We start from the raw sequence: 65,896 nt of genomic DNA, 5'->3' as shown, positions 1-65,896 counted from the left end.
CATCCCCTGCTACAACTATATTTTGAATATTCTCAAAATAACCATTGTTGAACACTTCCAAAATATTATTTTGTTGGATATCATCACTCACGTTTTCACCATTTCACCAAATATTGGCCATCTAAAAAAGAGTTTCTTTAGTTTTGTTTATCCATCGTTCTGGCTATCTATAAATTTTTAAATTCTTTTTTCCCTAATTCAACATCAATCAAAATGATAGAAAAATCTTTCAAAAATACAAAATAAAAAATTTGAAGAAAAAAGATAGAATCATCAATAAGTGTTAATAAAACTAAAAAAATGTTTAATTGACCTAATAATTTACTATCTGCAAATTTTTAAATTCTCTTTTTCCTTGAACCAACATCAATCAAAATGATAGAAAAATCTTTGAAAAGTACAAAAATAAATTAAAAAAGCGCGAGGATAAGTGTTTTAAAAAAAATCAAAATCGTCCATAAATGTTTTATCTGTAAGTGCCTTTGAAACAAATCTTTCAAAAAGAAAAAAGAAAACCATACCTTAAACAAAAAGTGACGAACAAATTTGCCTTCTTTCTCAGGAGTACAACATAAAATTTTTCTTCTTCCTTAGGAGCACAGCACTGAATTTATATACATATATTTCAGAGGAAAAGTAAATGGTGAGTAACAAAAGAGCGTTGAAAACTGCTGAGGGTAAACGGACAGTTCATGAAAAGTGTGTGTTTTTTTGTGTTCTTGCGTTCTGTTCTCCGTCAATCAGTTTTTTGGGTGAAAGGTAAAATTTATTATATATTTGAGGGCAAAAATAAATGGTGGGTACCAAAGGAGTGTTTCGAAAAGAGTGTTGAAATGTTGAGGGTATTTGCTGACGTGACAGTCCTTTAGAATATGACTGAGACAGTTTATGAAACGTTTTTATGTGTGCTTTTTTTTGTTTTTGCTTTCTGTTCTCTTGAATCTTTTTTTTAGTGAAACATAAAATTTAAGTTACTAAACCCTATTTTTTATACTGTTTCCTTTCTTTTATTTTAAATGTTTTTTCATATTAGTTTAATAAGAAATTGTGAACAATTTCGAGCATAAATTCATATAAAAATATTTTTCAATATTGTATGTATATACCTGCAATAATTGTTAGGGTTGAATGCAGGCAATAATGAAGATTTGATTATTAGGGATTGGATAAAGATAATTGAGAGTAGGGAAGTGGGTGAGATTGAAGGATCTTGTGTGCAGATTGTTTCTAAGCATCCAAGCTTAAGGGGTTATTATTCGAAAGGTACGATTTTGGGATAACTTTATTTTCCCTTCTAGTGGTGGCATTTTGTTTCCGGTATGATATCAAATTTCTCTATGAAAGGTAGTGATTTATGTAATAATCTGGTCGTGTTGAAAGGTACGTGAATTAATAGTGATTTTGTGTGGGTTATGGAGATTGTATTTACCATTAGGAGCAGAAGATGAGTCCGTTCTTGAGGAATGGTTATTTTGGGGGTTGAGATGATAGAAGAGGCTGTGGGGAGTTGAGTGACCCATGGGTTTTGTGTCACTTGCCAGCCAATGATTAAAAGGGTGGTTTTTATTCCCTTTTATTTGTTTTGTGCTCTATACGCATTCAATGGTTTGTTGTAGGATGAAGTGAATTTTTTTTTTCATTTCTTCAGAAACTAATTGTGCTTTCTGACTTTTGTTTGTCAACATTAGTCTTGGTTGTCGCATTGGAAAATGTAGAACGAAGCTCAGGGTCACTAATAGGAAGCGGTATAGCTTCTATCCAGAAGAGTGCGGCTCCTAAGGTTATATGTGGGACTTTATAAATTGTATATTTTAAGTAAAAACTCCTTAAGTAGTGCAAATGGTAAAACTCCCTTATATGATACGGATCCTACTTGCACTCATGGATGAAGCCTATACGGGTTCTACCATTGGAGATGGAGGAGGAGACTCTGGGTCCGAGGAAAGCTGTACGATTGATGTTGCTGATCCTGTGTTTCTGGAACTTCTTAAGGATGAAAATGGTGGCCCTGCTGTATGGTCTTCTATTGATAAAACTCCATTTACAATTAGATGAAAGCAATTACAAACATAGTATTACTAGAGGAAAGTATAGTTGTCTAACCATTACAGGCTTTTTAATTAGGAATTTGTTTCTCAGTGCTCTTGTACAGTGCTTTGCTTTTTAATTTTTAGATTGTTCATTTTCTCTATATCAAGTATTTTGAATTTCTATTAATGCAAGTAAAAGCAACACTTTGCATTTCTAAATTAAGGCTAGCTTACTTTAATATTGTACGCTCTTCCAATATCTTATTTCTAAAGGAGTTACCACCGATCTTTTTTCCTAGGTGTGATCAGACACCTAATAAATTCTCTTTTTAAAAGAAATTTTTTTTTAATTTTTTTAAAAAAAGAGGTAATTTTAGGTCTACGTGAGAATCTAGAGAAAATTAGAGTTCGGGAGTCGGTTACGCGTGAGGAAAGAATTAGCACCCTCGCGACGCCCAAAATTGGTATCTCGTTAAACGCGCGTTGTCTTAATTTTCAAAAATACAAGTTCAATTTAATAGTTAATCGCGATCCAATCAAAATACGAGAATTTTTTTTAAACACGAAGATTTTTGAAACAGTTATTTTTTTGAAAATACGAAAAATTTTTAAAACACGAGAATTTTAGAGACACGAAAGTTCTTAAAAACACGAAAATTTTTTAAAACACGGAAATTTTTAAAACATAGGAATTTTCTTGAGAACATGAAAATTTTTGAAACATGAAAATTTTTTGAAAACACGAAAAAAATATTTGATCACCGAAATTTTTGAAAACACGAAAATTTTTAAAACACCGGAATTTTTGAAAACACAATAATTTTTGAAACACGAAATTTTTTTGAAAACATGAAATTTTTTTTTTGATCACCAGAAATTTTGAAAACACGAAATTTTTTGAAACACCGGAATTTTTGAAAACACGAGGATTTTTGAAACACGAAAATTTTTTGAAAACAAGAAAATTTCGAAACATGGGAATTTTTTTGAAAACACGAAATTTTTTTTGAATATTTTTTATTTTTAAAAGGGCGTATCGAGTTTAACGCAAACCGGTGATATTCACCCAATATAGCAGTGAAATCAACGATTTAATGTTAAATCGATTCGTTGCCTTATTTATTAAAATTATTTAAAATAAAATAAAATAAAAATTAAATTAAATTAAAAACATAAATACAAAAATATAAAAATTTATATAAGTACCAATAATATTAAAACGGAATAACATAAAAATACATGCATTAAATTAAAAACGAAATAAACGAAATTACCGAAAATGTTCAAAAATACGAGCTTGGTCGAACGGATTACGCAAATTGAACCATTTTCCTTCTTTTTTCCTTCTTTTCTCGTTCTTTTTCTTTTTTTTCTTTTTTTCTACTGGGCTGGCCTGTTGGGCTGCTGGCTTGGGCCTGGCCTGCTGGTGTGGGTGGCCTGCTACTGCGCTGGGCCTGGGGGCCTGCTGCTGCGCTGGGCCTGCACTTGGGCTGCTTCTTTCTTTTTTTTTGCTTTGTTTTTTAAGGGCTGTTTTGGGCTTGATTAATGGGCTTGTTGGGTCGGTTCGGGTCGCCGGTTCATGTCGGGTCAGATCTAGGTGGGTCGGTTTGACCCGATTATTAATTTTTTATTTTTTCTTTTTCGTTTTTTTTTCCTTTTTCTATTCTTTTTTCTTTTTTTTTCTTTCTTCTTCTTCTTCTACTTCTTCTTCTTCTTCTTCTTCTTCATTCTTTTTTTTTCTTCCCTCTTCACCCTAGCTTGCACCGCCGCTGCCGTCTCTGCTGCTTGGCCGCCGTCGGACCCTCTCCTCTTTCTTTTCCTTCTCTCCTTTTCTTTCTTTTTTTCAAAAACTTTCTTCTTCTTTTTTTTTCGTGGGTCTTCTATGGGGGTCCTCATTTTTGGGGTTAAAACCCCTTTTATAGATGTTTTTCCTCTTCTTTTTGCAGGGAGCAGGTGGCTAGGGAGGAAGGAGGCCATGCCCTAGGCCGACGGCCGAAAAATCGAGGAGTAGGTGCACAAATCGCGTTTGGCTGCCAGAAGGACCAGATTGCAAACGTAGCCAAACTTCTGGGGCCAAAACATAATTTCAAGAAAATTTAGGGTCATAATGTAATTTCAAAAAGTTTAGGGGCCAAAATGTAATTTTTTATTTTTTGTATTTTTTAAAAAAACACGAAATCGAGCCGGAGAAAATTCAGTGATTACAGCTACCCCTCTTTGCTCATCGCTGTGAAACAGGGATAGAGTAAAGACTTAAAAGCACTGAATTTTGTTCGGCTATTCAAAAATTTTTCTTTTTATTTGAAAAACAGAAATTGAAAATACCTTGGCGTGTGGCCCGAGGCTCGACTCACCTCTAGCATTATGAGTTGATTTTTGAAAAACATAAATTTAAAAGATACCTCGGTATGTGACCCGAGGCTCAACTCACATCTCGCAATATGAGTTGATTTTTGAAAAAAACAGAAATTAACAAAAATACCTCGGCGTGTGTCCAAGGCTCAACTCACCTCTCACAGTATGAGTTAATTTTAAAAAAATAGAAATTGAAAATACCTCAGCATGACCTGAGGCTCAACTTACCTCTCGCATTATAAGTAGATTTTTAAAAAACAGGAATTTAAAAGAAATACCTCGGCATGTGTCCGAGGCTCAACTCACCTCTCGCAATATTAGTTGATTTTAAAAAAATAGAAATTTAAAAGAAATACCTCGGCATGTGTCCGAGGCTCAACTCACCTCTCGCAATATAAGTTGATTTAAAAAAAACAGAAATTGAAAAGAAATACCTCGACATGACCCGAGGTTCAACTCACCTCTCGCAATATGAGTTTATTTTAAAAAAACAGAAATTGAAAATTCCTCAGCGTGACCCGAGGCTCAACTCACCTCTCACAATATGAGTTGATTTTTGAAAAACAGAAATATAAAAGAAATACCTCGGCATGTGACCGAGGCTCAACTCACTTCTTGCAATATGAGTTGATTTTTGAAAAACAGAAATTTAAAAGAAATACCTCAGCATGACCCGAGGCTCAACCCACCTCTCGTATTATGAGTTGATTTTAAAAAACAGAAATTTAAAAGAAATACCTCGGCATGTGTCCAAGGCTCAACTCACCTCTCGCAATATGAGTTGATTTTTGAAAAACAAAAATATAAAAGAAATACCTCAGCATGTGACCGAGGCTGAACTCACTTCTCGCAATATGAGTTGATTTTTGAACAACCAAAATTTAAAAGAAATACCTCGGCATGACCCGAGGCTCAACTCACCTCTCGCATTATGAGTTGATTTAAAAAAAATTTGAAAAATATTTCTTGAAAGAAATAAGGTTTCAAAAAACATCAAGTGAAACTAAAAGCCTTCTTCTTCATTGATTCTGTGCAGTGTTCTCCCAGTATTCCTTCCTCTACTGGTATACCTGTATATGTCATGTATGATGTTATTATGATATGCACATGTTTGTCCTAAATGCTTTTGTGTCTACATGATCATGCAATGCACCCTGGGCTGTTTGTCACGTGCCCCACTTTTGATTTTCGTGAGGGTCCGCATTCATTTCCTCAATTCTTGACTTTTCTTATAGTTTTGTACTCATCCTCAAGTTTGGTGAGTAACCCACATTTCTTCGTATATCACCCTCCTGTCCCCTGTTGAACTTTGTTCCTATTTTGGGGCCTTCGTATTTATTAAATTCTCATCAGGTAATGCTCAACATTCCTTTTGTTTAGAATATGTCATCTTACTATTTATCATTTAGATGAATCAAACATGAGATGCATAAAAAATGGCAAAGTAGGCATGAAAGAAAGACCTCACATTCATTTTTTTTCCAAAAACAACAAATAAAGAAAATTGATAAGGAAAAATTCAAATAAAAAAGAAGCATCATAAAGAAAGGAAAGCGAATTCCATGGCCACAAATGCTCTAGATATCCAATACATGAACTTTCCACGTTTCTTCATCCTGAATCTTTTCGAGCACGGCTTCTTGTGTAGAAGATTTCGAGCTTCTGAGAATGCTTCAAATATTGTGACTTCGTCATTCAACTCCACGTTCAAGTCAGTTTGTTCATTTAAGTTCGAGCCTATTTCATTAGGACGCCCTTTTGGGTTTTCATCCTAATCCTCTTTGTTTATCAAGACGCCCTTTTCGGGTTTTCATCTTGATTTTTCTTTTTCTTTTCTTTGTATTGTTTTGTTTTTTTTTATTTTTTTGTTTTTTTCGTCTTTTTTAGGCATAATATTTCTTCACAGCATCTGAGTTCACTGGATTAGGTAATTATTTCCCGTCCATCTCAGTGAGAATCAGAGCCCGTCTTAAGAATGCCTTTTTTACAACGTGTGACCCTTCCCAAATTGGCGACCATTTTCCTCGAACGTCTTTTTGTATCGAGAGGATCTTTCTTAGTACCAGTTTCCCTTCGCGGAATTCTTTTGGCCGTACCATTTTATCATGGGCCGTGATCATTCTTTTCTGATACATTTGTCCATGACAAATTACCTTCAAGTGTTTCCCTTCAATAAGGTTTACTTGATCATATCGAGCTCGAACCCACTCTGATTTTTCTAACCTTGTCTCCATCAAGACGCGCAGGGATGGGATCTCTACTTCGATAGGCAGAACGACTTCCATCCCGTAAACCAGAGAAAAAGGAGTTGCCACCGTAGACGTCTGTACAGAGGTGCGATATGCGTACAAAGCGAATGGTAGCTTCTCGTGCCAATCTTTATATGTCTCAGTCATCTTCCCAATAATCCTCTTAATGTTCTTGTTAGCCGCTTCTACTACTCCGTTCATCTTCGTGCGACAAGGTGAAGAGTTATGATGCTTTATCTGAAATTGCTCACATACTTCTTTCATCATCTTGTTGTTCAAATTTAAAGCATTATCTGAAATGATTCTTTCAGGAAGACCATATCGACATATGATCTTCTTTTTTAAGAACCTACAGATTGCAGCCTTTGTTACATTAGCAAACGAAGTGGCTTCTACCCATTTTGTGAAGTAGTCTATAACCACAAAGATGAATCGATGTCCGTTAGAAGCCTTCGGCGAAATTGGCCCTATAACATCCATCCCCACATAGAAAAATGCCACGGAGAAGTCATGACATGAAGGGGTGATAGAGCTGCATGAATTTTATCGCCGTAAATTTGACATTTGTGGCACTTTCGTGCGTAGCCGATGCAATCTCTTTCTATCGTCAGCCAAAAATAACCGAGTCTCATAATCTGCCTGGCCATAGTGAAACCACTGGCATGCATTCCACAAATTCCTTCATGAACTTCATCAAGTATCTTTCTAGCTTCAATAGCATCCACGCATCTCAGGAGCACTTGATCTTTTCCTCTTTTGTATAGAATATCCCTGTCAAGAACAAATTCAATCGCCATTCTCCTGAGAGTTCTTTTGTCATTCTCATTTGCTTGCTCAGGGTACTTTTGATTCTTGATATACTCCAAGATATCATGGAACCATGGTCGTCCATTTGACTCCTCCTCAATGCTAAAATAGTGTGCAGGGGTCTCATATATGCTCATTTGGATAGGCATTATTTTAGTTTCTTTGTTTATTTTAAACATTGAAGCCAATGTGGCTAGGGCATTAGCCAGTTGGTTCTCTTCCCATGGAAAGTAGTTAAAAGTCAATTCATTGAACTCTTTGACCAGTTCCGCAATGAGATCGTGATACTTTACTAATTTTGAATCCCTCACTTCCCAATCTCCACGAATTTGGTAAATGACTAATGCCGAGTCCCTTTGTACCTCTAAGATTTTGATTTTTCGTTTAATAGCTGCACGAAGTCCCATGATGCAAGCTTCATATTCTACTATGTTATTAGTACAAAAGAAATTCAATCTGGCAGTGAGCGGGTAACGATTCCCTTCCAGTGACACTAAGACTACTCCCATCCCATGCCCTAATGTGTTTGATGCACCATCAAAACTCATCTTCCATGATTGATGATTCACCTTCAGAAATGCACATCAAGTCTTCATCTAGGAAATCAAATCTCAGCGGTTCATATTCCTCCAATGTTCGACTTGCCAAGAAGTCAGCTATCGCGCTCCCCTTTACCGATTTTTGGCTCACATACACAATGTCCTACTCAGACAATAGGGTCTGCCATCATGCCATTCTCCCTGGGAGTACGGGTGATTCCATCAAGTACTTTAATGGATCTAGCTTTGAAATTAACCACGTTGTATGATACAACATGTATTGTCTGAGCCTCCGAAGTACCCAAACCAATGCGCAACAAAACTTCTCAATTGAAAGGTACTTTGCCTCATATTCTGTGAACTTTTTGCGGAGGTAGTAAATCGCTTTTTCTTTTTTCCCTGACTCATCATGTTGCCCCAATACGTAACCCATTGAGTTTTCGAACACGGTCAGGTACAATATTAAGGGTTTTCCAGGGGTTGGCGGTACTAGCACCGGAGGATTAGACATATACTGTTTTATCTTGTTGAAGGCTATTTGGCACTCCTCATTCCATTCTCCCGGATTATGCTTTCGAAGGAGTCGAAAAATTGGATCACATTGGTTGGTAAGTTGAGTAATGAATCGAGCAATGTAATTCAACCTTCCTAAAAATTCTTTGACTTCTTTTTGCGTATGCGGAGGTGGCAGTTCTTATATGGCCTTTATCTTATCTGGATCAACCTCAATGCCACTCTCGTTGACAATAAAACCTAGTAGTTTTCCTGAGGTAGCCCCAAACGTACATTTGGCTGGGGTAAGCTTCAATTGGAACTTTCTTAATCTTTCGAACAGCTTCCTGAGGTTCCCAACATGCTCTTCTTTTCCCCGAAACTTGGCAATCATATCATCGACATAAAATTTTATTTTTTTGTGCATCCTGTCATGGAACAGCATCACCATAGCTCTCTGATATGTTGCCCCAGCATTCTTCAATCTGAATGGCATCTCTTTATAGCAGAACATTCCCTACATTGTCATGAATGTGGTTTTCTCCATGTCTTCAGGAGCCATCTTTATTTGATCATAACCCGAGGAACCATCCATGAATGAAAATAAAGAATGTTTTACCGTGTTATCCACCAACGTATCGATGTGTGGCAAAGGAAAATTATCCTTAGGACTTGCTCGATTCAAATCACGATAATCTACGCACATTCGTACCTTGCCGTCTTTCTTCGGTACCGGGACTATGTTTTCTACCCATTCCGGATATTTAGAAACCTGTAAAAAGCCAGCATCATATTGTTTCTTGACTTCTTCTTTTATCTTCAGCAGCATTTCAAGTCTCATCCTTCTTAACTTCTATTGAACGAGCCTGTATTCTGGTTTCAATGAGAGTCTGTGGACCACCACATTAGTCTTGGTTGTCGCATTGGAAAATGTAGAACGAAGCTCAGGGTCACTAATAGGAAGCGGTATAGCTTCTATCCAGAAGAGTGCGGCTCCTAAGGTTATATGTGGGACTTTATAAATTGTATATTTTAAGTAAAAACTCTTTAAGTAGTGCAAATGGTAAAACTCCCTTATATGATACGGATCCTACTTGCACTCATGGATGAAGCCTATACGGGTTCTACCATTAGAGATGGAGGAGGAGACTCTGGGTCCGAGGAAAGCTGTATGATTGATGTTGCTGATCCTGTGTTTCTGGAACTTCTTAAGGATGAAAATGGTGGCCCTGCTGTATGGTCTTCTATTGATAAAACTCCATTTACAATTAGATGAAAGCAATTACAATTGTTGGCACATAATTAAATTAACCTTGCACAAATAAATTATGAAAAGTTAGAAGAGTGAAGAGACTTGAATATGAATAGTGAAGAGACTTGAAGATGAAAAGTTAAGAGGCTTGAATATGAAAGGATACACACATGCATGAATAGTCACAACTCCTAGCATATAGTGATATAGATGAATAGTCAGTTACAACTCCTATATAAAGAGTTGTATGTGATGAAGAATAATTAACTTGTGTGCTTGAAATAAAAGCTTATTTGAAAGAATTTTTCCATACAAAATTTATTTCTCTTCTCCATTATATTCTTTATCATTTTCTTTGTTTTATTTCTTCAAATATTAATTATTCAACTACAAATTGGTATCAGAGCCTTGTTCGATTGAAATGAACAATTCTATTCCTTTTTCTTCCGTTCCCCAATTAACCAAAGAAAATTATGGCAAATGGAGTATCCAAATGAAGGCTCTTCTTGGATCTCTAGAAGTTTGGGAGATTGTTGAAAAAGGTTATAATGAAGTTGAGGCTGAAGAGGAGGAAGGATTATCACAAGTTCAAAAAGAGAGTTTAAGAAAATCAAGGATGAAAAATCAACAAGCCTTATTTTGGATATATCAAGGAGTTCAATCAAATGAAGCAGCATGGGAAAAAATAGCTTGTGCCACCACGACAAAACAAGCATGGGAGATTTTACAAAATTCTTTCAAAGGAGATGAAAAGGTGAAAAGAGTTCGGTTGCAAACTCTTCGAGGGGAGTTTGAAAGATTGCAAAAAACAGAGTCGGAATCAGTTTTTGATTACTGTTCACGAGTTTTGTCCATAGTCAACCAATTAAAAAGAAATGGTGAAACTATGGATGATAGTCGTGGTGTTGAAAAAATCCTCCGTTCTTTGGATTCTAGATTTGATTACATTGTGGTAGCCATTGAAGAATCAAAGGACTTGAGTACCATGACTATTGATGAACTCACAGGTTCGTTGCAAGCCCATGAAGAAAGATTAAACAAGAAGAAGAAGGAAGTAGATCTAGATCAAGCACTCCAGTCAAAGTTGTCTCTAAATGAGAAGAAAGGAGAATTTAAAAATCAAAGAGGGAGAGATCGTGGAAGAGGAAGAAATTTTAGAGGAAGAGGCTCAAATGCTCGTCAAAGAGATGAAAATACAAGCACGGAGAATAGATGGAAAGAAGCCAGCCAAAGTCAGAATTTTAGAGGATCACAAAGAGGACGTGGACGTGGAAATCAAAGAGGAAGAGGTCGTGGCTATTTTGAATGTTATCATTGTCGCAAACCTGGTCATTTGGCAAGTGAATGCTGGTACAAGAAAGAAGAGAAAAATGAAGCTAATATAGTACAAAATAATCAAGAGCAAAAGCAAGAAACTTTGTTGCTCGTGTCTCATGGTGGAGAGATTGATGATGTCTGGTACATAGACAGTGGTGCTAGCAAGCATATAACAGGTAACAAAAATTTATTTTCGAAGTTCTTTGAATCTGATTGTGGAGAAGTAAAAGTAGGAGATGGCAATGCTTACAAAGTTAGCGGTGTTGGTGAGTTGGAGTTCAAAACAAAGCAAGGAAGGGTAGAGAAAATGTCTGAAGTTTATTTTGTTCCCGGTCTTAAAAATAATCTGCTTAGTGTTGGGCATCTTTTAAAGAAGGGGTATGATATTCATTTTCGTGACACGGCTTGCTATTTATCAAGGAAAAATCAGGTTGTTGCTAGAGTTGGAGTGGCATCAAATAATCTTTTCTCTCTTACCCTTCAAAATCAGAATATGTCTTGTTTTATTGGTGCTCATAAAGGAGTTTCAAAGTTATGGCATGATAGATATGGACATTTGAACTATGGAAATTTGGAGATGCTTTCAAAGAAGATGATGGTCAGAGGTTTACCAAAAATCAATCGACTTGATGATATTTGTGAAGCATGTCAACTTGGAAAGCAACACAAAATTACTTTTCCTTCTCAATCATCGTGGAAAGCAAGAAGACCATTGCAACTTATTCACTCAGATCTTTGTGGTCCAATGACAATTTCATCTTTGGGAGGTAATCGTTATTTTATCTCTTTCATTGATGATTACTCAAGAAAGTTATGGGTGTATTGTGTAAAAGAAAAATCAGAGGCTTTTCAGAAATTCAAAGATTTCAAGGCAGAAGTGGAGAACTTTACTGGGCTGAAAATTAACACCTTACGGACAGATCGTGGAGGTGAATATTTTTCAAAAAAATTTGAGAAATATTACCGAGATAGTGGCATCCGGCATGAAATGACAGTCCGCCATACACCTCAGCAAAATGGTGTGTGTGAAAGAAAGAATAGAACAATTATCAAAATGACTAAATGTCTTCTTAAGAAGAAGAGGTTATCAAGAAGATTTTGGGCTGAAGCTGTTTCTTGTGCAGTTTATCTTATAAATAGATCACCGACAAGAAGCTTGGAGAATTGCACACCACATGAGGCATGGTATGGTATAAAGCCTAGTGTTAGTCATCTTAGAGTATTTGGGAGTGTTGCCTACTCTCATATTCCAGATGCAATGAGAAGCAAGTTGGATGACAAGTTAGAGAAATGCATTTTTATTAGCTATAGTGAAAGAAGTAAGGCATACAAGTTGTACAATCCGGTGACAAAGAAGATTGTGATAAGTCGAGATGTTCGGTTTGATGAAAATTCCATGTTTGAAGATATAGAAGTTGAAAAGGAAAATTTGCCAATTTTTCCTTTTGAACTTGAAGAAGAAGAAGAGGCAGTAATTGAGAATGCTGAAGATGTTGCTCAAGTAGGAAATCCTCCTACTTCCCCAAGTTCTTCATCAAATTCTTCTTCATCCAGCCCGATCCGAAAAACGAGAAGCATCCAAGAGTTATATGATGTAACGGATGAAGTTGTGCAAAATGATGTTGTATTCTTTGCCTTCTTTGCAGGAGAAGATCCAATTTCTTTTGATGATGCATATCAAGAAGAAATATGGAGGAAAGCCATGAAAGAAGAGATTTGCTCAATTGAAAACAATGATACATGGGAACTCACAGATTTACCGCCGCACAAGAATTCAATTGGAGTCAAATGGGTGTACAAGACAAAGATGAATCTGAATGGCTCTATCAACAAGTACAAGGCAAGACTGGTTGCAAAAGGATACAAACAAAAGGAAGGAGAAGATTTTACAGAGGTATTTGCTCCAGTTTCAAGACTTGAGACAGTTCGGTTACTTATTTCTCTTGCTGCCCAAAACAATTGGAAAATGTTCCAAATGGATGTAAAATCTGCGTTTTTGAATGGTGTTCTCAAAGAAGAAGTCTATGTTGATCAACCATCAGGGTTTGTCAAAAAAGGAGAAGAAGAAAAAGTTTACAAGTTGAAGAAAGCTTTGTACGGGTTGAAGCAATCACCCCGAGCTTGGTACAGCCAAATCGATTCTTATTTTCAGAAGTGTGGATTCCAGAAATCTCCATATGAGCATACTCTCTACATCAAAGGCAATTATCAAGGAAGATTCATGGTTGTTAGTCTCTACGTTGATGATCTTATTTTCACAGGAAATGATGTGAAGATGTTGAAAGAATTTCAGCACTCAATGATGGCAGAATTTAAGATGACAGATTTGGGAGAACTTCATCATTTTCTTGGTATTGAAGTTCATCAATCCAAGAAAGGAATTTCTATTTCACAAGAGAGCTACGCAAAGGAAGTTCTAAAAAAGTTCATGATGGAAAATGCGAATCCAGTCTCTACTCCATGCATTACAGGTCTGAAGTTATCTAAAGAGGGTGAAGGAAAGCTTGTCAATTCCACCATATTCAGAAGTTTGGTTGGGAAGTTAATGTATCTGACTTCGACAAGGCCTGACATCGTGTTTGCTGTTAGTTTGGTGAGTAGATTCATGGAGAAACCTTACTCCAATCACTGGGAGGCTGCCAAGAGAATATTGAGATATGTAAAGGGAACCATTGATTATGGAATTTTCTATAAACCTAATACATTAGTTGATCTCATTGGTTATACGGATAGTGATTTAGCAGGAAGCATTGATGATAGCAGAAGCACTTCTAGTTATGTTTTTCACCTTGGGAGTGGTGCAGTTTCATGGAGTTCAAAGAAACAATCAATTGTGGCGCTTTCGACTACAGAAGCTGAATATATCGCTGCATCTTATGCAGAATGTCAATTGATTTGGTTACGTGGAATTTTGGAAAGTCTTAAGCAGAAGCAAAGCAAGTCAACAATTTTGTTTTGTGACAATAGTTCTACTATTTCGGTCACAAAAGATCCAGTTCTTCATAGAAGGACAAAACACATTCGCATTCGATATCACTTCTTGAGGGAACTAGTGAATAATGGTGATGTTCAAGTTGAATATTGCAAGACGGAAGATCAGATGGCTGATATCTTCACAAAGCCTCTAAGTGGACAAGTCTTCAAGAAAAATGTTGAAAGGTTGGGAGTTCAAAGCAAGTTTAATTTAAGGGAGGCATTGTTGGCACATAATTAAATTAACCTTGCACAAATAAATTATGAAAAGTTAGAAGAGTGAAGAGACTTGAATATGAATAGTGAAGAGACTTGAAGATGAAAATTTAAGAGGCTTGAATATGAAAGGATACACACATGCATGAATAGTCACAACTCCTAGCATAGAGTGATATAGATGAATAGTCACTTACAACTCCTATATAAAGAGTTGTATGTGATGAAGAATAATTAACTTGTGTGCTTGAAATAAAAGCTTATTTGAAAGAATTTTTCCATACAAAATTTATTTCTCTTCTCCATTATATTCTTTATCATTTTCTTTGTTTTATTTCTCCAAATATTAATTATTCAACTACAAATTGGGTGTTGGCACATAATTAAATTAACCTTGCACAAATAAATTATGAAAAGTTAGAAGAGTGAAGAGACTTGAATATGAATAGTGAAGAGACTTGAAGATGAAAAGTTAAGAGGCTTGAATATGAAAGGATACACACATGCATGAATAGTCACAACTCCTAGCATATAGTGATATAGATGAATAGTCAGTTACAACTCCTATATAAAGAGTTGTATGTGATGAAGAATAATTAACTTGTGTGCTTGAAATAAAAGCTTATTTGAAAGAATTTTTCCATACAAAATTTATCTCTCTTCTCCATTATATTCTTTATCATTTTCTTTGTTTTATTTCTCCAAATTTTTCCATTGTTGCATCAAAGCTACCGAATTCCCTCAAGTATTGAAACCCATTTAGAGTCTCCATTCCACCGTTTCCATTGTGTTGCCATAGTGGTTCACCCATTATTGCCAACTTAAACAGCTCTTCCATGGCTTCCACAGCTTGTTCGATGATTTTGTTCTTGTTCAGATCAGCTCCTATCAAGACCGCCATAAGAAGATCACTTGCTCAGTTCATATGATCGAGTTTAGCATTCGTCGATGATTCCGAACCCGGTGAATTTTGTGGGGATGGAGGATTATACAATAAAGGGGAGCCAGAATTTTCATTACTTTGTGCAAAATAATCCTCTTGAGAAATAAAACATCAACAAGTGATCGAGATAGTAAGGAGAAAATGGCTTAATTTCTCATTGTATTCTGTTTCCATCATAATGAAATGGACTTCAAAATATAGTTTTTTTATACTATTTTCATTTCTAATGAAATAAACAGCCCTCAACTTCATGATTTTCTATTCAAAGTGATGTTTCTTTTCAAATGGAATTCAAAATCTAAAGTTATTTTAATACTATTTTCATTTCTATTGAAATATTTAGGCTTCAGCTTTCTGATTTTCTTTTCAAAATGATAATTATTTTGGTCATCATCAAATAAACTTCAAAATGTAGGGTCTTTTCATTCTACTTTCATTTGTATTTAAATAAACAGGTTTGATTTTCTTTTCAAAATGATATTGGTCATCATCAAATAGACTTTAAATTCTAGGGGTTTTTTGTACTCTAAAGAAATTTGGGTTTCCTTTTCTTTCTTTCTTTTTTTGTTAAAAAAAGTGATTAACATGAACCTTAGCTTCATAGATTTGTTTTAGGAATGACTAGAAATATTTTATGTTTAGCAAATTAGGTCAGATAAAACTTACAGAGAGTAATACATTTTCTAACCAAGTATCAAAACACTGAACAAAATAAAAAAAAATGAAAAATTACCACTGGATTCATTTCAGGAGGAGGATTTGCCCCAAAATGGTTATAATTAACCTCAATTTCATACCCAGGAGCTTCTTCTAATCCCACCATAGGACTAATTGCCAGAAGAAAAGAAGAAGAAAAAATTAAATGCTTGCCAAATCCATTTTTGAAAGAAAAATCCCTAGGGAAAATTAAGAATAATTAAAAAAACACTTACACTTCATCCCCTGCTACAATTATATTTTGAATATTCTCAAAATAGCCATTGTTGAACACTTCCAAAATATTATTTTGTTGGATATCATCACTCATGTTTTCACCATTTCCACCTATATTGGCCATCTAAAAAAAAAAGATTTGTTAGTTTAGTTTACCTATAAGTTTATCTATCTATAAAATTTTAAATTCTTTTTTTCCTGAACCAGCATCAATCAAAATGATAGAAAAACCTTGGAAAATTAAAAAATAAAAAATTTGAAGAAAAAAAGGTAGAATCATCTATAAATGTTTAATAAAATTAAAAAAACTAGTTTAATTTACCTAATAATCTATCTATTGAAATAATTAGGCTTCAACTTTTTGATTTTCTTTTCAAAATTATAATTATTTTAGTCATCATCAAATAAACTTCAAAAAGTAGGGTCTTTTAATTCTGTTTTCATTTGTATTGAAATAAACAGGTTTGATTTTCTTTTCAAAATGATAGTGGCCATCTTCAAATAGACTTTAAATTCTGGGTTTTTTTTTGTTTTTGCTACTCTAAAGAAATCTGGGTTTTTTTTTCCTGAAAAAATGTGATTAACATGAACCTTAGCATCATACATTTGCTTTAGGAGTGACTAGAAATATTTTATGTTTAACAAATTAGATCGGACTAAACTTCTAACAAAGTATAAAAAAATGAACAAAACAAAGAAAATGAAAATTTACCACTGGATTCATTTCAGGAGGAGGATTTGCCCCAAACTGGTTATAATTAACCTCAATTTCATGCCCAGGAGCTTCTTGTAATCCCACGATATGACTAATTGCCAAAAGAAAAGAAGAAGAAAAAAATTAAACTCTTGCCAAATCCATTTTTGAAAGAAAAATCCCTAGGGAAAACTATGAATAATTAAGAAACACTTACACTTCATCCCCTGCTACAACTATATTTTGAATATTCTCAAAATAACCATTGTTGAACACTTCCAAAATATTATTTTGTTGGATATCATCACTCACGTTTTCACCATTTTCACCAAATATTGGCCATCTAAAAAAGAGTTTCTTTAGTTTTGTTTATCCATCGTTCTGGCTATCTATAAATTTTTAAATTCTTTTTTCCCTAATTCAACATCAATCAAAATGATAGAAAAATCTTTCAAAAATACAAAATAAAAAATTTGAAGAAAAAAAGATAGAATCATCAATAAGTGTTTAATAAAACTAAAAAAATGTTTAATTGACCTAATAATTTACTATCTGCAAATTTTTAAATTCTCTTTTTCCTTGAACCAACATCAATCAAAATGATAGAAAAATCTTTGAAAAGTACAAAAATAAATTAAAAAGCGCGAGGATAAGTGTTTTTAAAAAAATCAAAATCGTCCATAAATGTTTTATCTGTAAGTGCCTTTGAAACAAATCTTTCAAAAAGAAAAAAGAAAACCATACCTTAAACAAAAAGTGACGAACAAAATTTGCCTTCTTTCTCAGGAGTACAACATAAAATTTATCTTCTTCCTTAGGAGCACAGCACTGAATTTATATACATATATTTTAGAGGAAAAGTAAATGGTGAGTAACAAAAAGAGCGTTGAAAACTGCTGAGGGTAAACGGACAGTTCATGAAAAAGTGTGTGTTTTTTTGTGTTCTTGCGTTCTGTTCTCCGTCAATCAGTTCTTTTGGGTGAAAGGTAAAATTTATTATATATTTGAGGGCAAAAATAAATGGTGGGTACCAAAGGAGTGTTTCGAAAAGAGTGTTGAAATGTTGAGGGTATTTGCTGACGTGACAGTCCTTTAGAATATGACTGAGACAGTTTATGAAAACGTTTTTGTGTGTGCTTTTTTTTGTTTTTGCTTTCTGTTCTCTTGAATCTTTTTTTTAGTGAAACATAAAATTTAAGTTACTAAACCCTATTTTTTATACTGTTTCCTTTCTTTTATTTTAAATGTTTTTTCATATTAGTTTAATTAAGAAATTGTGAACAATTTCGAGCATAAATTCATATAAAAATATTTGTCAATATTGTATGTATATATACCTGCAATAATTGTTAGGGTTGAATGCAGGCAATAATGAAGATTTGATTATTAGGGATTGGATAAAGATAATTGAGAGTAGGGAAGTGGGTGAGATTGAAGGATCTTGTGTGCAGATTTTTTCTAAGCATCCAAGCTTAAGGGGTTATTATTCGAAAGGTACGATTTTGGGATAACTTTATTTTCCCTTCTAGTGGTGGCATTTTGTTTCCGGTATGATATCAAATTTCTCTATGAAAGGTAGTGATTTATGTAATAATCTGGTCGTGTTGAAAGGTACGTGAATTAATAGTGATTTTGTGTGGGTTATGGAGATTGTATTTACCATTAGGAGCAGAAGATGAGTTCGTTCTTGAGGAATGGTTATTTTGGGGGTTGAGATGATAGAAGAGGCTGTGGGGAGTTGAGTGACCCATGGGTTTTGTGTCACTTGCCAACCAATGATTAAAAGGGTGGTTTTTATTCCCTTTTATTTGTTTTGTGCTCTATACGCATTCAGCTGGTTTGTTGTAGGATGAAGTGAATTTTTTTTTCATTTCTTCAGAAACTAATTGTGCTTTCTGACTTTTGTTTGTCAACATTAGTCTTGGTTGTCGCATTGGAAAATGTAGAACGAAGCTCAGGGTCACTAATAGGAAGCGGTATAGCTTCTATCCAGAAGAGTGCGGCTCCTAAGGTTATATGTGGGACTTTATAAATTGTATATTTTAAGTAAAAACTCCTTAAGTAGTGCAAATGGTAAAACTCCCTTATATGATACGGATCCTACTTGCACTCATGGATGAAGCCTATACGGGTTCTACCATTGGAGATGGAGGAGGAGACTCTGGGTCCGAGGAAAGCTGTACGATTGATGTTGCTGATCCTGTGTTTCTGGAACTTCTTAAGGATGAAAATGGTGGCCCTGCTGTATGGTCTTCTATTGATAAAACTCCATTTACAATTAGATGAAAGCAATTACAAACATAGTATTACTAGAGGAAAGTATATGTCTAACCATTACAGGCTTTTTAATTAGGAATTTGTTTCTCAGTGCTCTTGTACAGTGCTTTGCTTTTAATTTTAGATTGTTCATTTTCTCTATATCAAGTATTTTGAATTTCTATTAATGCAAGTAAAAGCAACACTTTGCATTTCTAAATTAAGGCTAGCTTACTTTAATATTGTACGCTCTTCCAATAGTACAATATCATATTTTTTGAGCTATGAATTGTGTATATAACTAGGCTAACCTGGTTTTTGTTTGTTTTACAACTAATATCCTTTTTTTCTGTTTTGAAATAAGTCGACACTTGACAGAAGATTGATTGTTTCAGGAAGCCATTGGACTTCTCCTGGGGTTGCTATAGTACTACAAGCTCCAACAAATAGCCCTCAGTCTGACAGATTATTAACTTCTATTTTTGGAGTTAATAGTGCCTCTTTTATTCCTTTTCAATATATTTATTTCTTATTTTTGTATTTCATTTCATTATTTCTTAGAGAGTAAATCTGAATTTTGGTTGAACGTGAATTGATAGCAGCATAAATGGTTTGATGAAGATAGTGGCTTTAATGACGCCCCTCCACCAGCATTTCTCCACCTAAAACATTTCTTTTTGTTGCCTAAAACTCATTCCAGAAATCATCTCAGGTACATCCAACCATACATTACATCATTTTGGTTAGTATATTCGATGTCTTTTTACGGATAAATTCATTCAATTCCATCTTATAGTTGACTAAATGTTTAATTAAACTAAAAAAATGAGCTTAAATTTCCTCATAATCTATCTATCTGCAAAATTTTGAATTCTTTTTTTTTTTATTGAATCAACATCAATCGAAATGATAGAAAATATTTGAAAATTACAAAAAATGAATTAGAAAAGCACAATGATATGGATTTAAAAAAAAAGATAAAAATCATCCATAAATGTTTCCATGCATTAGCTCTGAGTGTCTTTGAAACTAAAACTTTCATGAAGAAAAAAGAAAATCATACCTTAAGCAAAATGTGAAGAACAGATTTGTCTTCTTTCTAAGGAGTACAACACTGAATTTATATATATATTTGAGAGGGAAAATAAATGGTAAGTAGGAAATGAGCAATAGAAGGGTACATGGGACAAGAGTGTCGAAAATTGTTGAGGGTATCTGCTGACTGACACTTCTTTGAAATGTGATTGGTTAAAGGTTTTAATGGACAGTTTACGAGAGTGTGTGCATTTTTTTTGTTTTTGCTTTGTGTTCTCACTCAATGCTTTTTTTTTTGGCAAAACATAAATTTGAAATTATTAAACCTCTTTTATATTGAATCTTTTTTCATATTAGCTTAATTAATAAATTTTGAATATTTTGAGGATAAATTTATATAAAAATATTTTTAAATACATGCTATAATCGTTAGGGTTGAATGCAGGTAATAATGAGGATTTGATTATTAAAGATTAGACAAATAATTGAGAGTAGGGAAGTGGGTGAGACGGAAGGATCTTGTGTGCAGTTTAACTGTGGCGTACAAGCTTATGCAGCTATTATTCGAAAGGTATGGTTTGGGGATTTCCCCTTCTAGTGGTGACATTTTGTTTTCAGGATGAAATCATTTTTTAAGTTGTGATTTCTGTAATAATCTGGTCGGTATGTGAATTAATAGTGATTTTGTGTGGGTTATGGTGATTGTGTTTACCATGAGGAGCAGTGGATTCATGAGGAATGGTTATTTAGGGTGGCCTTATCTTGAGATGATAGAAGGGGCTGTGGGGATTGAAGGCTTTTGTGTCACTTGCCAATGATTAAAAGGGTGGTTTTGTCGCTCTGATTTAGTTAAAGTGTGTTTGATGTGGTGTCAATTTTGAATTTGAGTCTGCTGGTATAGTTGGAAACTGAGTGGATTGTGAGATTAGGCTTTATTCCATTTGATGGAGATTAGTTTTGGTAATGGGGGTTTTAACTTTTGAAAGTGTGCTACTAATTTCTCTTCAGATTGTGCTTCTCAAGTCTAGCGGCGTTTTTGATGGGTAAGCTATCAACATTGTAATTGCAATTTAGAGTCAATTAGCCTTTAACTAGTCCCTTGCGTTGGCGTTAATTGAATCGATATCAAGGGAGTGGTGGAAAATCCATCGTGTATGGTATCATTGGCCCCTGTGTGGTGCTCAAGCTCATCATTCATCCTGTGGAAATTTTCAGTGCGGATAATGCAAGGTGCAAATTCCTGGCAGTAATCGACATCCATTGTATCAATACAAATAGATTCACGTCTCCAATTTGAAACTTATGGCTAGTTTTTAAATTTTATTTTACTGTTGTTATTACCATGTAAAATAGGCTAATTTGAGAAGTCGATTTAAATCCTTTTAAGTAAACCTATATTTTTATTACCAGATTTAAGTAAATACATCTCATTTATAATATATATATATCTCATGTAAATGTCAAATTATGTGCTCACTCCATAAGTTAAACCAAATAAATATCTAATAAAAAAATATTTTATTTAAATTTAATTATAAATGTTTGTACAAAAAATAAACTTTTCGACGCATATCATTTTCAAAATAGCAAAATTTACAATTTAACAGCTGCCATTTAATAAGTTGACTGAATTTTCAAAGATCGAAAAATATAGAGACTTAAACTAGCGAAATTAAAAACACCACCATGTCCTGGTTTCATGATAAGTTTTAACTAATTCAACAGGTTAGGAGATAATGACAAAAATCTTAACTGAATATTCGATATTATCTCATGATTTTCTGTACTCCCTAGAAATTTTTTGTACTTCCTCATGATTTTTTCTATTCCCTCAAATTTGTTACACTATTTTATAATTTTTGGTACTCCCTCTAGTATTATTTTATATTGCGTGTTCCGAAATCATGTTTTGCCATGAGAAATCAATTTTTAGTGGTCGAAAATTATTATTTTTGCATACTAATAAAATTTGTTATATACACTAATAAATTTGAACATATTGAAAGTAAATAACTAAAGCAAATTTTTAAGATGAGCCGATATTTAGTACTTTGGTGACAAACAAATAATCCATCATTTCTTATTTAATTTCAAACGATCATCCTATAATTTAACCAAACAAGTAACCCATTATTTCTTTTTTCTAACTATATGAGCTCATGAAAGCCAAAACCCAAATCAAGCAAGTGATTCAATCCAAACCCGAATTAAAACTCTCAACTTCGTCTTAAATTCTTGAACAATTAACAACAACATAATAAAGAAGTCTAAAACAGTGGATTGGTTTCTATGAGCCCATTGCTCAACAAAGAGTCCTATCAAAAGCTCTTCTAAAACATTCCTTTAAGAAAGCTACAGTTTGCAGATAATATTATATTAAAGTTTCTATTTGAACTCCTTGGTTTACATAACTTACATTCTCAACAACTTCAAAGAAGCCATTAATACCTGCAACTCATAAAGCAAATATAAATCCACCAGTACCTGCAGCAACATGCCAAAAAAAGAAAAGCTCAAGACTTAGCAATGGCATCACCTTATGCCAAATAGCATAGCATCCTTGATTGAAGCAACGGTTGTTGATAAGATAGCATCAATGATTTTGAGCGTCGACGAGGCATATATTCCTTGTTGCTTAATCTGTCGACGCTTTGAAACGCTAGGGTTAAGATACTTCCCACGGCTCCATCTCCTTGCCCAGGTGCCTTATCAGGCATAATGCTGAACCCTGATGGCAAAATAGATACAAATTTTGGGTTACCACCATTCAAGATTTTTGACATGGCCATGATATCCATCGGCGCGTACACTATGTACGAGCCAGTTTCATCGGTGTAGCTTTCTTGGAGATATAGTATCTCGATCTTGTTTGGTGATGACTGCAAATTTTTAGTATGCTTATTTGTTAGTTCATGGAGGAAATTGTGATGAGAAAAGAAAAGGAAAATATCGAAACACTCACATTCACTTGCATAATGGAAACTCGATTTCCAGGATTTTCACCATTACTGACATAGACAAGTTCTCGGACATGTCGTTGGTTTGAAAGCAAATCCCATTGCATAATTATACACCCAGGATCCATCCATGAAAAGTTACACGCTCAATGGAGTAATATATGTACACATATATGTTTGTATACATGCATGCATTCAGACGGCAGTACAAGAAAATAACCCTAAAAAATTAAACACGTATATATATAAGTTTTACATACCCTGTTTCTTGTACGTTCATGACGAAGAAAATCGAACAGAACCTCCATCGGAACCGGAATTTGAATTGAAGTAGTGAAGATTACAATGTTACCAGAAGGCTTCCCAGGAACCTTTAATATATTTCCGTATCTCAACCTAACATCTTGAGCAGCAAAGTTTTGAGGTAACCCCGACCATACATTCTCAGAACATGAATTAATATTGTTGAAAAATTCTTAGTCATCTTTTCAGCCAGTTTCAGCAGACTCCCCTCCCTTCTTGTGGTATTAAAACTGTTTTTCCAAACAAATCAAATTACATCAGCAAGTGTTCATTAAGTTGGCGCATGTAATGTAAATAGAAAGCAGGAATAAATTAAAATTTTTACCCCCATCAGTTGTAGGAGCGGATCTAGCCATTGAAGTTGTGAGCCATTGGCAATGCCTGTTGATGGTTGCAATCCATCGTTTGGCACTAAATGCAAAACCTGAGCTACAATGGGACGAAAGAGAGGGTGAAGTGATTTGTTATCAACTTCAACATGTTCAATCCATGTTACCTTTGACCCTCTATTGCCTACTTCTTGGATTACACAACCTGATGGCCTTCTTCAAACTGTACTTGTGGATACGGGAATAAATTCTCCAAGGAAACATCAACCACTCCCCATGTTCCATTTGTGTGCTTTTTACAGTACCTTGCGAAATAGCTTGTCTTGCTGGTATTAACGGTGTACACTGATGAAACTCTGCTGACATCTGATGAGAAAACAAATAAAATGGATTTTGGAAGACTAGTTACCATATGAATATATTAATTATTAGAGAAAGAAACAAAGAAATCGATCGTGGAGGAAATTTTAGGAATTATAGCGGTATCTAATGATACCCCTAAACACTAAAACAAATAAAACGGATTTTTTGAAGAGAACCATTAGCTAGTTACTAAATGTAGGCAACGCAAATACGTAATTATCTCGAACATATTAATTATAAGAGAAAAAATAAGAAGATGAATCGTAATAAATATAGTAACCGTAAGAGAAAAACAAACTAATGGATCATAATCAAGTATATAAAATATCCGGGGAAGAACAGAGAAATAATCCATCATGAAGAATATTAAAAAGCTATAACTGCATTTAATGATTTTCGTAAACCCTAAAGCGAAACCTTGTAGTTAACAAAAGAGTATTCAACTATGAAACAACTCTTTCCTTAAATTTGCATGAGATTCTTTCTTTTCGTATATGAATCATTTCAATCACTTTCTTTAAAGTAAGATTCTAAAGAACAATAAAGCTTCTGAATAAATGTTTCAATATCAATACGTATGTTCAGCAAAACAATAGTGAATTTTTGTACTAAATTTTAATGCATGGAATATTGTTGAGATATCAACAGGGTATTGAATCAAGTAAAATTAGATATAAAATGGATAAATACAAAATTATACATGAACTTTCTATACGATGTGATACATTAATTTTGATTTTGAGCAATTTATACATAAAATTTTGATTCAAACCTTTAAAGACTATTATCGACTATACGTCTATTGTTGTATAGATAAATAATTATATTTATCGAATGTAAAAACAAATGAATGTAGTTATTTTTAAAAAATACATACAATTGAATCAAATCGAAGTTCATGTGTCTAATTAAACCAAAATAAAAGTTTCATGTGTGTATATAATTGTAGCAAATCAAAATTCATGTATCGCATTCCACATTTAATCAAAGCCAAAGTGTAAATTTTAGATTAAAATGAAGATGATGTTTGAGGTTTACCACTTGAAGAACCCATTGTAGCTCCCGTCAACGTTTTCTAATATAACTCCTAACAATGTTGTCCTCGAGACAATGCTGTAAAATGTTGTCCCCCTTGTTTCTAATCACAAGAACATGGAAAATGTTAGTTCATTAACAACTTCATAAATGAGTAAACTTACATAATGAAGTGGAACAAGGGGAAACAAAATCCTACCGTATCCATGAGCAATTGGACGATGTTCATAGGGTTCATCTCAACAAATGCGGTCTCTCGAGAAGTTTCGATATTCAAAGGCTCGAAATTGAGTTTCGAAAAGGATGAGGGGACATCTTGATCAAAGTTACAGTTGCAGTCATAGCTTAGGAAACATTGGGGTTCACCAACTTCAACCATCCTCATTATCTGTTCCATTGTTGCATCAAAGCTACCGAATTCCCTCAAGTATTGAAACCCATTTAGAGTCTCCATTCCACCATTTCCATTGTGTTGCCATAGTGGTTCACCCATTATTGCCAACTTAAACAGCTCTTCCATGGCTTCCACAGCTTGTTCGATGATTTTGTTCTTGTTCAGATCAGCTCCTATCGAGACCGCCATAAGAAGATCACTTGCTCGGTTCATATGATCGAGTTTAGCATTAGTCGATGATTCCGAACCCGGTGAATTTTGTGGGGATGGAGGATTATACAATAAAGGGGGAGCCAGAATTTTCATTACTTTGTGCAAAATAATCCTCCTGGGAAATAAAACATCAACAAGTGATCGAGATAATAAGGAGAAAATGGCTTAATTTCTATTGTATTCTGTTTCCATATAATGAAATGGACATCAAAATATAGTTTTTTTTTATACTATTTTCATTTCTAATGAAATAAACAGCCTCAACTTCATGATTTTCTATTCAAAGTGATGTTTCTTTTCAAATGGAATTCAAAATCTAAGTTATTTTAATACTATTTTCATTTCTATTGAAATATTTAGGCTTCAGCTTTCTGATTTTCTTTTCAAAATGATAATTATTTTGGTCATCATCAAATAAACTTCAAAATGTAGGGTCTTTTCATTCTACTTTCATTTGTATTTAAAAACAGGTTTGATTTTCTTTCAAATGATATTGGTCATCATCAAATAGACTTTAAATTCTAGGGCTTTTTTTGTACTCTAAAGAAATTTGGGTTTCTTTCTCTTCTTTTTTTTTGAAAAAAGTGATTAACATGAACCTTAGCTTCATAGATTTGTTTAGGAATGACTAGAAATATTTTATGTTTAGCAAATTAGGTCAGATAAACTTACAGAGAGTAATACATTTTCTAACCAAGTATCAAAACACTGAACAAAATAAAAAAATGAAAAATTACCACTGGATTCATTTCAGGAGGAGGATTTGCCCCAAATGGTTATAATTAACCTCAATTTCATACCCAGGAGCTTCTTCTAATCCCACCATAGGACTAATTGCCAAAAGAAAAGAAGAAGAAAAAATTAAATGCTTGCCAAATCCATTTTTGAAAGAAAAATCCCTAGGGAAAATTAAGAATAATTAAAAAACACTTACACTTCATCCCTGCTACAATATATTTTGAATATTCTCAAAATAGCCATTGTTGAACACTTCCAAAATATTATTTTGTTGGATATCATCACTCATGTTTTCACCATTTCCACCTATATTGGCCATCTAAAAAAAAAGATTTGTTAGTTTAGTTTACCTATAAGTTTATCTATTATAAAATTTTAAATTCTTTTTTTCCTGAACCAGCATCAATCAAAATGATAGAAAACCTTGGAAAATAAAAATAAAAAATTTGAAGAAAAAGTAGAATCATCTATAAATGTTAATAAAAAAAAAAAAAAAAATCTATTAAAAATAGCTTCAACTTTTGATTTTCTTTCAAATTATAATTATTTGTCATCATCAATAAACTTCAAAAGTAGGGTCTTTATTCTGTTTTCATTTGTATTGAAATAAACAGGTTTGATTTTCTTTCAAATGATAGTGCATCTCAAATAGACTTTAAATTCTGGGTTTTTTTTTTTTCTACTCTAAAGAAATCTGGGTTTTTTTTTCCTGAAAAAATGTGATTAACATGAACCTTAGCATCATACATTTGCTTTAGGAGTGACTAGAAATATTTTATGTTTAACAAATTAGATCGGACTAAACTTCTAACAAAGTATAAAAAATGAACAAAAAAAGGAAATGAAAATTTACCACTGGATTCATTTCAGGAGGAGGATTTGCCCCAAACTGGTTATAATTAACCTCAATTTCATGCCCAGGAGCTTCTTGTAATCCCACGATACGACTAATTGCCAAAAGAAAAGAAGAAGAAAAAATTAAACTCTTGCCAAATCCATTTTTGAAAGAAAAATCCTAGGGAAAACTATGAATAATTAAGAAACACTTACACTTCATCCCTGCTACAACTATATTTTGAATATTCTCAAATAACCATTGTTGAACACTTCCAAAATATTATTTTGTTGGATATCATCACTCACGTTTCACCATTTTCACCAAATATTGGCCATCTAAAAAAAGTTTCTTTAGTTTGTTTATCATCGTTCTGCTATCTATAAATTTTTAAATTCTTTTTTCCCTAATTCAACATCAATCAAAATGATAGAAAAATCTTTCAAAAATAAAAAAAAAAATTTGAAGAAAAAGATAGAATCATCAATAAGTGTTTAATAAAACTAAAAAAAAATGTTTAATTGACCTAATAATTTACTATCTTCAAATTTTTAAATTCTCTTTTTCCTTGAACCAACATCAATCAAAATGATAGAAAATCTTTGAAAAGTACAAAAATAAATTAAAAAAGCGCGAGGATAAGTGTTTTAAAAAAAATCAAAATCGTCCATAAATGTTTTATCTGTAAGTGCCTTTGAAAAAAATCTTTCAAAAAGAAAAAAGAAAACCATACCTTAAACAAAAAGTGACGAACAAATTTGCTTCTTTCTCAGGAGTACAACATAAAATTTATCTTCTTCTTAGAGACACACTGAATTTATATACATATATTTAGAGGAAAAGTAAATGGTGAGTAAAAAAAGAGCATTGAAAACTGCTGAGGGTAAACGGACAGTTCATGAAAGTGTGTGTGTTTTTTTGTGTTTTTGCGTTCTGTTCTCCGTCAATCAGTTCTTTTGGGTGAAAGGTAAAATTTATTATATATATATTTCAGGGAAAAATAAATGTGGTACAAAAGAGGAGTTTGAAAAGAGTGTTGAAATGTTGAGGGTATTTGCTGACGTGACGTCTTTAGAATATGATGAGACAGTTTATGAAACGTTTGGTGTGTGTTTTTTGTTTTTGCTTTCTGTTCTCTGAATCTTTTTTTTTTAGGTGAAACATAAAATTTAAGTTACTAAAACCATTTTTTTAAACTGTTTCCTTTCTTTTATTTTAAATGTTTTTTCATATTAGTTTAATAAGAAATTGTGAACAATTTCGAGCATAAATTCATATAAAAATATTTTCAATTGTTTTTCATATTGTTAGGGTTGAATGCAGGCAATAATGAAGATTTGATTATTAGGATTGGATAAAGATAATTGAGAGCAGGGAAGTGGGTGAGATTGAAGGATCTTGTGTGCAGATTTTTCTAAGCATCCAAGCTTAAGGGGTTATTATTCGAAAGGTACGATTTTGGGATAACTTTATTTTCCCGTCTAGTGGTGGCATTTTGTTTCGGATGATATCAAATTTCTCTATGAAGGTAGTGATTTATGTAATAATCTGGTCGTGTTGAAAGGTACGTGAATTAATAGTGATTTTGTGTGGGTTATGGAGATTGTATTTACCATTAGGAGCAGAAGATGAGTCCGTTCTTAAGAAATGGTTATTTTGGGGGTTGAGATGATAGAAGGGCTGTGGGGAGTTGAGTGACCCAGGTTTTGTGTCACTTGCCAGCCAATGATTAAAAGGGTGGTTTTTACTCCTTTTTATTTGTTGTAGGATGAAGTGAAATTTTTTTATTTCTTCATAAATTAATTATGCTTTCTGACTTTTGTTTGTCAACATTAGTCTTGGTTGTCGCATTGGAAAAAGTAGAACGAAGGTCAGGGTCACTAATAGGAAGCAGTATAACTTCTATCCAGAAGAGTGCGGCCCTAAGGTTATATGTGGGACTTTATAAATTGTATATTTTAAGTAAAAACTCCTAAGTAGTGCAAATGGTAAATCCCCTTATATGATACGGGTCCTACTTGCACTCATGGATGAAGCCTATACGGGTTCTACCATTGGAGATGGAGAGGAACTCTGGGTCCGAGGAAAGCGTACGATTGATGTTGCTGATCCCGTGTTTCTGAACTTCTTAAGGATGAAATGTGGCCTGCTGTATGGTCTTCTATTGATAAAACTCCATTTACAATTAGATGAAAGCAATTACAAACATAGTATTACTAGAGGAAAGTATAGTGTCTAACCATTACAGGCTTTTTTAATTAGGAATTTGTTTCTCAGTGCTCTTGTACAGTGCTTTGCTTTTTAATTTTTAGATTGTTCATTTTCTCTATATCAAGTATTTTGAATTTCTATTAATGCAAGTAAAAGCAACACTTTGCATTTCTAAATTAAGGCTAGCTTACTTTAATATTGTACGCTCTTCCAATATCTTATTTCTAAAGGAGTTACCACCGATCTTTTTTCCTAGGTGTGATCGGACACCTAATAAATTCTCTTTTTAGAAAAAATTTATTTTTTTTTAAATTTTCTAAAAAAAGAGGTAATTTTAGGTCTACGTGAGAATCCAGAGAAAATTAGAGTTCGGGAGTCGGTTACGCGCGAGGAAAGAATTAGCACCCTCGCGACGCCCAAAATTGGTATCTCCTTAAACGCGCGTTGTCTTAATTTTCAAAAATACAAGTTCAATTTAATAGTTAATCGCGATCCAATCAAAATACGAGAATTTTTTTAAACACGAAGATTTTTGAAACAGTTATTTTTTTTGAAAATACAAAAAATTTTTAAAACACGAGAATTTTAGAGACACGAAAATTCTTAAAAACACGAAAATTTTTGAAAACACGGAAATTTTTAAAACATAGGAATTTTCTTGAAAACATTAAAATTTTTGAAACATGAAAATTTTTTGAAAACACGAAAAAAATATTTGATCACCGAAATTTTTGAAAACGCGAAAATTTTTAAAACACCGGAATTTTTGAAAACACAATAATTTTTGAAACACAAAATTTTTTTGAAAACATGAAATTTTTTTTGATCACCGGAAATTTTGAAAACACGAAATTTTTTGAAACACCGGAATTTTTGAAAACACGAGGATTTTTGAAACACGAAAATTTTTTGAAAACAAGAAAATTTCGAAACATGGGAATTTTTTTGAAAACACGAAATTTTTTTTGAATATTTTTTATTTTTAAAAGGGCGTATCGAGTTTAACACAAACCGGTGATATTCACCCAATATAGCAGTGAAATCAACGATTTAATGTTAAATCGATTCGTTGCCTTATTTATTAAAATTATTTAAAATAAAATAAAATAAAAATTAAATTAAATTAAAAACATAAATACAAAAATATAAAAATTTATATAAGTACCAATAATATTAAAACGGAATAACATAAAAATACATGCATTAAATTAAAAACGAAATAAACGAAATTACCGAAAATGTTCAAAAATACGAGCTTGGTCGAACGGATTACGCAAATTGAACCATTTTTCCTTCTTTTCTCGTTTTTTTTCTTTTTTTCTTTTTTTCTGCTGGGCTGGCCTGTTGGGCTGCTGGCTTGGGCCTGGCCTGCTGGTGTGGGTGGCCTGCTACTGCGCTGGGCCTGGGGGCCTGCTGCTGCGCTGGGCCTGCACTTGGGCTGCTTTTTTTTCTGCTGCTTCTTTCTTTTTTTTGCTTTGTTTTTTAAGGGCTGTTTTGGGCTTGATTAGTGGGCTTGTTGGGTCGGTTCGGGTCGCCGGTTCATGTCGGGTCGGATCTAGGTGGGTCGGTTTGACCCGATTATTAATTTTTTCTTTTTTCTTTTTCGTTTTCTTTTTCCTTTTTTCTATTCTTTTTTCTTTTTTTCTTTCTTCTTCTTCTTCTTCTTCTACTTCTTCTTCTTCTTCTTCCTTCTTCTTTTTTTTTTCCCTCTTCACCCTAGCTTGCACCGCCGCTGCCGTCTCTGCTACTTGGTCGTCGTCGGACCCTCTCCTCTTCTCCTCTTTCTTTTCCTTCTCTCCTTTTCCTTCTTTTTTTTTCAAAAACTTTCTTCTTCTTTTTTTTTTTCGTGGGTCTTCTATGGGGGTCCTTATTTTTGGGGTTAAAACCCCTTTTTATAGATGTTTTTCCTCTTCTTTTTGCAGGGAGCAGGTGGCTAGGGAGGAAGGAGGCCATGCCCTAGGCCGACGGCCGGAAAATCGAGGAGTAGGTGCGCAAATCGCGTTTGGCTGCCAAAAGGACCAAATTGCAAACGTAGCAAAACTTCTGGGGCCAAAACATAATTTCAAGAAAATTTAGGGGTCATAATGTAATTTCAAAAAGTTTAGGGGCCAAAATGTAATTTTTTATTTTTTTGTATTTTTTTAAAAAAACACGAAATCGAGCCGGACAAAATTCAGTGATTACAGCTACCCCTCTTTGCTCATCGCTGTGAAACAGGGATAGAGTAAAGACTTAAAAGCACTAAATTTTGTTCGACTATTCAAAAATTTTTCTTTTTATTTGAAAAACAGAAATTGAAAATACCTTGGCGTGTGGCCCGAGGCTCGACTCACCTCTAGCATTATGAGTTGATTTTTGAAAAACATAAATTTAAAAGATACCTCGGTATGTGACCCGAGGCTCAACTCACATCTCGCAATATGAGTTGATTTTTGAAAAAAACAGAAATTTACAAAAATACCTCGGCGTGTGTCCAAGGCTCAACTCACCTCTCACAATATGAGCTAATTTAAAAAAAAATAGAAATTGAAAATACCTCAGCATGACCTGAGGCGCTCAACTCACCTCTCGCATTATAAGTAGATTTTTAAAAAACAGGAATTTAAAAGAAATACCTCGGCATGTGTCCGAGGCTCAACTCACCTCTCGCAATATTAGTTTATTTAAAAAAACAGAAATTTAAAAGAAATACCTCGGCATGTGTCCGAGGCTCAACTCACCTCTCGCAATATAAGTTGATTTAAAAAAAATAGAAATTGAAAAGAAATACCTCGACATGACCCGAGGTTCAACTCATCTCTCGCAATATGAGTTTATTTTAAAAAAAAAAGAAATTGAAAATTCCTCAGCGTGACCCGAGGCTCAACTCATCTCTCGCAATATGAGTTGATTTTTGAAAAACAGAAATATAAAAGAAATACCTCGGCATGTGACCGAGGCTCAACTCACTTCTTGCAATATGAGTTGATTTTTGAAAAACAGAAATTTAAAAGAAATACCTCAGCATGACCCGAGGCTCAACCCACCTCTCGTATTATGAGTTGATTTTAAAAAACAAAAATTTAAAAGAAATACCTCGGCATGTGTCCGAGGCTCAACTCACCTCTCGCAATATGAGTTGATTTTTGAAAAACAAAAATATAAAAGAAATACCTCAGCATGTGATCGAGGCTGAACTCACTTCTCGCAATATGAGTTGATTTTTGAAAAACCAAAATTTAAAAGAAATACCTCGGCATGACCCGAGGCTCAACTCACCTCTCGCATTATGAGTTGATTTAAAAAAAAATTTGAAAAATATTTCTTGAAAGAAATAAGGTTTCAAAAAACATCAGGTGAAACTAAAAGCCTTCTTCTTCATTGATTCTGTGCAGTGTTCTCCCAGTATTCCTTCCTCTACTGGTATACCTGTATATGTCATGTATGATGTTATTATGATATGCACATGTTTGTCCTAAATGCTTTTGTGTCTACATGATCATGCAATGCACCCTGGGCTGTTTGTCACGTGCCCCACTTTTGATTTTCGTGAGGGTCCGCATTCATTTCCTCAATTCTTGACTTTTCTTATAGTTTTGTACTCATCCTCAAGTTTGGTGAGTAACCCACATTTCTTCGTATATCACCCTCCTGTCCCCTGTTGAACTTTGTTCCTGTTTTGGGGCCCTCGTATTTATTAAATTCTCATCAGGTAATGCTCAACATTCCTTTTGTTTAGAATATGTCATCTTACTATTTATCATTTAGATGAATCAAACATGAGATGCATAAAAAATGGCAAAGTAGGCATGAAAGAAAGACCTCACATTCATTTTTTTTTCCAAAAACAACAAACAAAGAAAATTGACAAGGAAAAATTCAAATAAAAAAGAAGCATCATAAAGAAAGGAAAGCGAATTCCATGGCCACAAATGCTCTAGATATCCAATACATGAACTTTCCACGTTTCTTCATCCTGAATCTTTTCGAGCACGGCTTCTTGTGTAGAATATTTCGAGCTTCTGAGAATGCTTCAAATATTGTGACTTCGTCATTCAACTCCACGTTCAAGTCAGTTTGTTCATTTAAGTTCGAGCCCATTTCATTAGGACGCCCTTTTGGGTTTTCATCCTAATCCTCTTTGTTTATCAACACACCCTTTTCGGGTTTTCATCTTGATTTTTCTTTTTCTTTTCTTTGTTTTGTTTTGTTTTTTTTTTTTGTTTTTTTCGTCTTTTTTAGGCATAATATTTCTTCACAGCATCTGAGTTCACTGGATTAGGTAATTCTTTCCCGTCCATCTCAGTGAGAATCAGAGCCCCTCTTAAGAATGCCTTTTTTACAACGTATGACCCTTCCCAAATTGGCGACCATTTTCCTCGAACGTCTTTTTGTATCGAGAGGATCTTTCTTAGTACCAGTTTCCCTTCGCGGAATTCTCTTGGCCGTACCATTTTATCATGGGCCGTGATCATTCTTTTCTGATACATTTGTCCATGACAAATTACCTTCAAGCGTTTCCCTTCAATAAAGTTTACTTGATCATATCGAGCTCGAACCCACTCTAATTTTTCTAACCTTGTCTCCATCAAGACGTGCAGGGATGGGATCTCTACTTCGATAGGCAGAACGACTTCCATCCCGTAAACCAGAGAAAAAGGAGTTGCCACCATAGACGTCTATACAGAGGTACGATATGCGTACAAAGCGAATGGTTGCTTCTCGTGCCAATCTTTATATGTCTCAGTCATCTTCTCAATAATCCTCTTAATGTTCTTGTTAGCCGCTTCTACTACTCCGTTCATCTTCGTAAGACAGGGTGAAAAGTTATGATGCTTTATCTGAAATTGCTCACATACTTCTTTCATCATCTTGTTGTTCAAATTTAAAGCATTATCTGAAATGATTCTTTCAGGAAGACCATATCGACATATGATCTCCTTTTTTAAGAACCTACAGACTGCAGCCTTTGTTACATTAGCAAACGAAGTGGCTTCTACCCATTTTGTGAAGTAGTCTATAACCACAAAGATGAATCGATGTCCATTAGAAGCCTTCGGGGAAATTGGCCCTATAACATCCATCCCCACATAGAAAAATGCCACGGAGAAGTCATGACATGAAGGGGTGATAGAGCTGCATGAATTTTATCACCGTAAATTTGACATTTGTGGTACTTTCGTGCGTAGCCGATGCAATCTCTTTCTATCGTCAGCCAAAAATAACTGAGTCTCATAATCTGCCTGGCCATAGTGAAACCACTGGCATGCATTCCACAAATTCCTTCATGAACTTCATCAAGTATCTTTCTAGCTTCAATAGCATCCACGCATCTCAGGAGCACTTGATCTTTTCCTCTTTTGTATAGAATATCCCTGTCAAGAACAAATTCAATCGCCATTCTCCTGAGAGTTCTTTTGTCATTCTCATTTGCTTGCTCGGGGTACTTTTGATTCTTGATATACTCCAAGATATCATGGAACCATGGTCGTCCATTTGACTCCTCCTCAATGCTAAACAGTGTGCGGGGGTCTCATATATGCTCATTTGGATAGGCATTATTTTAGTTTCTTTGTTTATTTTAAACATTGAAGCCAATGTGGCTAGGGCATTAGCCAGTTGGTTCTCTTCCCATGGAAAGTAGTTAAAAGTCACTTCATTGAACTCTTTGACCAGTTCCGCAATGAGATCGTGATACTTTACTAATTTTGAATCCCTTACTTCCCAATCTCCACGAATTTGGTAAATGACTAATGCCGAGTCCCTTTGTACCTCTAAGATTTTGATTTTTCGTTTAATAGCTGCATGAAGTCCCATGATGCAAGCTTCATATTCTGCTATGTTATTAGTACAAAAGAAATTCAATCTGGCAGTGAGCGGGTAACGATTCCCTTCCAGTGACACTAAGACTACTCCCATCCCATGCCCTAATGTGTTTGATGCACCATCAAAACTCATCTTCCATGATTGATCTTTTGATGATTCACCTTCGGAAATGCACATCAAGTCTTCATCTAGGAAATCAAATCTCAGCGGTTCCTATTCCTCCAATGTTCGACTTGCCAAGAAGTCAGCTATCGCGCTCCCCTTTACCGATTTTTGGCTCACATACACAATGTCCTACTCAGACAATAGGGTCTGCCATCATGCCATTCTCCCTGGGAGTACAGGTGATTCCATCAAGTACTTTAATGGATCTAGCTTTGAAATTAACCACATTGTATGATACAACATGTATTGTCTGAGCCTCCGAAGTACCCAAACCAATGCGCAACAAAACTTCTCAATTGAAAGGTACTTTGCCTCATATTCTGTGAACTTTTTGCGGAGGTAGTAAATCGCTTTTTCTCTTTTCCCTGACTCATCATGTTGCCCCAATACGCAACCCATTGAGTTTTCGAACACGGTCAGGTACAATATTAAGGGTTTTCCAGGGGTTGGCGGTACTAGCACCGGAGGATTAGACATATACTGTTTTATCTTGTCGAAGGCCATTTGGCACTCCTCATTCCATTCTCCCGGATTATGCTTTCGAAGGAGTCGAAAAATTGGATCACATTGGTTGGTAAGTTGAGTAATGAATCGAGCAATGTAATTCAACCTTCCTAAAAATTCTTTGACTTCTTTTTGCGTATGCGGAGGTGGCAGTTCTTATATGGCCTTTATCTTATCTGGATCAACCTCAATGCCACTCTCGCTGACAATAAAACCTAGTAGTTTTCCTGAGGTAGCCCCAAACATACATTTGGCTGGGGTAAGCTTCAATTGGAACTTTCTTAATCTTTCGAACAGCTTCCTGAGGTTCCCAACATGCTCTTCTTCTCCCCGGGACTTGGCAATCATATCATCGACATAAAATTTTATTTTTTTGTGCATCCTGTCATGGAACAGCATCACCATAGCTCTCTGATATGTTGCCCCAGCATTCTTCAATCTGAATGGCATCTCTTTGTAGCAGAACATTCCCTACATTGTCATGAATGTGGTTTTCTCCATGTCTTCGGGAGCCATCTTTATTTGATCATAACCCGAGGAACCATCCATGAATGAAAATAAAGAATGTTTTACCGTGTTATCCACCAACGTATCAATGTGTGGCAAAGGAAAATTATCCTTAGGACTTGCTCGATTCAAATCACGATAATATACGAACATTCGTACCTTGCCGTCTTTCTTCGGTACCGAGACTATGTTTGCTACCCATTCCGGATATTTAGAAACCTGTAAAAAGCCAGCATCATATTGTTTCTTGACTTCTTCTTTTATCTTCAGCAGCATTTCAAGTCTCATCCTTCTTAACTTCTATTGAACGAGCCTGTATTCTGGTTTCAATGAGAGTCTTTGGACCACCACATCCTCATTCAACCCTGGCATGTCCTGATACGACCAGACAAACACATTATTGTACTCACGAAGCAAGGCGATCAAATTCTATTTGGTGTTCTCTGAAATGGAAATCTCAATCTTCACTTCTTGTTTCTTTTCTTCACTTCCCAAGTTCACTGTCTCAACAGATTCTTTATGGGATAAAATCTGTTTCTCTTATTTTTCAACCATTCTCAGTAAGTCAGGAGGCGGGACACAATTTTCAACATCTTCCTTAGCTTCGAATTCTCCTAAACAAATAGCCTTCTCGAAATCAATTTTAGGACTTGTAACGGAATTGTTCATGCTATGGATATCTGAGCACCTGAAATGTGAATAGGAAAGAAAACTATAGAGGAGCATCAAAGTACTGGGATCAACACACAAAATGTTATGGAATGATATGAAATACATGTAGGAAGATGATATGAAGAGAAAGGATAATTACAAAGCTAATAGAAATAAAAAGACCATGACAAAATGCATATTCATTTATGTTCATTGAAATGATAAAGAGCAAACATAAGCTCTTGCAAAAGGAATCCCATTATTTAAGGACACACAAATTAATGGAGAATTAACATTGGGCATTACTCTGGAGAGGACTTAGAAACTACAAGGAGATCCACAGCAGTCTAGTTGTTCAAAGCAAATCCAGGAGGACAAGGGCGTATCATTGAAGCATTCTCAATTGCATCATCCTCATTGTTAATAGCGTTTAGGCTGATATTCTGAAGACCCTTTTCAATCAAAGCGTTTCTTGGATTGTCTTGCCCCTCATCTTCATTTGTTACCGCATTCACATTCCCATCAGCATGGTTAGGAAGAGGATTACTAACGCCATCAAATCATAGAATGCCAGCATTAATAAGATCTTGAACCCTTCTTTTAAAGGCAAGGCAGTTTTCTGTAGAATGCCCCTGATTTCCAGCGTGATACATGCAATTAGCATTAGGATCATACCATTTTGAGTATGGAGGCTTCAGGGGTGCCATGTAATGTGGGGATATCAATTGTTTCTCCAACATTTTCGAGTATAATTCTCCGTATGGCACAGGAATTGGGGTGAATTGAGGTTTTTCAGAACTAGATTTTGCTGGTCTTTGGTCATTTTTAGGTTGGCTTTGTGTAGGCATAGTGTTTGGTGGAAACAGGGTGAACGGTCTTTGGTTATTCATGGCGTAGACGGGATAAGATGGAGGTGCTTGATAGTAAGGACCTTAAGGAGGAAAGTGAAGTTTGAAGGTGGGCGATAATGAAGTCGTGATTGGGCGGGGTACGAATTGGGGGCATAGTGGCCATCGGTTCCAACCATATGGGCTTCTGCCTCTTTTTTCTTCATGGGTACTGCCCTCTTCGAACCCTCGGGGCCTTCCATTCTCCCACTTTTGATGGCGTTTTCAATAAGCTCCCCATATATTACAATATCCGCAAAGTCCTTTGTGGCGTTTCCTACCAACTTATCATAAAATGGTGCTTTCAGAGCATTGATGAAAAGGACCGTTATCTCCGTCTTAGTTAACGGGGGTTCCACCTGAGCCGAGATATCCCTCCATCTCTGTGCATATTGCCTAAAAGTTTCTGTCAGCTTCTTTTCCATCATTTGTAAAGTTAATCGATCATGCACCATATCCGATACATGCCTATATTGCTCACAGAATACTGATGCCAAATCCTTCCATGATCAAATTCTCTCTCTGTTGAGCTGATTATACCATCGAAGAGCCGAGCCAACCAGACTATCTTGAAAGTAATGTACCAACAATTTATCATCGTTCACATAACCAGTCATCTTTCGGCAAAACATGATAAGATGCGCCTTTGGACACCTTGTTCCATCATACTTCTCAAAATCTAGTGCCTTGAATTTCGGGGGTAGAACCAGATCGGGTACTAAACTGAGCTCTTTGGCACTCAAAGCAGAGAAAACTTCAGTACCTTCTACTACCTTGATCCTCTCTTCCAAGATCCTATACTTATCCTGAGCATTATTGTCATCAATTTCTAGCCTTGTTATTTCTACAGGGTCATCCAGGTCTGGAACAATTGGATCTGAGGGATTAGCCCCAGGGTTCGATACAAAGATTCCTTGCCCTAGATGAGCAGGTGGAGCAGGATGTTGTTCCAGGACAGTTGGTTCCCATTGGGGATATCCTCTTTGCATTGTGTGGACATGAGGTGGAGTGAATCTCGAGGGATAAAGTGGATCTTGACTAACTCCTGCCTGAGGCGGCTCTACGATATCAGGGCTTTGCACAGGCCCCTTTCCTTTGACCAAGGCCATCATCATTTCCATCATTTTGGTCATTTGATCTCTTTGCTCGAGTGATTCCTCTCGAGATCTCACCATAATATCTTTCGCCTCTTGTTGTGATTTGACCAATTGCTCTTGTAACTCTCTTTGAACCCTTTCCATTCTTTCGATTCGTTCATTGAGTTCAGTATCCATAGCTTTGGTTCTTAGACGTGTCCTATAAGAGTGACGTGATTCCAGACTCGTAGTGTAACAACTGTGAATTAGACGGTTTTAGCCTTAGCGAGCGATTAGGATGATATGTACATGCTATGGATGAATGAATGACTAATGAACGATGAATGTTAATTATGCAAAAAAAAATGCAAAAAAGGGGTGTTGATTTCAAGATAGCCCCATATTTGGGCGTTTCATTAATCAAAAGAGTCTATTACAAAAAGTTTTGCCATCCTTGTTCAGCAGTTACACAAATTTCTTAGCCACATCGCCTTGTTTCTTTATACGTTCCAGGAACTCCGATATGCTTGACCTTTGGCTAGGAGGGTATTGGCAACTAAGAACTTCTGCTTCATCTGATAATTGTACTATTTGCACAGTCGCCTTACGAATTTCATTGATCAAACTACCGAAATGCATATCCTTTTCTCGGAGGGCTCTTTCGTATGCACGTATGTCTCTGTCATGCTGACCATTCTTCTCTTCTAAAGCCCTCAGGAGGTCGTCTAAATGTTACTGATGAGTTTGCAGTGTACTTTCTAGATTCCGAATTCTTCCTTTTAGCTCTTGACGCTCAGACTGACTAGCTATTAATTCTGCAGACACAATTTCGTATTCAACATTCTTCTTCCTCAACTCTATCATTGCCCGTGCAGCTCTTTCCTCCTCCTTCTTTGCTTTTGCTTTCCAAAACTCCATCCCACCTTTGATATTACTTAGTTCCTCCTTCCATTCTGATGATGATTTCCCCAATCCACTGTTCCTTATAGTGCCTCTTAATTTCTTGTTTTCCAAATGAAAGTCCTTTAAATCCTTTCTCGTAACTTCAACTTCTTTTTGGACTTTCTCGGTTCTAAATTTTTCAATTTGGACATCAATCTTCAGCTAGTAGTTTTCCTCCTGGAGAGAACTAATATCTCGCAACAGTTTGGCTTTTTCACGTTCAAATTCATGTCTTGCAATTTCTAGCTCGGATGAGATTTCCTCTGAGAACGGATTCTGGCAAGCTTCATCAATCGGTGGGGTTATTTGACTCTTCACTCGTCGTTGCCTCCATATGCCATAATCTACAGTGATAGTATCAACATAGAGAGCCAACTCCATTAGGTAGATTTTCCTCCAAGAATTTGCGGTATCTCGCACGCTTTTCATGTAACTCTCACCCGTAAAAGCAAACTTCGATTGTGCCAATCCATCAGTAACTGGTACAAACTGTTGTGAAGTGAACTGTCTCTGAACCATCAACGGAGCATATCCAACTCCTCCCCATAATCCTAACAAAGGCACCCAGTCTTGGTTCTCACACTTGTATAACAAGACAGAGGGATGAATCCAAGGTGCTCTCCAAGTTATATCTTCAGCACGGAGGTTCTGAAAAACCGAGACCCAATGTTGTTCAGTGACATCCCTTGGTCAATCTTTTTCAAGGTGTGCTTCCAACGGAGCGAATGTATTTGAAAACATGTGGAAAGGCGTGCGCTCCACCTTCCAAAAGTGGCTAAAGATCCAAACATTCAGTAACTAAGTGCATCCGATAAAACGTCCTTCCCTTTTCTCTTATAAGCATTTAGAGATCTAAAAGTCTCAGCCAAGATGGTTGGGACTGGGTTGATTCTTTGCCTCAACTTTTCAAAGAAATCCACAACCGCAACTTCAATATGCCCAAGAACCTTCGGGAAGACGACCAGTCCGTAAATAGCCAAGGCAAACAGATCTATCCTTTTCAAAGTATCTGGATGAGTCTGAACTAACTCTCATCTGGATGAGTCTGAACTAACTCTCGAAGAGAAAACCATGGAACACAACTGACTTCATTCTTCTTCTTTATCTATTTTTCAGCCCATGTATCAGTCACCCCTGTCAACTTCATTAACTTTTTCTTGAAGGTCATTGGTTTAGGCTCCTTCACATATATCTTATTGAGTTGCACATTGTCGATGCGAAGCAGGGCAGCATACTCTTCTATGGTCGGAGTCATATCTTCTTGATTCAAAGTGAAACACTGATAGGTCGGGTCCCAGAATCGAACCATGACTTGAATCAATTGCTCGTTCACATTGATTGCTATCAAGTGAGCTATATCCCCGTATTTTTCAGTGAAAATGCCTCTAGTATCTGAGTCCCACTGCTTCCAAATCCTAGTCAAGTCTTCAAGATCATTCTAACGCACATTCGAGGTCACACGCTCGGGAAGATCAGAAGTGTATCCTTCCTTTAAACTGACCCCTTTCATTTTTTGAGTCCTCAAAGACCAATTTCGAACTACAGCATTTTTCTCGGTTACTCGTGTAATTGACTCCTCCATCAGAAACCCGTTTTTGGCAACCAATCTCTAATCAACACCTTCCTAATAAAATGTCTATGATGCATAATGAAAAACAAAATGAAGACAAATAAACTTAGGTTAGAGATCACAACAGATATAAACAGAAGGGAAAAAAAAGAAAAATAAAGACGATGGAAAATTTAACAAATTAAGCTATTCAATCATGCAATTTGGAGGAACAAACCCAAATCATTTTTTTTGCCCCAACATGCTTTACAAAAACCTACCCACATACCATCAAACAATCTATCCGACCCAATTTATTAAACAGACTCAATTCATTTGCAGATAAGTGTAAAAGAAATAAAAGGTAAGAGACGTTTCTCCCGTGTACTTATTTTGGTGACTATTCAACGGACAAGAGGTTTGGCATGGCTCTAATTGGGTGGCTCATATGGTTCACTATATGTGGTTCGATTCTAGAGAGGTACTCGAATTGTCAATACAGTCACCTACTAAGGTTAGTACGGAGCCTCGGTTATCACTCGTCATGGGCTTGCAAGCTCAATTCGAGGGATTACATTTACTTATGCCTATGCGGAGGGACGAGTTAACTCACGAAAGCATAAGTCATATGTAACCCGAAAGTAATTCACTAGGCTATGCGGAGGGACGAGTTAACTCACGAAGGTGTAGCGTTTACTTCCACTTAAACGGACGGAGCCCGGGTAGAGAGCCCATGTTATGCAAGAATGCAAGTGCACGGTGTGTGGGGAGAAACTCACAAACCTTTTATTTTTTATTTTTCTAAAAAAACAAACTTAAAAAAAATCGTAAAACTTAGAGCTGAAAAAAAATAGAGAAATAAAACAAGTTAGAAAAGTATTAATTTAAAAACCAAATGCAGATGCATGACTTTTCAAAAATAAATTCAAGGATCACGATTAAAAATTAATTTGAACAAAGAATTTTAAAAATTTTGACAACATGCGTTTAACATTAGACTCGACTCTAAAAAAAAATCCCCAGTAGAGTCGTCAATTGTAGCGACCTAAAAAAAATTTGGCGCAGGCGCTAGTCGAAGTAATTATTGAAAATTTGAAAACAGTGTCTTGATTTTATTTGAAAAAGGAGTCGCCACTGATCTTTTTTCCTAGGTGTGATCGGACACCTAATAAATTCTCTTTTTAGAAGAAAAATTTATTTTTTTAAATTTTCTAAAAAAAAGAGGTAATTTTAGGTCTACGTGAAAATCCAGAGAAAATTAGAGTTAATGAGTCAGTTACGTGCGCGGAAGGAATTAGCACCCTCGCGACGCCCAAAATTGGTATCTCGTTAAACGCGCGTTGTCTTAATTTTCAAAAATACAAGTTCAATTTAATAGTTAATCGCGATCCAATCAAAATACGAGAATTTTTTTTAAACATGAAGATTTTTGAAACAGTTATTTTTTTTTGAAAACACGAAAAATTTTTAAAACACGAGAATTTTAGAGACACGAAAATTCTTAAAAACTCGAAAATTTTTGAAAACATGGAAATTTTTAAAACATTGAAATAATTAGGCTTCAACTTTTTGATTTTCTTTTCAAAATTATAATTATTTTAGTCATCATCAAATAAACTTCAAAAAGTAGGGTCTTTTAATTCTGTTTTCATTTTTATTGAAATAAACAGGTTTGATTTTCTTTTCAAAATGATAGTGGCCATCTTCAAATAGACTTTAAATTCTGGGTTTTTTTTTTGTTTTTGCTACTCTAAAGAAATCTGGGTTTTTTTTTCCTGAAAAAATGTGATTAACATGAACCTTAGCATCATAGATTTGCTTTAGGAGTGACTAGAAATATTTTATGTTTAACAAATTAGATCGGACTAAACTTCTAACAAAGTATAAAAAAAATGAACAAAACAAAGAAAATGAAAATTTACCACTGGATTCATTTCAGGAGGAGGATTTGCCCCAAACTGGTTATAATTAACCTCAATTTCATGCCCAGGAGCTTCTTGTAATCCCACGATACGACTAATTGCCAAAAGAAAAGAAGAAGAAAAAAATTAAACTCTTGCCAAATCCATTTTTGAAAGAAAAATCCCTAGGGAAAACTATCAATAATTAAGAAACACTTACACTTCATCCCCTGCTACAACTATATTTTGAATATTCTCAAAATAACCATTGTTGAACACTTCCAAAATATTATTTTGTTGGATATCATCACTCACGTTTTCACCATTTTCACCAAATATTGGCCATCTAAAAAAGAGTTTCTTTAGTTTTGTTTATCCATCGTTCTGGCTATCTATAAATTTTTAAATTCTTTTTTCCCTAATTCAACATCAATCAAAATGATAGAAAAATCTTTCAAAAATACAAAATAAAAAATTTGAAGAAAAAAAGATAGAATCATCAATAAGTGTTTAATAAAACTAAAAAAAATGTTTAATTGACCTAATAATTTACTATCTGCAAATTTTTAAATTCTCTTTTTCCTTGAACCAACATCAATCAAAATGATAGAAAAATCTTTGAAAAGTACAAAAATAAATTAAAAAAGCGCGAGGATGAGTGTTTTTAAAAAAAATCAAAATCGTCCTTAAATGTTTTATTTGTAAGTGCCTTTGAAACAAATCTTTCAAAAAGAAAAAAGAAAACCATACCTTAAACAAAAAGTGACGAACAAAATTTGCCTTCTTTCTCAGGAGTACAACATAAAATTTATCTTCTTCCTTAGGAGCACAGCACTGAATTTATATACATATATTTCAGAGGAAAAGTAAATGGTGAGTAACAAAAAGAGCGTTGAAAACTGCTGAGGGTAAACGGACAGTTCATGAAAAAGTGTGTGTTTTTTTGTGTTCTTGCGTTCTGTTCTCCGTCAATCAGTTCTTTTGGGTGAAAGGTAAAATTTATTATATATTTGACGGCAAAAATAAATGGTGGGTACCAAAGGAGTGTTTCGAAAAGAGTGTTGAAATGTTGAGGGTATTTGCTGACGTGACAGTCCTTTAGAATGACTGAGACAGTTTATGAAAACATTTTTGTGTGTGCTTTTTTTTGTTTTTGCTTTCTGTTCTCTTGAATCTTTTTTTTAGTGAACATAAAATTTAAGTTACTAAACCCTATTTTTTTTATACTGTTTCCTTTCTTTTATTTTAAGTGTTTTTTCATATTAGTTTAATTAAGAAATTGTGAACAATTTCGAGCATAAATTCATATAAAAATATTTTTCAATATTGTATGTATATATACCTGCAATAATTGTTAGGGTTGAATGCAGGCAATAATGAAGATTTGATTATTAGGGATTGGATAAAGATAATTGAGAGTAGGGAAGTGGGTGAGATTGAAGGATCTTGTGTGCAGATTTTTCCTAAGCATCCAAGCTTAAGGGGTTATTATTCGAAAGGTACGATTTTGGGATAACTTTATTTTCCCTTCTAGTGGTGGCATTTTGTTTCCGGTATGATATCAAATTTCTCTATGAAAGGTAGTGATTTATGTAATAATCTGGTCGTGTTGAAAGGTACGTGAATTAATAGTGATTTTGTGTGGGTTATGGAGATTGTATTTACCATTAGGAGCAGAAGATGAGTCCGTTCTTGAGGAATGGTTATTTTGGGGGTTGAGATGATAGAAGAGGCTGTGGGGAGTTGAGTGACCCATGGGTTTTGTGTCACTTGCCAGCCAATGATTAAAAGGGTGGTTTTTATTCCCTTTTATTTGTTTTGTGCTCTATACGCATTTAGCTGGTTTGTTGTAGGATGAAGTGAATTTTTTTTCATTTCTTCAGAAACTAATTGTGCTTTCTGACTTTTTTTTGTCAACATTAGTCTTGGTTGTCGCATTGGAAAATGTAGAACGAAGCTCAGGGTCACTAATAGGAAGCGGTATAGCTTCTATCCAGAAGAGTGCGGCTCCTAAGGTTATATGTGGGACTTTATAAATTGTATATTTTAAGTAAAAACTCTTTAAGTAGTGCAAATGGTAAAACTCCCTTATATGATACGGATCCTACTTGCACTCATGGATGAAGCCTATACGGGTTCTACCATTGGAGATGGAGGAGGAGACTCTGGGTCCGAGGAAAGCTGTACGATTGATGTTGCTGATCCTGTGTTTCTGGAACTTCTTAAGGATGAAAATGGTGGCCCTGCTGTATGGTCTTCTATTGATAAAACTCCATTTACAATTAGATGAAAGTAATTACAAACATAGTATTACTAGAGGAAAGTATAGTTGTCTAACCATTACAGGCTTTTTTAATTAGGAATTTGTTTCTCAGTGCTCTTGTACAGTGCTTTGCTTTTTAATTTTTAGATTGTTCATTTTCTCTATATCAAGTATTTTGAATTTCTATTAATGCAAGTAAAAGCAACACTTTGCATTTCTAAATTAAGGCTAGCTTACTTTAATATTGTACGCTCTTCCAATAGTACAATATCATATTTTTTGAGCTATGAATTGTGTATATAACTAGGCTAACCTGGTTTTTGTTTGTTTTGCAACTAATATCCCTTTTTTTTCTATAGTTTGAAATAAGTCGACACTTGACAGAAGATTGATTGTTTCAGGAACGCCATTGGACTTCTCCTGGGGTTGCTGCAGTACTACAAGCTGCAACAAATAGCCCTCAGTCTGATAGATTAAAGCAGATACTCAATATCACACCTCGGCTTCTTCATATGTATTTTACTGTTGCTTTGCGTGATGCAAATAACTGTATGCAAATAACCATGGAGCGGATAAAAATATTGGATATTATCTCTCTGAGGTTACAGTAGAGTAGATCGCATCTGGTCTTATCTCCCTGAGGTTACAGTAGAGTAGACCGAAGAATTTCAGATCTTATCTCCCTAAGGTTACAGTGGAGCAGATTGAAGCCAGAGATCTTATCTCCCTGAGATTACAGCGGAGCAGATCCAAGACACTATCCTATCTCCCTGAAGTTACAGTGTAGCGGATTAAAATTTAGGATCTTATCTCTCTGAGGTTACAGTAGAGTAGATCGCATCAGGTCTTATCTCCCTGAGGTTACGTTGGAGTAGACCAAAGAATTTCAGATCTTATCTCCTCGAGATTACGTTGGAGCAGATTGAAGCCAGAGATCTTATCTCCCTGAGATTACAGTGGAGCAGATCCAAGACACTATCCTATCTCCCTAAAGTTACAGTGGAGCGGATTAAAACTTAGGATCTTATCTCTCTGAGGTTACAGTAGAGTAGATCGCATCTGGTCTTAAATCCCTGAGGTTATAGTGGAGTAGACTGAAGAATTTTAGATCTTATCTCCCCGAGATTACGTTGGAGCAGATTGAAGCCAGAGATCTTATCTCCCTGAGATTACAGCGGAGCAGATCCAAGACACTATCCTATCTCCCTGAAGTTACAGTAGAGTAGATTACATCTGGTCTTATCTCCCTGAGGTTACAGTGGAGTAGACCGAAGAAATTCAAATCTTATCTCCCCAAGATTACGTTGAAGTAGATTGAAGCCAGAGATCTTATCTCCCTGAGATTATGGCGGAGCAGATTGAAGACACTATCCTATCCCCCTGAGATTTCAGTGGAGTGGATTAAAATAAAGGATCTTATCTCTCTGAAGTTACAGTAGAATAGATAGTATCAGATATTCTCTCCCTAAGCAGTAGTGGAACAGATCGAAGATGGCGGATTTACCTCCCTGTGGTTACAGTGGAATACATTAAAGCCAGTGATTCTATCTCCCCGACGTGGCGGAGTGGGCCGAAGCGCCAAAGTCTATACCTCTGAAGTGGCAGAGGGTCGGATTAAATTTACCATGACAAGTCTTATCTCCTTGACGTTGCAGTGGAATAGACTAAAACCATGAATCTCGCCCCCTAAAGTTGCTACGAAGAAGATTGAAGCTACACGTTAGATCTCTCTGAAGTGCAGTGAAGTGGATCGAGGTAACAAGACACAGTGGACGGGAATGAGGCTACTTGAAGAAAGAATGTGTCAAAGGAACTCGAGACTCGACGAGCCCGGGCAAAATTGGTCTTTCTTAGTCTTTGCTTTGTTCTCGTTACATGACAACGAGCAAAGAGGGGCAGCTGTAGAAGCCCAAATTTCCCCGGGCCTGCACCAAACTAACAGCCCACATAAACAAAAAATTAATAAACAGTCCATGACCCAAAACCCAAATCTCACCCGAGCCCTACCAGCAAAACAAACTTCAGCCCAAACGGCCCAATTACATTACAAAATTAATTGGACAAGCCCAAATACAAACAATATGCCCAAATACAGCCAAAACCCAATGAAAAACTAGGGTTTTAGAACCCTAGTTTCCCCCATGTGCGCCGTACACCTCTGCAATACCAACCCCATGTGCGTCGAGGAGAGTCATCGGAGAGAAAAAGGGAAACTTTTGGTGGCGGCCGGTGCAGTGGCTCTCGGCCAGACCCTTGGCCGGTGCTCGGAGAGAAAAGGGGAGAGTTGAGAGGATTTTTGGGGATTTTTTTTGAAGAAGAAAGAAAAATGGAAGTGTTTGAAAAAAAAATTGGTTTAAATAAGGAAGCAAAATGGCGTCGTTTTGTTCAGCCCTTTAAAACGCCAAAACGGCGTCGTTTAGCTCTTGGCCCGAAGATTCGACCTGCTCCAGCAAAGGGATCCACGTGTTTAGGCTTGAGGGGATATTTGCACAATAAGCCCCTCCGCCTTTATGGCGTTTTCAATGCGATTTCTTTATTATTTGTAATTTCGGCCGCAAAATTTCCTTTTGTTCTAATTTAATCCCCAGACCATGTACATGCACTTCCTTGGAACGGCGCCGTCTGGTTGGTGCGGGATATTTCCCCAATTAATCCTTCATTTCTTTCGCGCCTGTGAAATTAGTCCCTACGTTTGGTTTATTTTTTCTTTAATTTATCCTGTCAATTTAGTTTAAATTGCATTTTAATCCTTTTTCTTTATTTTTGGTTATTTTGTCATTCGACTGTGATATTGTTTTTTTTATTGTCTTTTTTTACTTCAAATCTTACTATAAATATATACACGTATATATGTCTAATATTTAATAATATATATACATGATTATATTATCTATTTTATAAGTTATATATGTATGTATTTATATACACATTTTAAGTATTTATATTTATATGCCTATGTTTCTACCATCCGTATCTATATACACACATGCGTACATCTCCTGTTTCACATATGCTTATATATACATATTCTTGTTATTATTTTACAATTTCAAGTATGTATGTATATGTGAATAAGTTTTTATAATATATGTACGTACATATTTTTTTAATTTGTATAAGTATATATATATATATGCACATTGTTTTATCTTAGAATTTTTATATTTATGTACATATACACGTTCTTATAATGTACATACTTATATTTTATAATCTACTCATATATATGTAAATACTTATATTTTCATATTTTATAACACATATATATATCTTTTATATTTTTATAGTTTTATACATTTTCTTTGTTTATTTCTTCATTTACATTTTCATTATTTAGATTTCAAAAAAGAATTTTAAAAAAAATATAAGTAATAATCGGTATTTGGGATCTTCGAAAGAATCGAGCCCTAACGTATTGGGTTCTGATTTTTTTCGTTGGATCCAAACAATCGAGATTATTCTTTCAAAAAGTAAAAGCGTTATCGGGAATTCAATACGTCGTGTCCTAACGCATTTGATATGACATGTTGTTTTCCCAGGACGAAAATTTTTCTAAAATATTAAAGGCAATATTCAATGTTTAGATTTTTGAGGGAGTCGTGCCCTAACTTACTGGGTTTCGATTTTCACAATAAATCTAAATACGTGAATCCTTTCAAACTCAAGTTTTAAACGATCTCAGGAATTTAAAAGATTGTGTCCTAACTTACTAGTCGTGATCCCTTTTTTAAATCTGAGATAACTAAATATCTTTTAAATGAGCATTTTACGATCGGAAATTCGAGACATTGTGCCCTAACTTATTGGATATGATTCTTTTTTCGAATAACGTGAAATATGTTTCTTTTCTCAAAAATTTTCAATATTTTAATACAAGGATCGTATTTTTAAAATTTTTCAAAGTTTTCAATTTTCGACATCAAGACATTAACTAATCAACTAGGTACCAATTTTAGGCGTATCGAGGGTGCTAATTCTTCCTCATGCGTAACTGACTCCCGAACCTGTTTTTCTGAATTTCGTGGACCAAACTTGTTGTTTTAATAAAATCAAATCGTTTATTAAAAACAACCACTTTCAAGGTGATCCAATCACACCTATTAAAAAGGATTGGTGGCGACTCCCATTTTTTCGTTTTTATTTTCAAACCCAAGTCGACCCCGTTTTCATCCAAAAAATGGTGTCAACAGCTTGGCGACTCTGCTGGGGACAAATACGAGAGTCAAGCCACGTGTTGATTATTTCTTTTCTTTTTGTAGAAAGTTTAAAATGCGATTTAAATTTACGATCCTCTCATTGCATTTTCTTTGTTGTGAGTTATATTTTTCATCATGTTCTGTATTTTATATCTTCGCACATTGCATTGCATGACATTTGGTCACACCTTTTTAGGTGGGAGTGAGAAACTACGCCTTCATGAGGTTTTCACCTCCGCATGGGATAGTGAATCGCTTTCGGAATACATTTGTACCTATGTCTTCGTGAGATTTTCATCTCTGCATGGCCATAGGGAAATGTATTCCCCTGAACTGAACTCAGTCCGTATGAGCCTATAATGGGAGAGGATCGAGGAATCTGTTGGTTCAGGTACCCTTACTTTAGAACCGAACCGTATATAATGAGCCTTAGGAGCCTACTTTAAGTAGAATCACATCGAATGCCTAGAGGACACCCGAAAACTTGGTTTAAATTTACGATCATTTTGTAGTATGTTTGTCTATTTTTGTTACGATTATCACTACTTCGGTTTGTAATTACTTTATTGTTTTGAATTTTGATATATTTCTGCATATTGCATTACATAACGACTCGATTATTCCCTTTTAAGTGGGAGTGAGAAGCTACTCCTTCGTGAGGTTTTCACCTCCTTGTAGGATAGTGGATCATTTTCGAAGTACATCCGTACCTATGTCTTCGTGAGATTTTCGTCTCCGTGCAGCCATTGGGAAATGTATTCCCCTGAACCAAACTCGGTCTGTATGAGCCTATAATGGGTGAGGATTGAGGAATCTGCTGGTTCGGGTACCTTATCTCTAGAGCCAAACCTCATATAGTGGACTTAGGAACTTAACCTAGGTAGAGCCACTCCAAATCCCTAGTATTTACCTGACTAGGTACTTTTGTTTTCCTTGTTTGCTTCTGTTTTGTGCTAACCCATCTCGTTGTGTTTTGATTATGATTGCATTGCATTTGCATCTTAGGAAAGAGATATTGATTCAAATCCGATTGCTAAATTAGAAAGCTTGTCATGGAATATGAATTCCTTGATAAAGTGGAAAACAATACGATTTCTCGAACATATTCTGAGAAACACAAGAATGGCGATGGAAGAGTTCGTGATCCTGCTTCGTGGCCTGAGGATTCAAGGCAATTGTCTAAGAGCCTTCAACATTCCACCCCCTTAAAGAGGCGAACGAGCCTTATGAGGACGGGCAGGTGATGGATTGCAACCAAGATTAAGAGTGGAGCTAGCAATGGCATCTATTAGCGAGATTACCTCAAACATGCGGATGAAGAAAAAGACCGATGTTATTTCTTGGAATGTGAGGGTGAGGCCGTACATGTATCCATTTTATGTAAGGGAATTTGCTTTCTAGAAAAGTTTCCTAAATGTAATTGAATCAGAATCAACGTCTTTTTAGGCATTCATTTCATGCATTTGCATTACATTGCATTACATGCATTAAAATCCATTGAAACAGTCTAAACGAGTAAATTTATTTCAGCTAACCTGGAAAACCAGCCAACCAAGCACTCTTATGATATCCAAGCAAAGACTAGAGAAATAGAATGAAGGTTGGAAAAATTAGAGCGAATGCGGATTCAGATGCAGGAGCAATTGACTGAATTTCAACAGGAGATGAGAAATCAGATGCTAGAATTACGGAGAACTATGATAAACCAGTTCAACCGATTGCTAGCTGGAAAGTCAAAAAAAGTGAAAGACTCAATGGTTTACTTTGGGGTTGATAATGAGGATCTTTGTCTATTCCTTAGATTGTACTCCGACAAGTGTCCAGGCTCAGCCAGATGGGCGTCCACAAGGAGCACTTTTTACTATCGGATCCCAATATTATCAGACTGGTACATCGACACCAGTGAATTGCCTGACAAGCTTAGGATCTAATTTGAGGAATGATTTAGCTAATCCTGTTGCTAATCTAGCCGAAATAAAGAAGATGAGGGTAGAGTACCCAGATACTATAAAGGCCCCAAGGAAGAAGGGGAATAAAAGGTATAATGTAGGTGGATATAACAAGGGCCACTCAAAACCAATCACTATGGGCAGGCCAAAGACAGAGACCACCAGCCATCAGAGCTCTTTAAAGCAAGAATCTGGAGTGAAACCAGGTACTGAGAAGCTCCAGTTCACACCAATTCCGATGTCATATAAGGAGCTATATCAAAGCTTGTTCGATGCGCATGTTGTTGCTCCTCATTACTTGACCCCTTTACAACCTCTTTATCCCAAATGGTACGATATGAACGCGCAATGTGATTATCATGCGGGAATTTTAGGACACTCGGTAGAGAATTGCATTGCCTTTAAAAAACTGATTGAAAGGCTTATCAGTATGGGCGTTGTTAAATTTGATGATTCCTCTAGTGTAGAAAATACACTGCCCAATCATATTAATGACGAGGTGAATGAGGTGTACAAAGAAGCGTTGGGAAATATTCACATCAACGACATGTCTGAAGACACAATTGGGAAGGGACATTGTTAGATGTCAGCCCTATGAATTCTGGAGTGTTTTAAACAATTAGCTTGTGGAAGAAATCCCTGTAGTTATCAAGGCTTATTTAGAGTAATGTTCAGAACATTTTTGTTGTTTATTAGCCTAAAGCGATAGAAATTCCTTTGCGAAATAGGCTAATGTCTGAACGTCATTATTCTAATAAAATACATCTTTGCATTCCTTTTTGAGCCAATATTCTTTCATTCTTTTTGAATAATTATTTCTGATTATTTCATTCTTTTAGATTTTCTTCCATATCATTCATTCATAATCATATTGTATAAATAATTATTCATAAATTTATACTTTCTTTTGTATATTCTTTGGTACTTATTATGAGTCCCTGGATATCAATGACGTGAATGACTCTGCTATAGACCCAGATTTTCCTTTCGAGCAAGGCATGTGTTCAGAGGGATCTTAGGGGTTTGAAAATGACAAAGATTGTAGTTTATCTCCTAACTTGTTAAGGATGGTTGAATAAGAGGATAGACAGATCCTACTTCACAAAGAATCATTAGAAATTGTGAGCGTGGTAAAGATTAGAATTGACCTGACCGCAGAGACGAAGCAACACCTTATTGAGTGACCTCTAGGGTTCAAAGATGTCTTCGTAGGATCATACCAGGATATGCCCCGGGTTAAATGCCAATAATGAAATCTACACAACAGCAGGATGTTAGAAATTTATAGTATGAACGATGTAATTCTTTGTCGGGGCAATGCCTTTCTTGTAGAGTCAGCATAGCTTTGCCCATTTGAAGTCGAATTTCTACCTCTTCAAGTTGTTGGGTCCATCCTGATTAAAGAGGAAGATCCAAAGTTTTCTGTCGTAGTTGCGCCCCAAAAGGCTCAGATCAAAAAAGGGAAGAAAAAAGAAAAATCAAAATCAAAGTCAAAGTCAAAATGAAAATGAAAAAAATAAAAAATAAAAATAAAAAACCAAAAAGAAGAAAGAAGAAAAAATCAAAATCAAGATCAAAATGAAAATGAGAAAAAGAAAGAAGAATGAAAAAAGAGAAATCTAAATGAAAAAATCAGAATGAAAAAGAAAAGAAAAAGAAAAGGAGAGGCCAAAGCGAAAACCCGCAAAGGGCGCTTTGTGACCAAATAAGGTTTTGAGTTGAAAACCCGAAAAGGGCGACTCAAATTTCGAGCACAATGAGGCATGGACATTACCATTATCGAAGACTTCTAATGGGCATTGCTTCATTTTGAGAGGCTACTTCATGAGCCAAAGTCATCGTATACCGATACAGAATTTCAGAGAGGAGGGTATTGGAGAATGCATTGAGCTTAAACAATAGCACGATCGCTGAGGTCTCAAATTAACTCAGAAGTGGACACCACGATTCGTCACTAAATTGCCTAGAGTTGAACATCAAAAATTGAAGGAAAATGACTGAGACTTACAATAATTGGCATGAGAAATTACTATTTGCCTTCCTTGCTTGTCGAACATCTGTACCGGGGCAATACCTTTCTTTTTAGTTTGCGGGGTTTAGGTAGTTTTACCTATTGAAATCCTTTCTCTTCGGGTATTAGTTGAGTTAGAATTGGATGAAGCAGAATAGATCCAATCGCGATGCGATCAGTTGAACCTAGGAAAAAGGTTAAAAGCTATTCTTCAGGGTCGGATGTACCAGAAACAAATGATACGAGCCCATCATGAATAGTGTCATCTCAGAGAATTCCACGAGAGGGTTGGATGTCGAAAAAAATCATTCCTCTCTAAAAGGATTGTAGGGGAAATGAATGCCAAACCAGGAATGTCCTTACATTGTAAATAAGACATTCTTCAGAAGAGCACTGATCCTAAGTGAGATTGCTAGTCCTATAAACTCGGATCCAGTCAAGAAATACTTCGTTTAAAGAAGGAGAAAGGACCAAGGTGAAAACCCGTAAAGGACACTCTGAGTAAAAAAAATGAAAAATGAGAATGAAAAATGAAAAATGAAAAAGAAAAATGGAGAGGCTAAGGGGAAAACCCGGAAAGGGCGCCTTTGGTCAAAGGGGATTTGAGTTGAAAACCCGAAAAGGGCAGCTCAAATATTTGTTCAGAATAGGACATGAGACGATCAGAGCGATTCGAATTTTGATCATATTGGGGCATGTGGTGATCTTACTATACCTGAATCAACAGGAAGGGATAAGCGACATCTTGGGGCATCGACAAAGCACTATAGACCTCCTAAACACATGTCAAACTCAAAATGGTCTTCAGAAAGTTTGTACAGAGAAGTTCAAGCTACGATATCTGAGGCACCCAATTCTCATATTATTTTCTTTTCCAAGATATACATTCCCAATCAATTTCTTTGTCATCCTTCTTTACTATTTTTCGATAACTTGTTCTTTCGAGCTATGCTCAGAACAAACTTTATTCTTATCCATTGTTATGACCCCTTTTGCAAGCATGTTGCATTGGAATAATGATTAATGGACTAATAAAACTTTCACAAAGGAAGTTTTACATATTACTCTAAAAAGTTTCTAAATAATATAGGAGCCTGAAACAGGACTATTGTTTAGAACCCATCAATTTTAAAGGTTGGAAATCTGAGAAGGAAATGTTTGAATTTAGACTTTCTCTTGGATTTATGTTGTCAAGTGCATTGATTGAACAAAATGACAAGATGTCGTGTCAATGACAAAGCTTAAATGAACAAGCAAGCAATGATCATCAGGCAATAGGAAGAGGTTACCTCGGAGAAGAGAGCCTTCATTTGCGTATAAGACTTTAGTACGACACCCTGAGAATGGTGTAGGAAACCAGAACGGTTTAGATCCTACATCCCCGAATTATGATAAAAGAGGACGGAGGAAAAGCCACATATTTATACCCTTGTATTACAGCGGGAAAATGATGGAACAAATTTTGGCGTCCCAGTGGATATAACTTTGAGGTTTACAGTGGGGGCAGCCTGGCTAAATGTTTCTTCAAAAAATGCCAGTCGAGAAGGAAGGTGTTATAGCACTTCGATGACAAAGCCTTAATAAACTTCGAGTAATGATAACCTAAGCGAGATCATTCACGAAAAATAAAATTTTGCATTCATGCAAACACCATTCACACATGTCTAGTTAGGAGCATTTGATTCATTTTGATCATGCCATCCTAATCATTAGGCATAATTAGGTTCATTATACAGGTCGTGTTCCCCAGGGAATAGACCGAAGAATTTCAGATCTTATCTCCCTGAGATTACAACGGAGCAGATTGAAGATAGTAATCCTATCTCCCTGAGATTACAGTGGAGCGGATTAAAATAAAGGATCTTATCTCCCTGAGATTACAGTGGAGCAGATTGAAGCTAGTAATCCTATCTCCCTGAGATTACAGTGGAGTGGATTAAAATCACAGATCTTATCTCTCTGAAGTTACAGTAGAGTAGATCGTATCCGGTCTTATCTCCCTGAGATTACAGCGGAGTAGATTGAAGCTGATAATCCTATCTCCCTGAGATTACAGTGGAGTGGATTAAAATAAAGGATCTTATCTCTCTGAAGTTACAGTAGAGTGGATCGTATCAGATCTTATCTCCCTGAGATTACAGCGGAGCAAATTGAAGATAGTAATCCTATCTCCCTGAGATTACAGTGGAGCGGATTAAAATAAAGGATCTTATCTCTCTGAAGTTACAGTAGAGTAGATCGTATCAGATCTTATCTCCCTGAGATTACAGCGGAGTAGATTGAAGATAGTAATCCTATCTCTCTGAGATTACAGTGGAGTGGATTAAAATAAAGGATCTTATCTCTCTGAAGTTCCAGTAGAGAAGATCGTATCAGATCTCATCTCCCTGAGATTACAGCGGAGAAGATTGAATATAGTAATCCTATCTCCCTGAGATTACAGTGGAGGGGATTAAAATAAAGGATCTTATCTCTCTGAAGTTATAGTAGAGTAGATCGTATCAGGTCTTATTTCCCTGAGATTACAGCGGAGCAGATTGAATATAGTAATCCTATCTCCCTGAGATTACAGTGGAGCGGATTAAAATAAAAGATCTTATCTCTCTTAAGTTACAGTAGAGTAGATCGTATCAGGTCTTATCTCCCTGAGATTACAGCGGAGCAGATTGAAGCTAGTAATCCTATCTCCCTGAGATTACAGTGGAGCGGATTAAAATAAAGGATCTTATCTTTCTGAAGTTACAGCAGAGTAGATCGCATCAGGTCTTATCTCCCTGAGGTTACAGTAGAGTAGACCGAAGAATTTCAGATCTTATCTCCCTGAGGTTACAGTGGAGCAGATTGAAGCCAGAGATCTTATCTCCCTGAGATTACAGCAGAGCAGATCCAAGACACTATCCTATCTCCCTGAAGTTACAGTGGAGCTGATTAAAATTTAGGATCTTATCTCTCTGAGGTTACAGTAGAGTAGATCGCATCAGGTCTTATCTCCCTGAGGTTACAGTGGAGTAGACCGAAGAATTTCAGATCTTATCTCCCCGAGATTACGTTGGAGCAGATTGAAGCCAGAGATCTTATCTCCCTGAGATTACAGCAGAACAGATCCAAGACACTATCCTATCTCCCTGAAGTTACAGTGGAGCGGATTAAAATTTAGGATCTTATCTCTCTGAGGTTACAGTAGAGTAGATCGCATCTGGTCTTATCTCCCTGAGGTTATAGTGGAGTAGACCGAAGAATTTTAGATCTTATCTCCCCGAGATTACGTTGGAGCAGATTGAAGCCAGAGATCTTATCTCCCTGAGATTACAGCGGAGCAGATCCAAGACACTATCCTATCTCCCTAAAGTTACAGTGGAGCGGATTAAAATTTAGGACCTTATCTCTCTGAGGTTACAGTAGAGTAGATCGCATCTGGTCTTATCTCCCTGAGGTTACAGTGGAGTAGACCGAAGAAATTCAAATCTTATCTCCCCGAGATTACGTTGAAGCAGATTGAAGCCAGAGATCTTATCTCCCTGAGATTATGGCGGAGCAGACTGAAGACACTATCCTATCCCCCTGAGATTTCAGTGGAGTGGATTAAAATAAAGGATCTTATCTCTCTGAAGTTACAGTAGAATAGATCGTATCAGATATTCTCTCCCTAAGCAGTAGTGGAGCAGATCGAAGATGGCAGATTTTACCTCCCTGTGGTTACAGTGGAATACATTGAAGCCAGTGATTCTATCTCCCCGACGTGGCGGAGTGGGCCGAAGCGCCAAAGCCTATACCTCTGAAGTGGCCAAGGGTCGGATTAAATTTACCATGACAAGTCTTATCTCCTTGACGTTGCAGTGGAAAAGACTAAAACCATGAATCTCGCCCCCTGAAGTTGTTGCGAAGAAGATTGAAGCTACACGTTAGATCTCTCTGAAGTGCAATGAAGTGGATCGAGGTAACAAGACACAGTAGACGGGAATGAGGCTACTTGAAGAAAGAAGGTGTCAATGGAACTCGAGACTCGACGAGCCCGGGCAAAATTGGTCTTTCTTAGTCTTTGCTTTGTTCTCGTTACACGACAACGAGCAAAGAGGGGCAGCTGTAGAAGCCCAAATTTCCCCAGGCCTGCACCAAACAAACAGCCCACATAAACAAAAAATTAATAAACAGTCCACGACCCAAAACCCAAATCTCACCCGGGCCCTACCAGCAAAACAAACTTCAGCCCAAACGGCCCAATTACATTACAAAATTAATTGGACCAGCCCAAATACAAACAATAGGCCCAAATACAGCCAAAACCCAATGAAAAACTAGGGTTTCAGAACCCTAGTTTCCCCCATGTGCGCCGTACACCTCTGCAATACCCACCCCATGTGCGTCGAGGAGAGTCATCGGAGAGAAAAAGGGAAACTTTTGGTGGCGGCCGGTGCAGTGGCTCTCGGCCGGACCCTTGGCCGGCACTCGGAGAGAAAAGGGGAGAGTTGAGAGGATTTTTGGGGATTTTTTTTGAAGAAGAAAGAAAAATGGAAGTTTTTGAAAAAAAATGGTTTAAATAAGGAAGCAAAACGGCGTCGTTTTGTTCAGCCCTTTAAAACGCCAAAACGGCGTCGTTTAGCTCTTGGCCCGAAGATTCGACCTGCTCCAGCAAAGGGATCCGCGTGTTTAGGCTTAAGGGGATATTTGCGCAATAAGCCCCTCCGCCTTTATGGCGTTTTCAATGTAATTTCTTTATTATTTGCAATTTCGGCCGCAAAATTTCCTTTTGTTTTAATTTAATCCCCAGACCATGTACATGCACTTCCTTGGAACGGCGCCGTCTGGTTGGTGCGGGATATTTCCCCAATTAATCCTTCATTTCTTTCGTGCCTGTGAAATTAGTCCCTACGTTTGGTTTATTTTTTCTTTAATTTATCCTGTCAATTTAGTTTAAATTGCATTTTAATCCTTTTTCTTTATTTTTGGTTATTTTGTCATTCGAATGTGATATTGTTTTTTTTATTGTCTTTTTTACTTCAAATCTTACTATAAATATATACACGTATATATGTCTAATATTTAATAATATATATACATGATTATATTATCTATTTTATAATTTATATATGTATGTATTTATACACATTTTAAGTATTTATATTTATATGCCTATGTTTCTACCATACGTATCATATACACACATGTGTACATCTCCTGTTTCACATATGCTTATATATACATATTCTTGTTATTATTTTACAATTTCAAGTATGTATGTATATGTGAATAAGTTTTTATAATATATGTACGTACATATTTTTTTAATTTGTATAAGTATATATATATATGCACATTGTTTTATCTTAGAATTTTTATATTTATGTACATATACACGTTCTTATAATGTACATACTTATATTTTATAATCTACTCAGATATATGTAAATACTTATATTTTCATATTTTATAACACATATATATATATCTTTTATATTTTTATAGTTTTATACATTTTCTTTGTTTATTTCTTCATTTACATTTTCATTATTTAGAGTTCAAAAAAGAATTTTTAAAAAAATATAAGTAATAATCGGTATTTGGGATCTTCGAAAGAATCGAGCCCTCACGTATTGGGTTCCGATTTTTTTCGTTGAATCCAAACAATCGAGATTATTCTTACAAAAAGTAAAAGCGTTATCGGGAATTCAATACGTCGTGTCCTAACGCATTGGATATGACATGTTGTTTTCCCGGGACGAAAATTTTTCTAAAATAATAAAGGCAATATTCAATGTTTAGATTTTTGAGGGAGTCGTGCCATAACTTACTGGGTTTCGATTTTCACAATAAATCTAAATACGTGAATCCTTTCAAACTCAAGTTTTAAACGATCTCGGGAATTTAAAAGATCGTGTCCTAACTTACTGGTCGTGATCCCTTTTTTAAATCCGAGATAACTAAATATATTTTAAATGAGCATTTTTACGTATCGGAAATTCGAGACATTGTGCCCTAACTTACTAGATATGATTCTCTTTTTCGAATAACGTGAAATATGTTTCTTTTCTTAAAAATTTTCAATATTTTAATACAAGTATCGTATTTTTAAAATTTTTCAAAGTTTTCAATTTTCGACATCAAGACATTAACTAATCAACTAGGTACCAATTTTGGGCGTATCGAGGGTGCTAATTCTTCCTCATGCGTAACCGACTCCCGAACCCGTTTTTCTGAATTTCGTGGACCAAACTTGTTGTTTTAATAAAATCAAATCGTTTATTAAAAACAACCACTTTCAAGGTGATCCAATCACACCTATTAAAAAGGATTGGTGGCGACTCCCTTTTTTTCGTTTTTATTTTCAAACCCAAGTCGACCCCATTTTCATCCAAAAAATGGTGTCAACAGTATGGATTCAAAGCTTTTCTTGTAAATGTCCATGTAATAGGACATCAATTTAGATGCTGAGATTGGAATGGCTTGTATTTCTGAAAAGCTATATTTGTGCAGGTTGGCAGAAGGCTCCTAGAATTCATGCCTGCTTCGTTTCAGCGTTTCCGGATTTTATTGCACTTTTGAAGGTATTATTCACTCAAGTTTCTCCATATATTTTGGTTTTCCAACTTGTATTGAGCATCTACATTAATTGTTGCTAAAATTGATGTTTAAAGGATTGCAATTCTTCTGCCCTTTATTTTGTATAAGTTATGGTCCATTTAACCTTCTGCAGAAGCCTATAGTTGACAGACTCGGGTAAGCATATGACAGCCCATAAAAGGTCAATAATTACATCCTGTGTTTCGCTTTTCATGCATTAGGGATCTGACTTCATATGTCTTTTCTTCCTTGAATAGACAGAATTGGCGTTACAATTGTGTAGGGCTGTTGGAGAGCATGGTGGGGGTGGTGGGTCGCACAAAGATGCAGCTAGGGAACTTTTTGAAAGGCTAGAGCTACTTTTGTATGAAAACCTTTCATCTAGGTAATATTTTCGTTTCCTCAAACAAAATTTCTTTCTAATGTTGGTTGTTATATGCAGACTTTAATCTCGGTTTCGGAAGTCGTCTAGGTCTGAGGCAGGAGTCCGTCTACCCTGACAGCAGGAACTTCAGAAAGTCATCACAGTCGAGGCTTCTGTGTTTTGTTATCACAGCTATTGCAAAGCTTGCTACATATCACCACTAACCATTGCCGAGGGCATGTGTAGCCTTGGGCAAGGTTGCCTGAATCCAACTTTGGACATTTACTTTGGTCAAATAGTAGTAAAGAAGGCAATGAATTTTCTAACTTAGTAATGTTGCTTTTCGCTAACAATCATATTCAGGTGCTCGATCTCAAATATCAGATTCAAGGGTTTGGAGGCGAACTCGTGATTATTTGGGATTAATGGATGACGCTGCTATCTGTCTGTCTATCTTGGGACCTTCCGGGACTTAACATGGGACCCCACACAATCCAGGCACCGTCAACTGGAATGATGGAGGCACAAAAATGATTGCGCATATTCCATTTTACATTCTTGGTGAGCAGGAAGGTAAGAGACCATGCCACTTACCCTCCCCCTTGCGTACTACTTTCTTCTGCTTTTGAACAGATGAAACCAATAGGGTTCGGCTCTCTTCCATTACAATCTTCGAGTAACTTTATTGTTTCGGATGCAGGTCCACCCTTCCATGATTTTTCGTTTACAGATATTCTTCCGAGAAGAAGATAGCAATGACCTTACCCTACAGAAAGGCATCTCTGGAGTCCCTAATTTTATTAGAGTTTCCAGTCTTTAGAGTCATCTTGTAAGTTCATTTTGATTATGGATTTTACTGTTAGCACATTATGGTGCATTCAACTGATGATGATGTATCATAGAATCATAGAACATAAATGGTGTAACTCTACTTCCAGGTTGAACTCTTGTATACAAGGTGAAAATCAGTGATAAAAAATCTGACTTGCTTCACTTTTTTGTTTTTCTTTTTAATTTCACATTATTAACTTCAATTTTTGGAGTTAATAGTGCCTCTTTTATTCCTTTTCAATATATTTATTTCTTATTTTTGTATTTCATTTCATTATTTTCTTAGAGAGTAAATCTGAATTTTGGTTGAACGTGAATTGATAGCAGCATAAATGGTTTGATGAAGATAGTGGCTTTAATGACGCCCCTCCACCAGCATTTCTCCACCTAAAACATTTCTTTTTGTTGCCTAAAACTCATTCCAGAAATCATCTCAGGTACATCCAACCATACATTACATCATTTTGGTTAGTATATTCGATGTCTTTTTACGGATAAATTCATTCAATTCCATCTTATAGTTGACTAAATGTTTAATAAACTAAAAAAATGAGCTTAAATTTCCTCATAATCTATCTATCTGCAAACTTTTGAATTCTTTTTTTTTTACTTGAATCAACATCAACCAAAATGATAGAAAAATATTTGAAATTACAAAAAATTAATTAGAAAAGCACAATGATATGGATTTTAAAAAAAAAGATAAAAATCATCCATAAATGTTTCCATGCATTAGCTCTGAGTGTCTTTGAAACTAAAACCTTTCATGAAGAAAAAAGAAAATCATACCTTAAGCAAAATGTGAAGAACAGATTTGTCTTCTTTCTAAGGAGTACAACACTGAATTTATATATATATTTGAGAGGGAAAATAAATGGTAAGTAGGAAATGAGCAATAGAAGGGTACATGGGACAAGAGTGTCGAAAATTGTTGAGGGTATCTGCTGACTGACACTTCTTTGAAATGTGATTGGTTAAAGGTTTTAATGGACAGTTTACGAGAGTGTGTGCATTTTTTTTTGTTTTTGCTTTGTGTTCTCACTCAATGCTTTTTTTTTTGGGAAACATAAATTTGAAATTATTAAACCTCTTTTATATTGAATCTTTTTTCATATTAGCTTAATTAATAAATTTTGAATAGTTTTGAGGATAAATTTATATAAAAATATTTTTAAATACATGCTATAATCGTTAGGTTGAATGCAGGTAATAATGAGGATTTGATTATTAAAGATTAGACAAATAATTGAGAGTAGGGAAGTGGGTGAGACGGAAGGATCTTGTGTGCAGTTTTAAATGTGGCGTCCAAGCTTATGCAGCTATTATTCGAAAGGTATGGTTTGGGGATTTCCCCTTCTAGTGGTGACATTTTGTTTTCAGGATGAAATCATTTTTTAAGTTGTGATTTCTGTAATAATCTGGTCGGTATGTGAATTAATAGTGATTTTGTGTGGGTTATGGTGATTGTGTTTACCATGAGAGCAGTGGATTCATGAGGAATGGTTATTTAGGGTGGCCTTATCTTGAGATGATAGAAGGGGCTGTGGGGATTGAAGGCTTTTGTGTCACTTGCCAATGATTAAAAGGGTGGTTTTGTCGCTCTGATTTAGTTAAAGTGTGTTTGATGTGGTGTCAATTTTGAATTTGAGTCTGCTAGTATAGTTGGAAACTGAGTGGATTGTGAGATTAGGCTTTATTCCATTTGATGGAGATTAGTTTTGGTAATGGGGGTTTTAATTTTGAAAGTGTGCTACTTAATTTCTCTTCAGATTGTGCTTCTCAAGTCTAGCGGCGTTTTTGATGGGTAAGCTATCAACATTGTAATTGCAATTTAGAGTCAATTAGCCTTTAACTAGTCCCTTGCGTTGGCGTTAATTGAATCGATATCAAGGGAGTGGTGGAAAATCCATCCAGGTGTACGGTATCATTGGCCCCTGTGTGGTGCTCAAGCTCATCATTCATCCTGTGGAAATTTTCAGTGCGGATAATGCAAGGTGCAAATTCCTGGCACTAATCGACATCCATTGTATCAATACAAATAGATTCACGTCTCCAATTTGAAACTTATGGCTAGTTTTTAAATTTTATTTACTGTTCTAATTACCATGTAAAATAGGCTAATTTGAGAAGTCGATTTAAATCCTTTTAAGTAAACCTATATTTTTATTACCAGATTTAAGTAAATACATCTCATTTATAAAAATATATAATATCTCATGTAAATGTCAAATTATGTGCTCACTCCATAAGGTTTAAACCAAATAAATATCTAATAAAAAATATTTTATTTAAATTTAATTATAAATGTTTGTACAAAAAATAAACTTTTCGACGCATATCATTTTCAAATAGCAAAATTTACAATTTAACAGCTGCCATTTAATAAGTTGACTGAATTTTCAAAGATCGAAAAATATAGAGACTTAAACTAGCGAAATTAAAAACACCACAATGTCCTGGTTTCATGATAAGTTTTAACTAATTCAACAGGTTAGGAGATAATGACAAAAATCTTAACTGAATATTCGATATTATCTCATGATTTTCTGTACTCCCTAGAAATTTTTTGTACTTCCTCATGATTTTTTCTATTCCCTCAAATTTTGTTACACTATTTTATAATTTTGGTACTCCCTCGTAGTATTATTTTATATTGCGTGTTCCGAAATCATGTTTTGCCATGAGAAATCAATTTTTAGTGGTCGAAAATTATTATTTTTGCATACTAATAAAATTTGTTATATACACTAATAAATTTGAACATATTGAAAGTAAATAACTAAAGCAAATTTTTTAAGATGAGCCGATATTTAGTACTTTGGTGACAAACAAATAATCCATCATTTCTTATTTAATTTCAAACGATCATCCTATAATTTAACCAAACAAGTAACCCATTATTTCTTTTTTCTAACTATATGAGCTCATGAAAGCCAAAACCCAAATCAAGCAAGTGATTCAATCCAAACCCGAATTAAAACTCTCAACTTTGTCTTAAATTCTTGAACAATTAACAACAACATAATAAAGAAGTCTAAAACTGTGGATTGGTTTCTATGAGCCCATTGCTCAACAAAGAGTCCTATCAAAAGCTCTTCTAAAACATTCCTTTAAGAAAGCTACAGTTTGCAGATAATATTATATTAAAGTTTCTATTTGAACTCCTTGGTTTACATAACTTACATTCTCAACAACTTCAAAAGAAGCCATTAATACCTGCAACTCATAAAGCAAATATAAATCCACCAGTACCTGCAGCAACATGCCAACAAAAAGAAAAGCTCAACACTTAGCAATGGCATCACCTTATGCCAAATAGCATAGCATCCTTGATTGAAGCAACTGTTGTTGATAAGATAGCATCAATGATTTTGAGCGTCGACGGAGGCATATATTCCTTTTTGCTTAATCTGTTGACGCTTTGAAACGCTAAGGTTAAGATACTTCCCACGGCTCCATCTCCTTGCCCAGGTGCCTTATCACGCATAATGCTGAACCCTGATGGCAAAATAGATACAAATTTTGGGTTACCACTATAATACCCAATTTTAGCCCGGACTCACATATGGAAACATAATTTTTGAGGATATGCAATCTTAGATATGATATGCAATCCTAGATATGATATGCAATCTTAGATATGATATATGCAATCTTAGATATGATATGCAATCTTAGATATGATATATAATCTTAGATATGATATGCAATCTTAGAATATATGATTTTGTAATCTTAGAGATTTAATTTGTAGATACCCTTTAATCTCAGCCGTTGATGTAATTGATCTGTACCGTTGGATTTGGGGAGGCTCAACTATAAATAGAGGCCTCTCCCTTCATTGAAAAAAAGAAAAGAAGGAGAAAAGAGGAGGAGGAATAAAAAAGAACGATTGGCAGTTTTTTAAAGGTGGCTTACTATTTTTTTCTTTCGATTATTATTTTTTACTTATTCACGATTTTAAAAAAGGGAGAAGGTGATACCACTGCGAATTTTATTTATTTATTTATTTAGCCCCTCCGCCTTTTAATGTTTTTGTAATTAAGTTTTCTTTTTTTTTTAATTTACCCTTTTATTTATTTTAAATTCCAATTTAATCCTTTTGAACGACACCGTTTTAGAGGAGAAGGGAAAATTTCCCTTCCAGCCCCTCTATGTAATTCACTCGTTCAATTTAGTCCTCCAAATTTTATTTATTTACAGATTGACCCCAAATTTGTTTACTTGTAGTTCAATTTAATCCTTTTTATATTTTTCTTAAAATTAGT

The 65,896-nt window shown here is 35.3% G+C and overlaps 2 protein-coding genes, 1 long non-coding RNA gene and 1 pseudogene across 3 annotated transcripts; 1 reads left to right on the top strand and 3 right to left on the bottom strand.

The window, feature by feature from the left end:
- Positions 1-15,892: 15,892 nt before the first annotated feature.
- On the bottom strand, positions 15,893-17,935 carry LOC121213822 (uncharacterized). Its single transcript, XR_005909276.1, has 4 exons — positions 17,545-17,935; positions 16,819-16,912; positions 16,106-16,230; positions 15,893-16,000 (listed from the first exon to the last, which is right to left on the bottom strand). It is a non-coding gene; the product is annotated as an uncharacterized lncRNA (long non-coding RNA).
- A 4,693-nt stretch (positions 17,936-22,628) lies between these two features.
- On the bottom strand, positions 22,629-23,560 carry LOC121213545 (homeobox-leucine zipper protein ROC2-like). The gene is made up of 2 exons (XM_041086334.1): positions 23,054-23,560; positions 22,629-22,970 (listed from the first exon to the last, which is right to left on the bottom strand). Exons 1-2 carry the CDS (start codon positions 23,174-23,176, stop codon positions 22,629-22,631), a joined length of 465 nt encoding a protein of 154 aa, XP_040942268.1. The 5' UTR covers positions 23,177-23,560.
- A 9,240-nt stretch (positions 23,561-32,800) lies between these two features.
- Positions 32,801-35,451, bottom strand: LOC121213544 (uncharacterized). Its single transcript, XM_041086332.1, has 3 exons — positions 35,036-35,451; positions 34,675-34,961; positions 32,801-32,877 (listed from the first exon to the last, which is right to left on the bottom strand). Exons 1-3 carry the CDS (start codon positions 35,449-35,451, stop codon positions 32,801-32,803), a joined length of 780 nt encoding a protein of 259 aa, XP_040942266.1.
- Positions 35,452-45,011: 9,560 nt separating this feature from the next.
- Positions 45,012-61,717, top strand: LOC121213543 (uncharacterized; annotated as a pseudogene).
- Positions 61,718-65,896: the final 4,179 nt, after the last annotated feature.

The sequence above is a fragment of the Gossypium hirsutum genome, chromosome D01, assembly GCF_007990345.1.
Source record: "Gossypium hirsutum isolate 1008001.06 chromosome D01, Gossypium_hirsutum_v2.1, whole genome shotgun sequence".
In the NCBI taxonomy this organism is placed as follows: domain Eukaryota; kingdom Viridiplantae; phylum Streptophyta; class Magnoliopsida; order Malvales; family Malvaceae; genus Gossypium; species Gossypium hirsutum.
Note: the sequence above shows the minus strand (reverse complement) of the source record. Positions and strands in the feature narration are given on the sequence as shown.

Coding starts and splice junctions, on each gene's coding strand:
- LOC121213544 (XM_041086332.1), bottom strand. CDS start 35,451: ATGTGCATTTCCGAAGGTGAATCATCAAAAGATCAATCATGGAAGATG. Junction 34,962..35,035: donor CTAGCCACATTGGCTTCAAT/GTTTAAAATAAA, acceptor CACACTGTTTAG/CATTGAGGAGGAGTCAAATG. Junction 32,878..34,674: donor CAGGCAGATTATGAGACTCA/GTTATTTTTGGC, acceptor TGACATATACAG/GTATACCAGTAGAGGAAGGA.
- LOC121213545 (XM_041086334.1), bottom strand. CDS start 23,176: ATGGATCCTGGGTGTATAATTATGCAATGGGATTTGCTTTCAAACCAA. Junction 22,971..23,053: donor TTTCCATTATGCAAGTGAAT/GTGAGTGTTTCG, acceptor AAAAATTTGCAG/TCATCACCAAACAAGATCGA.